Genomic DNA, 70147 nt, shown 5'->3' on the forward strand with positions numbered 1-70147 from the left:
TGTCTCCCCTCAGACCTCAGTTTTACCCCAGCAGGAAAAGCCAGGGCTGTCTTGTTTGCAGCAACACCGTTTTGATGGGTGACAGGAAGTCCTGTGACTTTTCTCACCACCTTCCCTGAGGATGCCACCTTTCAGCTACACGCACTTAGATTATGTCTGCCCTCCCCCATCCAATCTAGAGGTGCTATGAGGTTCAGTGCCTTCTTTCCAACTTCCCAAGGTCTTACCCAACTGCTCACAGCTGGAAGCAGTCTTTGGGACAGAGCAGAAATAATGTACGAATGGTGGTCAGGGTTGAACACATACATCAGCCTGGGAATAAGTATATAAACAAAGCCCTTGTTATGAGGAAGGTGGTGGGAAATAATTTCTTACCCATCGCAGGTGGCGGTGTGGGTAGTGACTAAGCATAGACTATTTGTTTTACTATTTTTTTGTGAAGGTACAGTATTTACTGGGAACTATGAATGGCTGTGTTAAAAGGGCCACATGGAGGCTGTCCAAGGAAGGCAATATTATGATAATGGACAATTAATTATATTCGGTATAATTTAAAAAAATATAATACCCAAAGGACAACTAGAATGCATTTGACCTGCATTTGGTTCAGCATCTTTTATGGGGAGAGAGTAGTATTGATGAAAAAAATGTCTAAACCTGTAGAGAATTTTTATGAGTTTATTTGAGCCCAGACTGACAGTGACAGTGCTGAGAAGCAAGGTCTCAAAGGCTCTGGAGAACGACAGTTTCACAGTTTCTTTTATGCATTTGAAATTGAGGGAACACATAAGGGAGATTACAAGGGGGGAGAAATCAAGGCAGGGATTATGTGCTTTCTCGAGGGTGGTTACATCTTTGAGGGGTTATTAATTCTGGCCTTTCAAAGGCATATTAACCTAGATGCACAAGAACAATGGAGAAGGCTGGCTTAAAAACTTTTCCTTAGAGAAGTTGTAGGCCTGGGGCATGACTACACACCATGACCTGCCCCGTTAGGAATTTATAGTTTATTACAGCACTCTCTTTTCATCCACAGTAGGATTCTACGTCCATCTGTGTTTGGGCTGTCACGTTGTCAGTACCTATGTATTTACTTGTTTTCCTTCAGCATATTACCTGTAACAGGTAATATGTGTGTTGCATAAAAAATGTTCACTTTGGAAAACATGCATTTAATGGCATATGTAAATAAAACTTAATACGTTTTGCTGTTAATATTTACTACTGAGATAAATATTCAATAATTTTCAAATAATTAGAAAAGTTTTAATGGTCTTATATTGTTACTCTTGCTACATGTTATGGTTCTATAGCAGCCGTGGGCAAACTGCGACCTGCAGTCCGGATCCGGCCCATTTGAAATGAATAAATAAAAAAAAAAAAAAAAAAAAAAAAAAGAGCGTACCCTTTTATGTAATGATGTTTACTTTGAATTTATATTAGTTCACACAAACACTCCATCCATGCTTTTGTTCCGGCCCTCCGGTCCAGTTTAAGAACCCATTGTGGCCCTCGAGTCAAAAAGTTTGCCCACCCCTGTTCTATAGACATTCCCCCACAGAGCTTTTAAAACAAATCAAACTCCAGGTTTTCCCCCGCTTCCAGTTAAATATTTGAGGAAAGCAGGATATAAATCTAACTTAAAGGCAAAGAAGCACAAGGAAAGGAAGTCAAATGGAATAAGCCCTTGTGATCCTAACTCGAAACTGGCAAATTGAGCATGTGGAATCAAGTGCAGGATTTTCCATTCTACACATGGGGAAAAGGAGAAAGAGAAGGGAGGGGTAGGAAGAGGTTAGATAGTACAGTACTGACTTTTTTTTTTTTAATCCTCACCCAAGCATATTTTTCCATGGATTTTTAGAAAGAGTGGAAGGGAGGAGGAGAGAGAAAGAGAGAGACATCGCTGTGAGCGATATCGACTGGTTGCCTCCTGCATGCATCCGGACCTGGCCAGGAACCGAGCCTGCGACAGAGGTACATGCCCTTGGCCCTTTAGTCTCCGGGCCAACACTCTTTCCGCTGAGCCAAACTGGGCAGGGCCAGTGCTGACTTTGTAGGAACCTGGAAACATGGAGCTCTTGGAGGCAGTGAGAAGGACCACTCCAGGGTTTTCTCCTGGCCGTTCTTTAGTGCCCGGTGAGATGTTGGGTGAACAGACTCCAAAAGTGCAGCAGTGTGATGTAGCCTGAAGCTAAAAGCAAAAGAATCCGATTCCCTCCCTTTTGATTGAGTACAGGGCCACTCACTTTGGGGTGCCTCGGTTTCCTTGTTCGTCACACGGGGCAGTGCGGTGTGGGAAAATCCTCACCTCAGCACAGAGTTACCGAAGCAGGAATTGGGAGACCTGAGCTGATGACAGTGGGTTCACAGCATAGCAGATATTTTTGGATACAAGTTCTGAGAGGACCGAGGTGATTAGCCTCGTTAGCGTGAAGAAAATCAGGGGTTGAGAGTGGTTTTCACGAGAGGAGCCAGGTGGCATTCTGGGGACTCGGACTGAGGGGATCTGTGGTTCACAAACCTTAGTGACCACTGTTTGGGCCTTGGGATGGTGGTAACTGCCCTTTGTAGTGTTTACTGCGTCAGGCTCCTTGCAGCCCTGTCTCATTTAGTCCTCACCGGAACCCAGCGGGAGCGTCATCATCCCAATGAACAGAAGAGAAAACGGAGGCCGCTGAGATTAATTTGCCCAAGATCACTTGTCCGCTGCCTCACGTGTACAATGAGTTAGTAACAGAACTAGACTCCATTGCCTGCTGGTTTGTCACAGAGTCGCCTGAGACAGCCATGAGCCATGTTGTAAAGCAAGTTTTGCCTTTTCCCCTTGAATCTGGGTCTCTTTTTCAAGGCTTCTAAAGCGCAGGCGCGTGTGGATCGCGACCTCCTCCGGCGCCCTTTGCGCGGGCCACGGTCGCCCTCTGCCGACGCAGGAAAGGAACGCGCTGAGAGCGACTGTTTCCGGCCTGAGGGTCCTCCAAGAAGCTCGCTGGCCTATAGAGGGCGCCCTCCGGTGTGCAGAGTAGCCCATCCGGCCGTCCCTTCCTTAGACACTTCCTGTCTGATCTCTATGATCCACCCGGTTACGTCACGGGAAGTTCCTGGAGTTTTCAATTTATCGTAAACAAAAGGGATGTGCGCCGACCCGGAAGTGGAAATTGGAACGGGGCCGGTGTAGCTCCGAAGGCCAGCAGTGAGGAGGCGGGGGAAGCCGTAGCCATGGCGGTGGCTGTGGCCATGGTGGGAGCCGTAAACGGGACGGAGCTAGGCCCCGCGGAAGAACTCGCCAAACTCGAGTATCTGTCTTTAGTGTCGAAGGTTTGCACCGAGTTGGACAATCACTTGGGGATCAACGACAAGGATCTGGGTGAGCTCGGGGAAGTTTCCGCGGCCTCCGTTTGGGGTCCAGGAAAGCGGAAGGAGAAATGGGTTGAGGGGCTGGGTGTGTGTCGGTAGGAATCTCTCTCTCTGTCAGAGACTTGGGCCCAGGAAACGTGCGGCCGTGGCCTTCGCATGAGAGCTCTCCCGGCGGAGTTGTTAGAAACCATTTTCCAGGGCTGTCAGTGAAACCCAGAGCGGCCATCGCTGCTTGCTCTTTTTCCCCAGCCTCAGATAAATTAAGCAGCGTTAACAACAGCAGCTGCGTCGTCGTTGTTGTTGTTGTTGAGGATGATGATGATGATGATAATGATGGTAGACATTCTTCTTCTTGCACCGGCTGCTTGTTGAGTAACTTTAAGGCAAAGTAATCAATACGCCGTGGTGGGATCTCTTGGGGCGGCCTGACCTGGCCCAAGATATCCCACAATAACCACCTGTGAGGGCTGTTGTGAGGATCATGGGAAGGAAGCACTTAGCATAGCGATTGGCATGTAAGATGGTCAAAAAGCCTTAACCACTGGCACTGTTGTTATTAAGTCCATTGTAGCCTGATGGCATTTGGTTTTCACTTATTGTCATCAAACAGGTAAAGGCACATTCCAGCATGGAAATGGTATGTTAGGACTAATTTATGTTCGTTATTCAGATCTTCCATGTTATTGTTATTTGTTAGGATTAAAATCCGAATGAAATCATTCAAATTTTCTCCTAGGACTCACAGTTGGAGGCATATTATCTCAGCTTATCCTAAAATGCACTTCTCTCCTGAAAGGCTCTTAATTATTAAATAGCTCTAACATTAGAAGTGTCAAAAACTATGCAGGTTTACAGAGAAAAATTTGGGGCGCAAGTGAGTCTTTCATTAACTTGGAGATTGTACCATCCAGCAGTTGCCCGGCCCTCATATATAGAGTCTGCCTTTCCAGAAGCTGTAGAACGCATCCTGTGCATGCATCCCTTGCGAGTGTGTGTATGTGTGGGTGTATGTATGGCTTATGCTTTCAGACATTGTAACCTCTAGCTAGTAGTTTCATGGAAGAGATTACGATGATATGGGACAAGGAGGTCTTCCTTACATTCACTCAGAGGCCTGGTGAGCCATTTTGCAGTGACAGCTTTTCTTTTCTTTTTTTTTTTTTTTAAATATATATATTTTATTGATTTTTACAGAGAGGAAGGGAGAGAGATAGAGAGTTAGAAACATCGATGAGAGAGAAACATCGATCAGCTGCCTCCTGCACATCTCCCACTGGGGATATGCCCGCAACCCAGGTACATGCCCTTGACCGGAATCGAACCTGGGACCTTTCAGTCCGCAGGCCGACGCTCTATCCACTGAGCCAAACCGGTTTCGGCGTGACAGCTTTTCATTTGTGAAAATTAACTAGAGCCCTGGCTGGGTGGCTCAGTTGGTTGGGGTATCATCTGTACACCAAAAAGGTTTTGGGCACATACCTAGGTTGCAGGTTTGATCCCCAGTTGGGGTGCATACGGGAGGCAAGCAGTCGATGTTTCTCACTCTTCCTTCTTCTCTCTCTAAAATTAACATATTCTGGGGTGAGGATTTTGAAAAATGAACTAGAATAAGAATACCTTTCTTTTTACTAGATGGGATGCTGCCTGATTCATGAATCGTTCAGTAAAGCCAATGAGATCTTTTAAAAAATTTAGCTGGAACCGAGATGGATAATCTTGGTAGTCTAAGTTCTCTTCCTTTACCCTTACTGGATGGTGGTCTTTGGTTTTCATGACTTTGGATAACCTAGTTAGTTTTGTTTATAAATTTTTTTAATTTATTTTTTTGCTCAAGTCTCCATTCTTGTTTTAATTTCTTTTCTCATTTGCAGCTGAATTTGTGATCAGTCTTGCTGAGAAAAATACCACCTTTGATACTTTTAAGACTTCTCTGGTCAAAAATGGTGCAGAATTCACGGTATGTGTGTCTGGAGACCCCTGCTTTATTTTACTGTCACTATTGAATTTTAATTTTGATAGGATTTAATTAGGGTTTTGATAGAGAAAGGAGATACTTTGTACATACCAATCTGATACAACATTAAGTGTGTAATTTTTATTTTTCAGTTACAGTTTATATTCAGTATTATTCTGTATCAGTTTCAGGTGTACAGCATAGTGGTTAGACAATCAAGTGTAATGTTTTCATGTCACTAAGCAATGGTGATGTAACTGGATTTCCTGTGACACTTTTCTAGAAAAAAGGGGCAGGCAGGGATAACTACTCTTCTCTAAAATTTAGAGGACATCCCTCTTCTTAGTGTTTTAAGCACTGATCTAGGAGCTGACAATTTTTGTTCTGTTTGTTTTCAAAGGATTCTCTTATTAGTAACTTGCTGCGTCTCATACAAACCATGCGGCCTCCAGCAAAGCCTTCTACTAGCAAAGGTGAGCAGAGCTGCTAGCTGAGCTTAGCCTCCAGAATGGTGACTGTCAAGCATTCTGTTTCTGGTTTGATGCAAATCTAGTGTGGAAGTTCATTTGTTAACCATTAAGAATATTGTGTTTGTTTCGCTTGTTGCAGCTGCTGAACAAGTAAATGTTGTAAAATTTTTCAAATGACTTAAAGTTAAAATTGTGAGAATTATAAGACATAACCAACCAAATGAATACTGATACACTTCCCGATGCCCACATAGTTTGTTGAGGTTTTATAATCAACTAGGGGCCCAGTGCATGAATTTGTGCACCTTGAAAGGAACTGTGGGCCGTGAGGCTGCAGTGGGCACAGGGGCAGGTCTCGGCTCATCCTCTGTGCTCCCACCATGGCCCCTGGTCCCCTGTCTGCTGGCAGCCCCGCTCCCACCGCTACTGCTCCCACAGCTGCTGCTGACGGTGTGGAGCGATTGGGGCTGGCACCAAGGAGCGGGTGCGAGTGGGGCTGGTGCTGTCAGTGCGTGTGAGTGGCGGCTGCTGCCCAGATCGCCCCTCAGGAGCAGAGGGAGGTGGAGAAGCCCTCAGGGGCAATTGGGGCTGGCAACTGCTGCTCACACCCACTGACGGCGCTGAGCGGTCAGGACCAGCACCAGACGCCGGCAGCAGGTGTGAGTGCCAGGTAGAACCGTGGCATGCAAGAGCAAGGAATTTTCAGTAACCACCAGAGGCTCGCCCCGATGACAGCGACTGGCGCCCTGCCTTGGTCTGGCGCCCCTACTCGCCTGCTCCACCATTCCACTGCTACCGATGCCCGCCATGTTCCGCACGCACCTCCTGGTGGTCAGTGCGCGCGTCATAGTGACCTGTTGTTTGGTGGTTCTTTTGTTCGGTCTATTTGCATATTAAAGTTTTATATAGAGAGGTTTTTTTTTTGAAAATTAAATTATGTTTCTAGTGATATATAAGAGTAATATGTAGAAAAGTTCCATGTTCTGCTTTTAGTTTGATGCAAATTAATGAAGTTCTTTTGTTAACCATTAAGAATATTAAATATATCTTTTCTTTTACATTCTTTCATGTTCTTTAATGAAACAAGATCCAGTTGTTAAACCCAAAACTGAGAAAGAAAAGCTGAAAGAACTCTTTCCAGTCCTTTGCCAACCAGACAACCCTTCTGTTCGGGTACTGATACCATTTTGAGAATGTCTACTGTAACTGCATGTTACTCCCACCCAGTCTCTTTTCTTTGTCTCATTAGTTAATTTTTTTCTTTCTCTCTTTTTCCATTACTTATTATTTTAAGTTTTCCTTTATTGTAATATATTTTTCAAAGTGAAAATATTTGATCATTCCCTGAGCATGTATTACATATAGAATAATGTTAAAGGGTTCAAGAATGATATTTGAAGGAAATGAGATTAGGAATTGTGGAAAGCTGTGAATAGGGATATGAAATAATTTAAGGTTCTGGAACAGATGCCTGATGTGTAAAATTAGATTTTTTGCTCCATTACTTGTTAGAATGTCTAATTTTTGAAATGTTTTGGTTTTAAAATTTTATTTTAGCAAGTATTTATTGAGTATCTGTTATGTGCCAAGCACTGTTCTAAGTACCAGGGATACAGCAGTGAACAAGGTAGATTAGAGTTTCTGCCCTCTTGGAGATGGTTACATTCTAGTATTGGGGTGGGGGCAGGAAATAAATATGTAAACTCCTCTAGCAGAGAGGAGACAGGCAATAAACAAATAAGTAAGCACATATGTATATGTAGCTGACAGGGGTAAGAACTATAGAAAAAATCAAGCAGGTGAAAGGGGAGAAGGAAATGCAGAGGGAGAGGTGCTTTTTAAACATTTTAGCATCTGTTTTCTATTTATAATCATCATTTGCATTGCTTTCACAGAAGGGGTGATATCTAATTTCCTTCCATAGCCTTGCATTAAGGACAAAGGGGATTTGCCAAATGTAGAAGTGACTTCCAAGAGCCTTTGCTCATACCTCTGCCTCTATCTCAAATTGTGTTAGAAATCTCCACCCTCCCCCTGCCCGCGCCCCCCCTTCCTTCACATAAGCAGTTAGCAATGTAGAGACTGTCAGACTTGTAGTACCTGAAGTACAGATTTTTTTTTTATAAGTGTTTATTTGAGCCAAACTGAGGACATTGTCAGTAAACCAGATCTCAAATGCTCCTGAAGTACAGATTTTGAGTGATATTCTCCCCCCACCTCTTCTTCTCCTAACTTTGCTCCTCTGCCTCTGTAGACCATGCTGGATGAGGATGATGTGAAGGTCGCTGTGGATGTCCTGAAAGAACTGGAGGCTTTAATGCCCAGCGCAGCAGGCCAGGAGAAGCAAAGAGATGCTGAGCACCGGTTTGTCCTTGATGTCCTGTCTTTTGGAAGTTTAGCGTACTATGGTAGTTGAATTTTGCGGACCAGCCAAGTAAAATTTTGGGCTAGTTGACAGAATCTAGACTGGCCATTACCATGTTGTTAGATCTATTTTTATTGCTCCCTGGCAGGAGTATGTATGCAGCAAATGCTAAGATGTTCAGAAGATAGAAGTATGGACTCAGAGGCTGAATATGTTTATGGCCTCATTCTTTATTGATCTGCAGGGATGTCATAGTTATTGAAACTGTAATTCAGTTTAACTCTTAGAAGGCACTTAACCAGATGCATGGCGCTGTGCTGGGTGCTGGGGATGCAGAGATGGAATTGGGCTGGTTTCTTTTTTACGCAGGTGTCTGTTGATTTGTTAGGGACAAGACAAAGAAGAAGAAGCGGAGCCGGAGCCGGGACCGAGAGCGAGAGCGTGACCGTGACCGTGACCGTGATAGAGAACGAGACCGTGATAGAGACCACAAACGGAGACACCGGTCCCGCTCTCGATCACGTTCCAGGACCCGTGAGAGGAATAAAGGGAAGTCTAGATATCGGTCCAGGAGCAGAAGTCAGAGTCCCCCCAAAGACCGGAAGGACCGAGACAAGTATGGGGAGAGGAATCTGGACAGATGGCGGGATAAGCACGTGGACCGCCCTCCCCCAGAAGAGCCTGCTATCGGGGACATTTACAATGGCAAAGTTACCAGCATCATGCAGTTTGGATGCTTTGTGCAGCTAGAGGGACTAAGGTAATGGCTAGTGCCCTTCTTGCACACCAGTAATGGGCAGAATTTCTTTATCACTGGGGCTTTTCAAATTATAGAAAGTTATTATGATTAATGACACTTAAATCAGCCATATCAGTTGATTAGAAATTGACTTCGTGTTTGAAGTGTTGCAGAGCCATTTCTTCTTTCCTCGGTCTGCAGGAGATCTGCCCTTTGGCTGATTGAGTCAGATAAGAGTCTGCTCAATTCTTATTCCCGCTGCCGCCTCATGTTTTTGGGAGGGAGGGTGGTAATACTATATGCTATTGTTTGACCCCCTTCTTGTTACTTTCCTCTTGAGCTTAAGACCATTTCCATTTGTTCAGTTCCAACAAGGGTAGAAGTCAGTTGGGAAAAGGTATTTTAGACATGCTTTGGATGTGTCTGACTCTCCCTCAGGAAGCGGTGGGAAGGCCTGGTGCATATTTCTGAGCTCCGGCGGGAAGGCCGTGTCGCTAATGTGGCTGATGTGGTGAGCAAAGGCCAGAGAGTCAAGGTCAAAGTGTTGTCCTTCACTGGGACCAAGACCAGTTTGAGCATGAAGGTAGGTGAGATATCCAGCCTGTTACCACATCTGATGGCCCAGGATACATAAGAAGACAGCAAGTGAGCTAGCTTCGTTTTCTGTGTGCCTTAGGATGTGGATCAAGAGACGGGGGAAGATCTAAACCCAAATCGACGGCGAAATCTTGTCGGGGAGACCAATGAGGAGACGTCTATGAGGAATCCGGACAGACCCACTCACCTCTCCCTCGTCAGTGCCCCTGAAGTAGAGGATGACTCGCTGGAGCGCAAGCGCCTGACCCGCATCTCTGACCCCGAGAAGTGGGAGATCAAACAGGTTGGGGCCCTTTGCTTTCATAGCCACATAGCCGCTCAGTATGCAGCGTGGTGGTTAAGAGTGTGGGCCCTGGAGCTTGATGGCCTGGGTGACTTCTGGCCACTTACTAGCTGTGTGATTCTAAGCCACGTTACTCTCCCTCTTTGTGCCTCGGTCTGCTTCTCTGTAAAAACAGCTGGTGGTGGACTTGTGGGGATTAAATGAGTTAATAGAAGTAAAACTCTTAGGTTAGTGCCTGCGTATGTGGTAATGCTATGTAAATTTTTTTTTTTTAAATATATTTTTATTGATCTCAGAGAGGAAGGGAGAGGGAGAGATAGAAACATCAGTGATGATAGAGAACCATGGATTGGCTGCCTCCTGCACGCCCCCTACTAGGGATCGAGCCCACAATCCCTAGCATGTGCCTTTGACCGGAATCGAACCCAGGACCCTTCAGTCCGCAGGCCGATGCTCTATCCACTGAGCCAAACCAGCTAGGGCGCTATGTAAATTTTTGCTCTTGTTTTTATCATTCATCAGTAAATATCAGAACCACGGGTGTCCCAGGTACTATGTAAAAGCTAGGGCTACAAAGACATGGTTCCAGCCTTTGAGGAACTCCCAAGTCCAGTGGAGGAGACAAATTGAAACAAAAAATTGTAAAGGTTTACATATTACATAATAAAGAATGTGTAGAATGCTATGGAACCAAGGAAAGGAGCAAAATTAGCAGATAACTCTTCTGGGGAAGGAGACACTTGAGCCAGGCTTTCGGGCACCATGTTGTCTTGTCCCCCCAGGGATGGGATTTATGATGTTTGAGGCTCTGCAATCCTGGGTTAGAAGAGAAAAAAAACCTTGGTTTTCTACATGAAACCTCTGTATTAATTCTACAAAAGAAGAGTTTTGATCTTGGCAAGTTACAAATGCTGCTTTCTGTCCTTTGGCTAGATGATTGCTGCTAATGTTCTTTCCAAAGAAGAGTTTCCAGACTTTGATGAAGAGACTGGCATTCTTCCTAAAGTAGATGATGAAGAAGGTAACTAGCCACTGGGATTGAGCAGGATAATGGATTGGGAGGAAAGTTGGAAAATTGAGCTATTGGACAAGGTGGTTTATTTGTAGTTTAATCCAGTGGTTCTGAGTCATTTGTTCCTTGGGTCTCACCATTCATCTCTCTAAGAACAAGCGTCTCTCCATGATGGAAGCAAAAAAATTCATGTTTCTGGCAAACATTTGTATATTATTATGCTTGTTGCTTATAATAAGTTTTCAAGATAGAAAATGTTTAATTATATTTTGAGGATTAAATTTGATCTCATATTCTTAGTAATTGTTCTGAAAACCCTGGGTCCACTTAGATGAACTCTGAGTTGTCCTAGAAACAATTTTTAACTCAGTCCATTAACAATTTTTAAAAATTGTGAAATAAATCCTGTAATGGAACACATATAATTTATATAACAACAGTGAATGAGCACCTACTAAATAACATCTACACACCTACCTACCAGTAAAGTAGAGCTTTACCAGCACCTTTGACCCCCTACATGCCCCTCTGATTAGATCTTTCTCCTTCCTCTGTGCATCCACCCTCTTAAATTTTGTGTTATTCATTTCCTCACTCTTATTAACATTTTACTATCTATATCTTTGTCCCTAAACATTAGTTTGTTTTTGAACTTATTTTTTTTTGATTCATTATCATTCTTTTGGTATTTATCTATGTTGATTTTTATAGTTGTATTTCATTCATTTTCATTGCTACAGAGTGTTGCTCTATCTAAATTTACCACAATTTATCTATTTTACTTTTGATGGCATATGGGCTGTTTCTGGTCTTTATTTACCTATGTGAATAATACTGTTATAAAATTCCTATACTTGTCTCTTGCTGCTGCACATATGCAAGACCTTCTCTTTTTTTCCTAAATATTGAGGAGAAGAATTACTGGGTGGTAGGAATGTGCATGTTCAACTTTACCAGCAGTCCAAATTGTTTTCTGAAGTTTTTGTACCAATGAAATGTGAGTTAGTGCCTCTTGTTCCACATTTAAAAAAAAAAAAAAATATATATATGTAAATACATATATATGTATTGATTTCAGAGAGGAAGGGAGTGGGAGAGAGAGATGGAAATATCAATGATGAGAGAGAATCACTGATCGGCTGCCTTTTGCATGCCCCCCACTGGGGATCGAGCCCGCAACTGGGCATGTGCCCTTGACTGGAGTTGAATCTGGGACTCTTCAGTTCATAGGCTGATGCTCTATCCACTGAGCCAGACCAACAGGGCCATGTGGCTCCACATTCTTGGCAACATTTAGTATTGTCCCTTTGTCTAACTTAATTCTTTTTGTGTGTGTGCAACTCTATTGTGGGTTAAGAGTAAATTCTATACTTAAGTGGGATGGCAAGTACCTTAGTACCATCTAGAATATCAGAGCAGCATTTCCCACAGGCTTAATGTCTTTGAAAGTGGCTCTGTTTAGTTCTTGGTGGGAGCACAAATGCCCTGGAAATGGCTGGAGGCCGGGGGTAACAGACACCTGGGTGTGGCTTTACTTGCATTTCTGTCCTTTTGACCTTGGGAGGCAAATTTGGTGATGATTTCTGGTGCTTATGGAAATTAATTCTTTTGATGAAAATGGTTGGTCACTTCTCTCTTTTGTTTTTGACTAATTCTTCTTTCTGGGGGACTTTTAGATGAGGACCTTGAGATCGAACTGGTTGAGGAAGAGCCTCCCTTCCTGAGAGGGCACACCAAGCAAAGCATGGACATGAGCCCTATTAAAATTGTTAAGGTGAGAAATGCTGGGACTCTAATCTGAACTTGTCAAGGGAACTTCTTAATGTAACAATTCAGTTTTCAGAGCAGTTTATTAATCTGTGTAAGCAGAACTCAGACCACAGGAGGTAGTATTGACTGTTGATTAGGGTCTAGAATATTTTTGTTTTAAAAGGATATTGACCCTGCTTTTGCCTTTGTAATTCTTTTACTTTTTTTTTTTTTTTTTAAGAAGCAGAGATAAATATGTGTGCTTGATCTACATCACAATTATGCCCAGGCCTTAGGGCTTGAATCATAACCGTGCATATTCAAAGGCAATGTGGAAGGGTTCAGTTGCTGTTGGCCCCCAACATAAAGCTATTAGCACTGGGTGTTGTGGCCTGTCTGTCAGGAGAAGAATTCATGGAACAGTTAAGATAAAATTTTAGATTTGGAAAAGGGTTTTCTTAAAGGTCTCTCAGCCCAGCCACCCAGTCAGTGCTTGTATTCACCCATGTATCCTTCTTCAGTGTTCCTCCATGTGGTCTTCTCACATCTGCTTGACATTGTTGGTGGTAGGGAAGTCACAGCCCTAAGGAAACTCATTCCACCTGCAGGTGGATCTGATCATTTGTTCTTTAGGTGGAACTGAAATCTGTCTTCCAGAAGTGTCCCCAGTGGTCTTCATTTTAGTTCTTGGGTCCATACAGAAGAATTTTTATTCCTTTTTTTTTAAAAAAAATATTTTTATTGATTTCAGAGAGGAAGGGAGAGGGAGAGAGAGATAGAAACATCAATGATGAGAGAGTATCATTGATTGGCTGCCTCCTGCACGCCCCCTACTGTGGATGAAGCCTGCAAGCGGAGCATGTGCCCTTGACCGGAATCTAACCCGGGACCGTCCAGTCTGCAGTCCAATGCTCTATCCACTGAGCCAAACCAGCTAGGGCTTTATTCCTATCTTATATGTTCTATCTCTCTTGGGGTTCTCAATTTTATTTTATTTTATTATTATTATTTTTTTTTATTGATTTTTTTACAGAGAGGAAGGGAGAGAGAGAGTTAGAAACATCGATGAGAGAGAAACATCGATCAGCTGCCTCCTGCACATCTCCCACTGGGGATGTGCCCGCAACCCAGGTACATGCCCTTGACCGGAATCGAACCTGGGACCCTTCAGTCCACAGGCCGACGCTCTATCCACTGAGCCAAACCAGCTAGGGCTTTATTCCTATCTTATATGTTCTATCTCTCTTGGGGTTCTCAATTTTAAGTCAACATCCTCAATTCCTTCAGTGATTTATTATTGTCCTTGTTCATTTTCTCTGAATTAGCTACACTTTCTTTCACGTAGTCTGGTATGTTGATATGAACTGTTTTTCTAGGTGGGTCTTATTCTTTAGGTTCAGGTGGTTTAACATCTACATTTTATTTCCTGGACATCTAATGCATGCTGAGATCCCACTGTAATGTTGCTTTGTCCTCTTGCATTAGAACCCGGACGGCTCGCTCTCTCAGGCAGCCATGATGCAGAGTGCCTTGGCCAAAGAAAGACGGGAACTCAAGCAAGCCCAGCGAGAAGCTGAGATGGATTCTATTCCCATGGGACTCAACAAACATTGGGTTGATCCTTTGCCTGATGGTAGGACCCTAGGAGTGTGTGTGTGGGGGGGGGGTGAACTTAAAAAAAAAATCTGACCCTTTAAAGTATGCTGGGAGGGGCACTGCCAGCACGTACCAAAGATTTAGCCTTGGGTTTGGTGATTTGCTTTTTCCTTTAGTTAAAGCATGTTTTTTTTTTTTAAACAAGTGTTTAAAATAAAAAATGTTTTAGTAACCCTGGTAAAATTATTAAACTGGCTGAGTTTTTCTACTGAATAACTTAAAAATAATGCAGCTTTGAAACTTCCCTTTTCATCTAATTTTTTGTATAATAAATATTAATTAACTGCTGGATATAGTCATGACAAGTATTTTGTTAATTTGTGTTAGGCAACTGAGGATACAGCTGCTTTGATGAGACAATTTAGTGGGGAAGGTTATGTTTATCAAATAATTACCAAATAACTAAGTCATGACCAGTGCTGTATGAAGAGGTACAGATAGTGTAGTTGGCTGCAGTGGGTCACTTCCCTGGGAAAGTCTGTTAAAGGGGGCTGGGGAGTGTGTTCTGGGTTGAGGACTAGCCTGTGCTGAGGCTGTGAGGTGGGAAAGAAGGTGTGTGGCTGGGATACAGAGTAATGGGTGAGTGGTGGGGGATGTAGGATGGAAGGCTAGGACTTGGTAGATGGTATTAGGAATTAGGGCTCAATTCTGAAGTTCACTGGGAAATGTTGCATAGTTCCTTTTTTTTAAAATAATATATTTTTAAAATTGATTTCAGAAAGGAAGGGAGAGGGGGAGAGAGAGAGAGAGATAGAAGCATCAATGATGAGAGAGAATCATTGATCACCTGCCTCCTGCACGCCCCTTACTGGGGATGGAGCCCACAACCCGGGCATGTGCCCTTGACCGGAATTGAACCTGGGACCCTTCAGTCCATAAGCTGACTCTCTGTCCACTGAGCCAAACCGGCTAGGTCTGTTGCATAGTTCTAAGCAGGAGTATGGCATGATCAGAGTTGCATTTCTAAAGGATCTTGAGGGTACACTGAAGAATGGCAGGAATAGACACTGATAAATTAGGAGACTTTTATAATACTAGTTCAGGGGGGAGAGGATGGTGGCTTGAACACAGAGCTAACAGACAGGAGGGATGTACTGGAGAAATCTGATTTGTTGAATGTGGAGGAGGGGCAGTGGGGTAGCTTGAGGACAATATTAAGTTACTTGTTTCCTTTGCAGCGGAAGGCAGGCAGATTGCTGCCAACATGAGGGGTATTGGGATGATGCCCAATGACATCCCCGAGTGGAAGAAGCATGCCTTTGGGGGCAACAAAGCTTCTTATGGAAAAAAGACCCAGATGTCAATCCTTGAGCAGAGAGAGAGCTTGCCTATCTACAAACTGAAGGAGCAGCTGGTCCAGGTGAGAAGCCCCTTTATGATACAGTGGTCTGGGAATAAGATGACATGTTTTAATTGAAATTAGCTGGACAAGTGTGTGAAATGACTTTTCCAAAGGGGATAAGAAAAAATCCAGAACATTTCCAAGTGGTTTTTTATTGATTTTAGAGAGGAAGGGAGAGGGAGAGACAGAAACATCAGTGATGAGAGAGAATCTCATTGATTGGCTGCCTCCTGCCTGCCCTCTACTGGGGATTGAGCCTGCAACCCAGGCATGTAATCTTACATCCTGGTTGTAATCTTACCATATGTATACTAACTATTGTGTATGCTTTTTTCTCCTTTAGTGTTAGGACATCCGCATTCATTATTTTACTCCAGAGTGATGTGTGGCCAATTTTAATGACTGTATTTGTATTCTGTTGGCTTTCAGGCTGTCCATGACAATCAGATCCTGATTGTTATCGGAGAGACAGGATCTGGGAAGACAACGCAGATCACCCAGTACCTGGCGGAGGCGGGCTACACTTCCAGGGGCAAGATTGGATGTACTCAGCCCAGAAGAGTGGCAGCCATGTCAGTGGCCAAAAGAGTGTCAGAGGAGTTTGGTTGTTGTTTAGGCCAAGAGGTAAGTGGGTGGTGAAGCTGTTCTGTAAAACCCTGAAGAAAGGGTAAGGCCAGGTCTCAGATCTCTATCTATAAAGTGGGAATAAATGCAACCTTTTTTCAGGGTTCTCCTGAGGGAGAGAGATTCCCATCGCCATCATTGATATGTTCAGGATCAAGTCCAAGGTTGATTTTAGTATGAGGAAATCACTGTACATCTTGGTTAAATTCTTGTCTATCAAGATAACGGTAAAGGTTTGACTGGGCTGAAATCTTGCCTGGTGATTACACAAAGGAGAGATTTGTGTCTAAGATTTTGAACTTCTGCTTTAGGTGGGCTATACCATTCGATTTGAGGACTGTACCAGCCCCGAAACAGTCATCAAGTACATGACAGACGGGATGTTGCTCCGAGAGTGCCTGATTGACCCCGACCTCACGCAGTATGCGATCATCATGTTGGATGAGGCGCATGAGAGAACAATTCACACTGATGTGCTCTTTGGATTGTTGAAGAAGGTAACTGGGTACACTTTGGTGACCCTCCTAGCTGTTGAGAACTGAATTCTGGGAATTGGATTTGAGTACCTGTGCCTTTTTGGGTAGTCCTTTTTTAAATTAAAAAGAAATTTTTTAAAATTGATTTCAGAGAGAGTAAGGGAGTGGGGGAGAGAGATACAAATTTAAATGATGAAAGAATCATTGATCAGCTGCCTCCTACTGGGGATTGAGCTCATAACCCGGGCATGTGCCCTGACTGGGAATTGAAGCATGACCTCCTGGTTCATAGGTTGATACTCAGCCACTGATCACACCGGTCGGGCAGGGTAGTCCTTTTTAGTAAGCCACATCACATTTCCCTTTAGACAGTTCAGAAACGGCAGGACATGAAGCTGATTGTCACCTCAGCTACCTTGGATGCAGTGAAGTTTTCTCAGTACTTCTATGAAGCTCCCATCTTCACCATCCCTGGCCGAACATATCCAGTGGAAATATTGTACACAAAGGAACCTGAGACAGATTATCTGGATGCCAGCTTGATCACCGTCATGCAGATCCATTTAACAGAACCACCAGGTAGGGGGGAAAGAGGATTTTTTCCTCTTAGGCCAAAAGTCAGTGTGGTTATCTTTTTCATTCAGCTTTCTAAAAATGCCTTTTAAATATTGTGTTAGGCTTACATGTTTGAAATGGCGGTGGTAAAAATAGAAATAAGATTGGTGTGCAGGGTTTAAATGCACCTATTTAAACATAGACACGAATTATAAATAAGTAAGCAGAATAAACAAATGGCTAAAAACCTCTTTATTAGAGGTTGGAATTTGAGTGTGCTTTCTGTCATTTGGAGCTCTGTTAATGTCACTAGGGGCTTTGGATAGAAGCCACACACACAAAATAAATTGATGCCCTGTTCTCTTCTTAGGTGACATCCTGGTCTTTCTGACTGGTCAGGAGGAGATCGACACTGCCTGTGAGATCCTGTATGAAAGAATGAAATCCCTGGGACCTGATGTTCCAGAGTTGATTATCCTCCCAGTGTACTCTGCTCTCCCCAGTGAGATGCAGACGCGAATCTTTGACCCAGCTCCACCCGGCAGCAGAAAGGTAACCCTGGGCAGAAATGAGGCCCTAATGGGGATTGCTTAGGTATATGTAAGTCTTGTTTATTATGTTTTAGAGACTGGTCCAGTCAGTTTGCTAAGGAATGTGGGTTTTGTATGTGATCCCTGCTGCTTTTCTTTTTTTCATTGGACAAATATTTTTTGAGCATCTTTCAGGCTTTGGGGTAGAACCAGGGTGGCAGATTGAAGACTGGCCTCTTTCTACTGTGGGGCATCCACTAGCAGACATGCCTTTAACATATAGTGTGAAAGTGCTATTGGTGCTCTGGATACCCAGAAGGGGAGCACCCAACCATGTACAGTGGGGCCTTGACTTACGAGTTTAATTCGTTCCGAGACCGAGCTCGTTAAGGAGCTAGTTAAGGAGCTCGTTAACTCAAATTGCTCTGTCAACTCACTGCAAAAAAACGGCGGGAGACAGCTGGTATCTCAAAAAACTCGTTAGTCTGGACACTCGTAAGTCAAGGCCCTACTGTATTCTTACAGGAAGTAAGGATCCAAGCTAGTCTTGAAGAACACGTGGTTGTTCATCTAAGCAAGAAGAGCAGGAGGACAGGTGTTCTGAGTAGACAGCATAGCCTGTGACAGCCTAGAGGCGAGAGAGTGTGGCCATTTCAGGGAGCTGAGTAGTTCCAATAGTTGGAACTGAGGGTGCATGTGTGCATGTGCATGAGGCGATGGAAAAGGAGAGAGATGGATTTTTAAAAATAACAGCTTTATTGAGATATAATTTTCATACCATACAAGTTACTTCTTTAAAGTATACAATTCAGTGGTTTTTAGTATATTCACAGAATTGTGCAATCATTAATTCCCCCCCATTATTGATGGCAATTAGTCATTAACCATTAATCACTACAATTTTAGAACAATTTTATCACCTCTCAAACCCCCCCTCCCCCCGCTTCAAAACACACTTATATCCTTTAGCAGTCACCCTCTATTCATCCTTCTACTCAGCCTCTGGAAACCACTAATCAATTTTTTGTCTCTATGAATTTATTCTGAATGTTTCATATAAGTGGGATCATATAATATGTGGTCTTTGGTAACTAGCTTCTTTGATGTAGTATGTTTTCAAAGTTCATCCATGTTCTAGTATGTGTAAGTACTTCATTTCTTTTTATTGCCAAATATCCTATATAATAAAAGCCTAATATGGTAAGTGTCCGGTCATCCATTCAAACAATCAAAGTGTAATATGCTAATGATATGCTAAGGCTGCTCAACCACTTACATGATGTGCACTGACCACCAGGGGGCAGACAGTCGACCAGTCGACCAGTCGCTATGACATGCACTGACCACCAGGGGGCAGATGCTCCGAATGGTAGGTTAGCTTGTTGCTGGGGTCCGGCCAATTGGGACTGAGTGCTGAGTGAGACGGACACACCTTGGAGCCCTCCTGCGGTCCCTCCCCAGCTGGCCAACCTCCCGCGTCCCTCCCTGACCCCAATTGTGCAACAGTGGGGTCCCTTGGCCTGGCCTGCACCCTCTCGCAATCCGGGATCCTTCAGGGGATGTTGGAGAGCCGGTTTGGTTCGATCCCGCAGGCTAGGCCAAGGGACCCCACTAGTGCACGAATTCGTGCATTGGGCCTCTAGTTGTAGAATATTATTTATATCCAAAATATGAATGTACCACATTTTGTTTATCCTTTCATCAGTTGATGGATTTGGGTTGTTGCCACATTTTAGCTATTATGAGTAATGCTGCTATGAACATTTGTTTACAAGTTTTTGTATGGACATATGCTTCATTTCCTTAGGAATGGAAAACAGATGGATTTGAAAAACATTAAGGAGTTAGACTGGACAAGACATAGTGAGTGTCTGAAGTGTAGGGGAGAAGGGCAGGGGAGAAGTCAGGAATGACTCCCAGGTTTCTGGCTTGGGCAGCTGGATGGAAGATGGTGCTGAGGAGGGAAACATGGAAGAGGAGCAGGTTTGGGGGGAAAGATTGTGATTTCTTCTCTGTTGTGTTTCTGATGATTAGACTTTTTTTTTTTCTAGAGGGCTTCTGCAGCTCTGTGGCAGGTTGAAGCCTCTCAGGGCCGGTAAGGTGCTGGCATGATTTGAGATGTTCTGGTGCCTCCTAGCAATGATTTTTCCAAGCAATTGTGTTTTATTAGCTGAACCTCTGGGTGCAAGAGCAGTAGCAGTGCCAAGCTGAGACCAATAATCTTCTAGATCACGTATACTGCTGCATACACGCAAACTGTGAAATTCCTCTGCTGCCTCATGGTTCATTTTATGATTAGGAAGAAAAAAACTCCCTCTTGTTCCGCATACACAAACAGCCCATTTTGTAGTCCAGATGTCCCCGTGGGGGAAGAAAAATCTCATTTTGCCCTGGCACATGTGATGCCAGGAAGTCTGTGCTTTCCCAGGGTGCTAGAAAATTAAAATTGTAGTAATCAGCATTGGATCTAGAAAATGAGATCTGTAGCCGTTTGCATCAAATGAAATTGGCTTTGAGTGGCCTTTGCTTTTTCCTATTCCACTTTTCCTCTCAGGTACCCACCCCCCTTCCAATCCCAAGCTAACCCTTAAAAAGAAGGCACCTCCCCTTTTGAAGCCAAACCGAGATTGTGCTCTCTAATCCTGTAGGGAGGGAGATTGCCGCACCCTCCTTTGGGAAGATGTTGGAGTTCAGAAGTCCTGTTTCCTACCTCTTTAAAGTGCACAGCTCTGGGTGAACCTGCTTAGCTCAGTCCAGTTGTGTCTCCTTCATCTGCAGGTTGTGATTGCCACCAACATTGCAGAGACATCGCTGACTATTGACGGCATCTACTATGTGGTGGACCCTGGATTTGTGAAGCAGAAAGTTTACAATTCCAAGACAGGGATCGACCAGCTCGTGGTGACTCCTATTTCTCAGGTATGGCAGCTTCTACCAGCAGCTTTCCTGAAAATCCTGGTCAATCCATTTCTGACATTTTTTATGGTTTTGTATTTTGGACTTTATTGTTTTCAAAGATGAACTTTTAAGGTCCTGGGTGCTTTCGGGAGATAAGAAAGATTTTGTGTTGTTTGTTTTTAATCTTTAGATAGTGTTTCAACATTAAAAATCCCCATAAAATTTGAACTTAAAATAAGTTTGAATCCTAGCACCATAGATTACATAATATGGGTAGTAAGAGCCTATTTTTATTTTATTTTTTTAATATTTTGTTATTGATTTCAGAAAGGAAGGGAGAGGGAGAGAGAGATAGAAACATCAATGATGAGAGAAAACCATTGATTGCCTGCCTCCTGCACGACCCCTACCGGGGATTGAGCCCGCAACCCTGGCATATGCCCTTGACCAGAATCGAACCTGGGATCCTTCAGTCCGCAGGACAATGCTCTATCCACTGATCCAAACCAGCCATAGCAGAGCCTATTTTTAAAGTACTGTACTTAGCCAGCGATATCTGAGATAGTAACAATTCATGAGATGATCATGTGTTTTTTGGTAATTATGGAATAATTTCCTGCCTAAATTATATTTAAAATGAATAACCTGATTATCCTTTTAGAGGGCAGTTTGGCCATAATTTAGCCAAAATTTTTAAAAAACTATTTCTTTAACCTAGCAGTTCCAATATATCTGAAAGTTAGGAATGGTTGAATACATATCTGAAGGTAATGCAAAAGGATTTTCACTGAATGGCTGTTTATATTAAAAGAAACTGGAAATATTCCCTCAAAAGGGAAGTAGTTTAATAAAATATGTTATATCCATGCCATAGAATGTTATATGGCATTAACATGGTGATGTGTATCTATATTTAATGACATAAACATATAACTCTGATATATTATTTGAAAGAAGTGAGCTATAAAATAGCAGGAATAGCATGATCCAATTTTTGTTTAAAAATAGATGGTGTGCACTTGTGCACAGTGTATGTGAATCTGCCTGAGACTTGAAAGTATGTAGTTGAAATGTTAGTTGAGGTTATTTTTCAGTGGTGCTGCTGGTTACTGTGCTAATGGGTGAAGTACTTTTTTTTCCTCTTTACATTTAAAAAATAAGTGTGTGTGTATATATATATATATATATATATATATATATTTATTTATTTATTTATTTTTTATTTTATTTTTTTGATTTCAGAGAGGAAGGGAGAGGTAGAGAGAGATAGAAACATCGGTGATGAGGGAGAATCATTGATTGGCTGCCTCTTGCACACCCCCTATTGGGAATCGAGCCCTCAACCCAGGCATGTACCCTTGACCGGAATCAAAACTAGGACCCTTCTGTCTGCAGACCGGCGCTCTATCTACTGAGCCAAACCAGCTAGGGCCATCAGGCTATTCTCATTTTGAAACTCAAGTAATAGTAGCTAACACAAGTAATAGTACCCTTGCAGGGTACTTACTAAGTGCCTTACCAGGTATTGTCATAGGTACTTTCACTTACATGAACTGATTACATTCTTGTGTCAGTACTTTGAGGTAGATATTATTATCCTCATTTCTTTCTTTTTTTTAATATTCTTGAAAATGTCATTTATTTATTTTTTAATTTATTAAATCTTTATTGTTCAGATTATTACAGTTGTTCCTCTTTTTCCCCCTATAGCTCTATTCTCATTTCTCAGATGAGACTGAGACACAAGAGGGGTTAAGACAGTGGTTCTCAACCTTCTGGCCCTTTAAAACAGTTCCTCATGTTGTGACCCCCAACCATAAAATTATTTTCGTTGCTACTTCATAACTGTAATTTTGCTACTATTATGAATTATAATGTAAATAAATATCTGATATGCAGGATGTTCTTAAGCAACCCCTGTGAAAGGGTCGTTTGACCGCCAAGGGGGTCTCGACCCACAGGTTGAGAACCTCTGGGTTAAGGTCACATTGCTGGTGGAGCCAGGATTTGAGCCTGCGCAGTCTGTGCATGTTCTCTGTACCACTTCTTGGGGTAGTGCAGGCAACTCACAGAGATGGAGAAATTAGTTACACTTGCCCTCTCTGATTTGGAGAGACATCTTAGAATGCTGTGGAGTCTGCTACCTTGTGTGGTTGCTTGACTGCCTTTGTGTGGTTAGTGACCTTTCATACTCCATCCTTTGTTTGGAGCTGGCACGGGAATTTGTAAATCCTGTTACCATTTGTAAGACAGGTTGTTTTGTCAAAAAATGGGCCCCTTCAGATTGCTATTCAATGTTTCCTAGCAACCTGTGGCTAAACTACGTATTTATATATACACATATTTTTAAATATGTTTTATTGACTTTAGAGAGCAAGGAAGGGAGATGGATAGAGAGATAGAAACATTGATGAGAGAGAAAAATCGATCATCTACCTTCTGCATGCCCCCCATCAGGGATCAAGCCCGCAACCTGGGCATGTGCCCTGACCGGTAATTAAACCAGAAACCTCTTGGTTCATGGGTTGATGCTCAATCAATTGAGCCACACTGGCCAGGCCATATCTATATTTTTTAAATTCAAAAATTAGCACTCCTCTCCCCTAAGTACAGAAGTAATATTACATTATTTCTGAGAAGTATAAAAAATTTTAAATTACCCATAATTCTATCACTACTGTCATAATTTTGGTGTTTTCCTTGTACACACCTTTTTCCATGTTTGTTTCTTTCATGATTGTAATTCTAATAGTCTAGTAAGTATGTTTTGTATATTTTTAAGTATTTAATTCTGGTTATTAATGTAATATGTGTTCAATATTGGATATTGATAAAGTAAAGAAAATAGGACCCATCTGCAAGCCTACTGTCAGTTAGCCACAGTTCACACTTCAGGGTATTTCTCCCCAGCTTTTTCCTTCTGGTAGTTTATACTAGATCATAAAGATTTTTTTTACAAAATCAGTATTACATTGTTTTGTAACTTGCTCTTTCACCTGTGTGCGTGAACATTTACTTCTGGCATTGAGGATTTTTAAAATGGCTGTAGCCGTCGTTGGTATATTAACTGTTTTAGTTCACTTACATTTTTGGCATAACTGTCATCGTGCTTTATGCTTTGTCTTTGATGTTGTGCCACACTATTTTGAAGGTATATTTCTGTGATTTTATAATATTTCTTCCATTCATTTTGTCTATGTTTGCCTCACTTGAACAAACTTTCCTGAAATATTGAGTGTCGGAGAGGGGATGATAATAACATTGGTAGCCTTGGAAATGGTCCTAAAGGAAGTGAAATAAACCCCATTTCGGATTTTTGCCAGTAGTTAAGTACCCCTCTTTTAACAGATTTCCTGGGTAAGGCTGTTAGATGATGTTTAACAGATATGTTACTTTTATATGCTCACTCCTCCAGGCTCAGGCAAAGCAACGAGCTGGCAGAGCTGGAAGAACAGGCCCAGGGAAGTGTTACAGGCTGTACACAGAACGAGCCTACCGAGATGAAATGCTGACCACCAATGTGCCGGAAATCCAGAGAACCAACTTAGCAAGCACAGTGCTCTCGCTCAAGGTAGAAATCACTGTCTTGCTAGAATGGCTTGGTGGAACAGTCCCATGCTGTGGCCTTAGTAAATTAATCTCGGTCTTACGAACCTTGTTAAATACTTTAGTACCCTCATAGAACCATTCCCTTGGAGTGAAAGGCAAATGGCTGTGATAACAGCCTTTCCACTGTGGGTCTAGGGCTAAGTTGGCACATTTGCGGTGAACTCACATTTTTTTTTCCTTACCATGCTAACCAGCAGAATGTTTGCTTGTAAAAGATTTTAGTTAGGAGCATTTTCTAAAAGGATATTAGAAAAATCTAATCAGTGCCAAACTATGGACAAACATACTTCCTTCATCCCTTTAGCTTTTCGATTCAATTCTGTTCTTTTAGAACGGAAGCAAAACTCCCAGTCCAAAAACTTTGCAGAGGAAGCTATCAGTGGAGGTTTCAGACTGGCTCTCTGGGGGCTTGGTTTTCATTCTGCATCATTGCTCTTCCTCCCTCAGGCCCCAGTGAGGACCTTCATTCTCCTTTGGCAGGGGGAGCCACAAGAGTAATTTTCCAGATGATGGCACACCCCCAACCCCCAACACAGATGCTACCCTGGAGGCCTGGCACTTTGCTGGTGCAGACTGCTCTGTTGTAATTTATTATTCATTCCCTGTGAGAGAGGCTAAAACAGAGCTTCAGGAAAAAACTTGCTCCAGTCTCTGGGGTGAGAACAGAGAGGCATGTGTGGCTCAAACTTCTGCTCCAGGCTGTGTGTTCGTAACCAATTTACCTGCGACGCCCTCTGGTCTATATTCTCCTCTCGAGAGGGGGTGCTATTAATAGTATCTGTTGTGGAGATAAATGAGATAATGCCAGGTCAAGGCAGTTGGCACATTGCTTACTGATTGCTAACATAATTTCTTACAGTCATTGTTCATACAATAAACATTTATTGAACACCTGCTGTGTTTATGGTCACGATCAGTTTATAGGAAAGACACAGAAAGCTTAGGTCTCACCACATCACCCTATGTACACATTTGGTTAATGCGTCATTCGTTTGTTTCTTTTATTCATCAAATTAGGATAACAAATGTATTGATGGCCTGCTCTGTGCCAGGCATGGAGCCTTGTTGAGTCCATGTATCTCACCGTTACGAACTCTTTGAGAGTAGGGGTAGTATCTTAGTCATCTTCATATCTCTACCACTGAATATGATACATGACACTTCCTAGATGCACAGTGGAAATTATGTATGCAAGAGACAGGACAATCTGGCGTATTGTCTTTTTTTTTTTTAATTATGGTGAAACACACAACCATTGTTACATTTTAAAAATGTATAGTTCAGTGGCATTAATTACATGCAGTGTTGTGCAGCTATCACCACTATCCCTTTCCAGAACTTTTTTATCATCCCAAACAGAAACTCTGTACCTATTAAACAACTATCCCTTCCCCGCCTCCAGCTCCTAGTAATCATTATTCTACTTTCTATTCTTTATGAATTTATCTCATGTAAGTGGAATCAAACAATGTTTGTCCTTTTGTATTTGGCTTTATTATTCATTCCCTGTGAGAGAGGGAATTTTATTAGCATAATGTTTTCAGAATTCATCATGTTGTAGCATGTTTTAAAATTTCATTCCTTTTTAAGGGTGAATAATATTCCATTGTGTGTATATATCATGTTTTGTTGATCCATTCATCTATTGATGGATATTTGGGGCGTTTTACCTTTTGGCTATTGTGAATAATGCCACTGAACATTAGTGTACAAGTATCTGTTTGAGACCCTGCTTGCAATTCTTCTGGGTATATATCTGGAAGTGGAAGTACTGGATGATATGGAGATTCTATGTTTTACTTATGGAGGAATCACCAAATTGTTTTCCATCCACACCAGCAATGTATGGGGATTCCGATTTCCCCATATCCTTGCCAATTCTTACTTCCTGTTTTGTGTGTGTGTGTGTGTGTTTTAGTAGCCATCCTCCTAGTGGTATGAAGTGGTATTTCATTGTGGTTTTCATTTGCATTTCCCTAATCACTAGTTATGTTGAGTAGCTTTTCTTTTTTAAACATATTTTTATTGATTTCAGAGAGGAAGGGAAAGGGAGAGAGAGAGATAAAAACATCAGTGATGAGAGAGAATCATTGATCGGCTGCCTCCTGCATGCCCCACACTGGGGATTCAGTCCACAACCTAGGCATGTGCCCCAACTGGGAATCAAACCGTGACCTGGCTCATAGATCGATGCTCAACCACTGAGCCATGATGGCTGGGTGGTTGAATATGTTTTCATGTGCTTCTTGGCCATTTTTATATCTTCTTTGAAGAAATATCTATTCAGGTCTTTTGCCCGTTTTTTAATTTGTCTTATTGTTGTTGAGTTGTATGTATTATCATTTTTGAGGAGTGTTTTTAAAGTGTCTGAGAAAGTATATGCTTTCTACTAGTCTTGAGTTTTGTGTGGCCCAGCCCTGGAGAATGCTGCTAATCTTGCTGATGGCTTCCTAATTGCTGTTGAAGAAACAGGAAAGAAAGCCAATAAATAGTCTTTTTTCACTGGAGAGGCTGACCCTCCCATCACACAGTTTCTTCTCTTCTCTTCTAGGCCATGGGCATCAATGACCTTCTGTCCTTTGACTTCATGGATGCCCCACCAATGGAAACCTTGATCACAGCCATGGAGCAGCTGTACACACTGGGGGCCCTGGATGATGAGGGCCTGCTCACTCGCCTGGGCCGCAGGGTAGGGGACACACTTAATTTCTGGTGCTTTTGGAAAGATACCCTGGCCAGTCTTCTTTACTCTTTGTTTTGTGCAAAATCAAGCTCTGAGGCTCTGGATAAGTTTTGAGCGCAATTTTAGATGCCTGTTTTTTAACTGCATTTCCCACTATTTTATATCTTATTGATTTTTAGAGGGAGGAAGGGGGCGAAAGAGGGAGTCATTGATGTGAGAGAGAAAAATCGATCGGCTGGCCCACCCCACCCCCCACACATGCCCCGACCGGGATTGAAACCGAAACCTGGTTAGGTGCCCTAATGGGAAACGAGCCTGCCACCCTTTGGTGCATGGGACAATGCTCCAGCTAACTGAGCCACACTAGCCAGAGCTTAAAATTGTTTTTTTACAGAAAAATAAATTTTATCCACAGTCAATTTTACCTTGGGATATATTATTGAGTCTAGCCTTAATTTTAACAGATGTCTGTAAAATTTCCACCTACCATAATAGTAGTTATGTTCTTGATCACATGTATTTAATTGGAATTTCTCTGGGAAATAAAAACAGCAATGTCTTCTGATAGAGACAGGCATTCCACCCACATCATCATGCCTGGGTAAACCTCCTATGGTCTGTTCACCAGTGTCTCACCTTGGCAAGTCCAGATGGAGCTTCCACAGGGAAGCAACCGTAGTTTCTTCTTCTCCCTCTAGATGGCAGAATTCCCACTGGAACCAATGTTGTGCAAAATGCTGATCATGTCTGTGCATCTGGGCTGCAGTGAGGAAATGCTGACCATTGTGTCCATGCTGTCTGTGCAGAACGTTTTTTACAGGCCCAAGGTAGGGAGTTCGGACCCACGTCCATATGAATGAAATCAGCCATTGCCACTCCAGTGCTTAATGTGGACGCTTAACAGGGCCGTGTAGGGCTTCTTGGGACTGCTGGGTGTTCATTTAGTAGCTGCTGGGCGGAAAAGAATCTTCTTTCCCACTGTTTGGCAGGATAAACAAGCCCTCGCTGATCAGAAGAAGGCCAAATTCCACCAAACTGAAGGAGACCACCTCACCCTGTTGGCCGTGTACAATTCTTGGAAGAACAACAAGTTTTCCAACCCCTGGTGCTATGAGAACTTTATCCAAGCTCGTTCTCTGCGCCGGGCCCAGGACATTCGCAAGCAGATGTTAGGCATAATGGACAGGTAACATCTGGTGTCTTTTCCCCATGTTTGAGTTGAACTTCCTTGAATGTCGTGTCTGTTTATCTCTGTATGTACTGTGGAGCTACAGATTCTTCGCATAACTCTTTCTCCAGCTTTTCCATTTTTGTTATACTCCTCTCCACGAAAGGGTGCAGCTGAGAATCACTTCAGAATGTTCCTGAGAGCCTTGGCCAGTGTGGCTTGGTTGGTTTTAGCGTCATCCCGTGCACCGAAGGGTTGTGGGTTTGATTTTCTTTTTCTTTTTTTTTTTTTTTTTTTTTTTTTTTTTTTTTTTAAATATATATTTTATTGATTTTTTACAGAGAGGAAGGGAGAGAGATAGAGAGTTAGAAACATCGATGAGAGAAACATCGATCAGCTGCCTCCTGCACACCCCCCACTGGGGATATGCCCGCAACCCAGGTACATGCCCCCAACCGGAATCGAACCTGGGACCTCTCAGTCCGCAGGCCGACGCTCTATCCACTGAGCCAAACCGGCTTCGGCGTGGGTTTGATTTTCAATAAAGGCACATACCCAGGTTGTGGGCTCGATCTCCAGTTGGGGCATGTGTAGGAGGCAGCCGATCCATGTTTCTCTCTCATATTGATGTTTCTCCTCTCTCTCTCTCTTATCAATCAATAAAAAGTTTCTGAGAGGAAGATAATTTATTGTTGAAAAAAATCTCTTTATTTACAAGCATCTGAAACATTATTAGTCAAGTTAAATTAAGTCTCTGGCTCTTATTGTGTCCATCTTGCCCACTTGGCAGAGCTGCCCCTTTAGTACTCTTAGGGCTAGAAGAAGGGTCCTGGTGCCTACTCTGGGGACCCTAGATGGGGGTGTTGGGCACCGTCATCTTGGAAGGTAGAATCTCTGAAAACAGAGTTGTCTCACATCTTTGTCCTCTCTTGATTTATCTTCCTGATAGGCACAAGCTGGATGTGGTTTCCTGCGGAAAGTCCACAGTCCGAGTGCAGAAGGCCATTTGCAGTGGATTCTTCCGAAATGCTGCCAAGAAAGACCCACAGGAGGGTTACCGGACACTGATCGACCAGCAAGTGGTCTACATCCACCCTTCCAGTGCTCTCTTCAACAGACAGCCGGAATGGTAGGTGGGCAGGCCCGGGTCTGGGAGCTGTTCTGGGCAGAGAGAACCTGCAAATCTATTGGCGCTTTGTGTTTGTGCCTTTGCCCCCCGCCCCAGCACTTCCTATTCTAACACTGCCTATATTTCTAGGGCAGCAGAAGTGTGAATTAGGCCCATCAGACTCTTGAGAGCAATAAAATAATGGGAATGAGAGGTAGGAAGGATCTTTGAAATCATTTAGTGAGGTGGTTTAAAGAAATTTTTTCAAGTAGCATTTAAAAAAAATTGTAATCTTACCTATCCTCATATAAAACGGATTTAAGACCATTGTGCCACCATGATAGGAGGGTTGGAGATATGGAGCCTTGCCTGCTTGGCTTTCCCCCATCTCCCTGTGGCAGCTCCTGAGGCTCCTCTCCAGGGCCCTAGAGTTCTGTGGAGACAGCCTGAAAAACCACCGTCCAGTTTCACAGAGCAGGAAACAGGTCCAGAGAAGTGGTGTGATCGACTCTGTCAATGAATAGATGGAGCCAGAGCCAGGTCTAGAACACATGATTCTGACAGCTTTCTTGTGCTTAGAGGTGTGCAGCCTCCTCGGTATTAGAGTGTGGTTGCAATAAAGAGAGACTACAGTCTCCTGAGGGGTCAGGCAGGAGAGGTGAGAGGCTAAAATGCAAGCTCAGCTGCGGCCCATCGGGGACCAGGGTGACTGGAGACTCGATCCTGTCTTTATCCCCTCAGGGTGGTGTACCATGAGCTGGTGCTGACCACAAAGGAGTACATGCGTGAGGTCACCACCATCGACCCCCGGTGGCTTGTGGAGTTCGCTCCTGCCTTCTTCAAGGTCTCCGACCCGACGAAGTTAAGCAAGCAGAAGAAGCAGCAGCGCCTGGAACCCTTGTACAACCGCTACGAGGAGCCCAACGCCTGGAGAATATCCCGGGCTTTCCGGCGGCGCTGACAGGCAAGACTTGTTTGTCTCTCCCGCAGCAATGGCCCAGGGCTTGGACTCACTCTTTTTGTTGAAAAGCTGACCATGAGGATACGATCTTAACTGGACATCTTCCAAACCTGATTTGCATTTCTTCCCCAGTGGTAAAATAGAAACAGGGATTTACGCCTGGTTTGACCAGAATGTCCAGCCTGCACTACCCCAAGTCACTGGGGCCACCTGGGGCTCACAGCCAACACGGGGTACACTGTATCATCTCCAAGAAAGGGGTAACTCTTGCAGCCCTGGGATGGGAAATGGGTTGTGAACATCGGACACCTGGACATGCAGACAGATGGACACGATGGGGACCCTGATGCCCTAGCTGGTACTGCATGGAGGAGGGAACCATGAAGCTCATTGAAAGTGTTGGCCCCACTTCCTGCTCCTGTCCAGCCCTTGTACTTCCCCTTGACCCGGTAATATTTATTTTCTTAAGGAAACAAAAATGGTTTTCTGTGAAGATTTCTTTGAGCTGAAAGGTTAGGACATTGGCCTGGACTCAGGATGGGGGACTTAGTGTCTGGGGCTTTGGTGTACATGGTGGAGAGTCCCCTGAAACCAGAGCCCAGGCCTCTTTAGGCTGAGAGGTGATGCACAGCACAGATCTCTCGTCTTAGCACCTACGCTGTCCCAGCCCTGCCGCGGGTCGCCCCACGATTAACCTCTTCCACTGCACAGGCTCTCAGGTCTGGCGCCTGAGTGCTTACAGATGCCACACATTGAATACAGAAGGCTGTCCCTGGCTCTCCCACCTACCACACTCACCATGTGCAGCGTATCCTATTTCCTTTTGAAACGTGCGAGTAATCACAAAGCTTTTATTTTGTTTTCCCTGAGGTCCTTGATGGGCTTTAACAAAGGGTTTTTATGGTCAAAGCTTCCCCTCCCTTGTCCCAAACAGAAAACCAACATGACACCTCTCAGAGCCGGTTTGTGCTGCCCAGTATCTGTGCTCTGGGTCTCCCACTGAGTGGTGTGCTCTTAGCATTCTGTTGTGGAATAGCCACTTCCCAGTGCCCAGTTATTTTTAAATTTTTATTATTTTTTTTTTTTAGAGACAGACAGAAACATTGATTTGTTATTGCACTTATTTATGCATTTGTTGGTTGCTTGTATGTGCCCTGACCGGAGACGGAATCCACAACCTTGGCATATCAGAGCAACACTCTGCCCAACTGAGCTACCCAGCCAGGGCTTCTCACCGTTTTTGAGGAGGCTCTTGACTAGGAAGAACATCAGACAGATGCTGCCAGGCCGGGTTGTGGGACGTCTGGAAAGCTGCTCTGGATGTGGAGCTTGTTTAGAAGCCCCTGGGCAGTCAGGCACCTTGTATGTTGCCTGCACTACCTCCCCCATTCTAGTAAGTTCTGAAATTATGTAAATACTAGAACTGCCATAGATGTGTAGCCAGACATTGAAAGACTATGCAACATTGCAGGAAATGAAGGAATGTAGGCTGTCATTGGGCCGCAGACAAATCGCTCTAAAGACACAATTCAGAGAACCCAGTGAGAGGAATATAGGCCAGGGAGTCTGCCGACTGAGGTCCCTGCCCCTCTTGAGCTGAGCGTGAGCCTCGCATTCTGTTTGAGTGCGCTCCTCAGGAAGCCCAGGCCTGTAATAAGGGCAGGGGGATGTTTGTGTGCTAACACTTAAGGCCTTAAAGGGAGAAGAGTGCAGGGGCTGACAGAGGAAACGGAAAAGGCCGTATTGGCCGGGCACCCAGCTCCCCAGTCTTAATTCCAGCCCAGGTCTCCAGGACCCAGCTCTGGGCTTCGTAGCCCACCTGTCCCAGAGGAGTGACCAGCACTGATGGCATTGGCACCTCTGCGATCACAATCCCTGAAGATGGACTTGGTGGATAGGCTCAGGTTGAGAAGGGGATGTTTAACAGGCCCAGGTGAGAGACAGGGCTGGTCATCTTTATGGATTTTTGGTATGAAAAATGAAGGATCCTAGCTCTGTGGGTGTTCTTGAACATCCCCGTAGGTGCTGGGGTAACTTCTCTGCTATCACATGGTGGGGTCTGACCTGACTGTCCATCAGGAAACGCATTGCCCAGTCTGCTCAGAAGGGGGCTTGCAGCGATTCAGAAGGACTCTGGCCTGCTGCTTCCACACAATGGGGCCCTTGTTTCTCTTCCTTGAACCAATATTACCCGAGGTTGAATGACAACCCTGGAGAGGATGTGGGTCTCATGCAGGGAGCTGGAATCTTCTTGGCCATTAAAGTCTACTGTTCACTGCACCCCTGCGGGAGCCCAGCTCAGGAGTTTCCTGCCCCTGCACATGTGCTGAGTCTGTGCTTGTTTGTGGATGTGGGGGGACCGTCCCCAGGGGGCATGTGTGAGCTCTACTGCTGGGTCAGGCTTCTCGGCCCTGGGTTCACCTTCATCCAGTCTGGAGCACGTTTGGTTTTGGCTCTTTCCTTTGGCCCGAGGAGTTTCCTTGGGGGGCTGGTGTAGCTGTCTCCTCGGAGCAGTGCCCCTCCAAGTTTAAAGCTTTGAACAGAGTTGTGAGGAGTGGCTTGTTAGTGAACATTTTAGAGGTCAGAGTCACAGGTCTCAGCCTGCAAGACGTTTTTCCACGATGCTGAATCTCATCTAAATCCCTGTGTCATGTGCAGTGCTCAGGACCTGTTTCCATTCCATTCAAATTTGTCACCTTCTTGCTGTGATATCCTGGCTTTAATGTGGAATTAAATTACATATAATTATATATATATATATATATATATATATATATATATATATATATTATACTTGTAGTTAAAAATTTTATTTTCCTTGCTCTAAATTTTGAAAACATCAGTACATTGTTATTTTGTTTCTAAGGGAGTAAAATGTTGCTTTTTATTTGTAGGTAGTGGTTGAGAGGCATCCCTTCCTGTGAGGACTATTGGGTCTTAGCATTAGTGCTGAGCAGAAACGTAGGGTGGAGGTGTGGCAGGCTTGGGGGGTAGGGCAGTCCAGCCTCAGCATGGCTGTGGTTCGGATTTAACTGGCGAGCGCCTGGGCCTACAGCGGCCTCGCACCTCCACAGAACCCCTTTGTCACACTCACACTCCTTTCTCTAGGTGTCACCGGTTTTTCAGCCTTGCCCTCCCGCACCCCCCCCTCCCCCAACACTCGACTCCAGGGTTCTGCTCTCCCCCAGATTTGGGCAAGGAAAATCTGCTGATCCCCACTTACCTTTCCCCCAAAGATCTAGTGTCTTTTTCCTACACTGGCCAGAACCCAGGGCTTGTTCCAGCCTCCCTTCACCCTTGTGTCTGGGTGCCTTTTTCCATTCTCCAAATCCTCTCCAAACTCTTGTCCCCAACTTCAGCAGAAACAGCAACCTGGAGCCATGGCAGGAGCGGGGACACGCTGTGCGTGGCTCACGGGAGCAACTGTGATCACAAACCACAGGCCAAACCCTGCCTGAACACGCTCCAGGAGGCCTCAGAGCTCAGTAGTCCCACCCCCACAGGGAGGGCAAGAAGCACTGGTCTAGATTACAAAGGGCCCTACGCACGTGATTTCAGGGTGTTCCCACAATAATCCTGGGAGGGGAAAAGAGCAAGTATCACTGCGCCCATGAACCCATTTTCCAGAGGAAAAAGATGAACTGTCCTTTCCCAAGAACCCATTTGGTAACTTGTGTCAGGGAAACAGCCCAAACTGGTCATCTGCCCCAAGGTCAAACTCTTTTAAACCCTGGATCCTTCTCCCATGGCAGCAAAGAGGACGACACAGGAGAACAGGAGAAGCAGGGGCCTTTATTAGGGTGACACCCCAGGCCTGGGCCTAGGAACGGGCAGAGCAAAGGGCCCTCAGAGCAGGAACCGAGCCCTCCCTGCCTCCATCCCCGCCCCCATCCCACGTTCCTTCCTCCAGCGCCCCTTCCCCTGCCCCTGCCTCTGAGAAATGGAGCACCAAGAACTGACAAGCAGGACCCTCCAGGGCCACAGCTTGGAGTGGAGTGCAAGATCCAGGCTTCTGCCTCCCCACAGTGGGCGATCTGGGAGCTCAGTGCATCCTCCGCACCAGGATAAAGGAGGGGTGCTGCTTTGTCCCCCAGAACAGAACAAACTCTTGTTCTCTGTGACGGGGGGGGTGGGGTGGGGGAGGGTCTTGGGCCTCTAAGATGGACTTAGGAAGAGGCCAGAGGTGAGACCCCCAGGAGTTTCTGACTCCACCTTGCACTTGGAGTGTCTCCACTTGTCCTTCCCAGGGACTCTGGTGAACGGCTCAGAGTCTGGGCTAGGGCGGCTGATAGGCCAGTGGGGACCTGCTCCAAGACATCTGTGGGTTTCAGAGTGAGGGTTTCCCCAACACCAAATTCATCTATATGTACACAGGACAGCACCCCGGTGGCCAGGGAGCAGCTGCTGGGGGCTAGTAGGAGTAGCCACCCTTGGGGCCAAAGGGCTGGGTAGGACCAGCCAGCTCTGGGAGGTAGGCAGGGCTCTCGTCCAAGTGGGACAAAGGGACTGTGTCTTCCTCACTGACCGGCCTGTCAAACTCGGCCTTGAGAGCTGGACGCTGATTGTCCGGGAAGGCCAGAGAGAAGAGGGCCTCAGGCTCGCACACGAACTTGTACACATAACGCTCTCCAGCCACCTGTGGGAAGAGAGGGGCTGGGTCAGTCTAACTCCAGGTCAATGTTAAGGGTGGGGAATGGGTCTCTAGGCAGATGTGTGGAGTACATTTCTCTCCATACTCGTTTTTCTAAGCAGCTAACTCCCATCTGGGGTTCACCTCTAATCTCAATCTCTCCATGCTCTGGACTTCTTAATGTTTAGCACTTTTTGGGGATTGTCCACAATTTCTTGTCCCTTCTGACTGGTTCCCTGTCTATCTGCTCCTACAAACTCCTAAGAATGCTCTTCTGTCCCCCTGCCCCCACCCTCTTGTCCCTGGACCCCTAGCCCTTGACCTTCTGCATGATGCCTTTCTCATAATAGTATCGGAGTGAGCGGCTCAGTTTGTCGTAATTCATGGCGGGCCGGTTCTTCTGGATGCCCCAGAGCCTGGCGACCTGGGGGAACAGGAGAATTTTGGGATGGCAATGCTAGCTCAGCAGCGGAAAAGCGAGAGGCAGGTCGGAGAGAGCACTTGAGATTTTTAGTGCAAAATGCTGAGCTGGTTAGGCAAATAAGCAACCAGCTCAAAGACCCTGGTTTGGTAAGAATTCAGGTTAGTTAAAGCAACGATGATGGTGAAGACGCATGCGCCCGTTCCCAGGTTCTCTCATCTCCAGGCCCAAAATCCGTTGGAAGGAGAGGGGGGAACATCTGAGAGGCCCACCTCCTCAGGCTCGATTAGCTTGAACTCCATCCCCCGGCCCGTCCAGGCAATGAAGTGAGCATTCGTTGGGTCATCGAGCAGGGCCACCAGAAACTGCCACAGCTGCAAGGCACCCCGGCGCTGGTAGGGCGGTCCCTCTCGGAACGCTCCCATCCCTTCCTGCTTGATGTCTCCTGGGGAACACAGGAAACCGGAGTGTAGGATTTGTGCCTGCGGGTCCCCCAAGCAACCTTCTCTCCCCGGGGTCTTTCCAGGCCCTTTCTCATGAAATGTCATGTGATTCCCAGGTGACACAGTCAGAGGGCACGGAAAAAAACCTGCCCCTCTCATGAACAGTCACGTCTCTGACCTTCAAATTTCTCAGGGACGACACAGACATCATCTGGGAATGGTCGCACAGGTTTCTCATAGCCATAGCCTTGAGGAGGAAGTTGGGGGTCACTCAGATCTGGGGGTTCACTGATGAGACCCCAGAGTGTCCAGAGGGATTCCTGGTCAGGAGACCCTCCCCCAACTTGGAGGACTTGGCAGGGAGAGGGGGCTGCCTTACCCATGGTCCCATCACCTGGAGAGGGTCCGGGGAAACCCTCTGTGTGTAGGTACATGGACGCACACCCAGGGACATCTGGGGGTAGAGAAGGAAGGGGGACGTTACAGGTGGCTGGGGTGGAGGTGGGGGCAGCAGGCCTCCACACACTTAAGAACTTCCTGCCGGCCTGCTTTCCGGTTCTGTTCCCAGCTGCCTGCCTACCACAGTCCCAGGGGAAGTTCACCCAGAGGGGGTGTGAGGCTGGAGCCCTTCAGCTTGAGGCTGAGCCAGGGGGCAGGGATGGCAGCAGCTGGGGCTGGGTAAAGCTGTTCCACAAGGCCCAGGATTCCAGGGAGCAGCTGTTTCCTGTGAGTTTTGGAGGAGGAGGCAGGGATAGAGATGAACCTCCGGGGAAAGGGTACAGTGTCCATGTCTAAGACTCCCTTGGAATGGGCTAACCTCCGGTCAGCAGGTCAGATTCCCTGCCCAGTGTGTTCTATGAGGGAGGGAGGAACCAGTGGAGGAAAGGAGAGTGGGTGGGAGGGAGCGCCTGCATGGATCTGTAACTAGGGAAGAGGCAGTGGGCACTGGGCCGGGTTTTTTGGTTTGTTTTTTTCCCCAGCTCTGACAGCAGAGCACATTCCACTCCATCTGATTCCATTCCATAGGATTGAAACATCCCCACTCCACCTGGAGGAGTTGGTGGTGTGAAGCCACCCATTCAAGCTCCAGTCCTTTCGGCCCTCCACTCCCACCTATGAATGAGATGGTGAAACCTGACACCTCCGGGAGGAGGCGGGAGAGTGGGCTCATTCATGCATCCATTTTGTGAATGGAATTCCTGACTCCTTTCAGAGGAAGCTGAAGGGGGAGGGGCAGGAGTTCAAGGGCAAGTAACATGATCTCCTCCGGTCTACATCCTTTGAAGGTCAGCGGCAAGAGCGTCTCCCTCCTCTTTCCTGCACCTCACTGCCAGGCGTGGCTCAGGCTTATGCCCCCGGGTTGAGGAGAGGTGCGCCCTCCGGTTCTCACTCAGGCAGCCTGGGGGTTTGTGGTTCATTCCCCTGCCCCTAAAAGACTGTGCATCAGAAAAAGGGAAATTCGAAAGCTCTGGCCAGCTCTGAGCCTATTCTAATGGCTGAATATTTTTCTCATGCAACTTTGCATAGAAACTCAATCGGGGATGGGAACAGTGTAACAAGCCAAGGTTTTCTGGGCCCTTCCTCCCTGAGAAGGGCCGTCCCTGTGCACTTGGGGCTTTGAACTACAGCTATTTATGAATAGAATATGGCTGAGGGCATCTCACTCAGGTCAACACGGGGTGGAACTAGAATTTACAGCAGCCCCTACTTCCGTACCCAGCGCTGGCCAAGAGGGTGGGCTTGAACACGTTGTATTAACCCTGAGTCCCAACTGGGAACTATGAACCTGGCTAGTTTCAAGTTCATGTTTCTCTTCATTCAAATCCCTTCGTATTTTTAAAACATAGATTTTTTTTTTTTTATTGATTTCAGAGAGAGGAAAGAAGAGGGAGAGAAACATCAATGATGAGAGAGAATAATTGATTGGCTGCCTCCTGCACACCCCAGACTGGGGATTGAGCCGGGATTGGGGATTGAACCCTCATCTCCTTGTTCATGGGTCAACGCTCAACTGATGAGCCACCCTGGGCTCCCTTTGTATTGTTAAGCATCTCTGGGACTGAGAACAACCTATTAATCTTTGTATCCTCTAACTCCACAAATTCATACTCCTCAAACAGTACTGTGGTCGCTACAGGTAATTAAAACCCCAGACACCTGCTAAATAGACATAGAAAGACATGTCTCACTTTCCTATTAAGTCGCATGCTACCTGAGGGTAGGGACCTACATCCCATTTATTTTTTATCTGAATATAAGTTTGCTGATTGAAAAAATGACAATTTTTCTGACTCTATGAAGGAAGTGAATGGGTTGGGATTGTGAACCAGTAAAAAGATAGGAGGGTAAAGAAGTTGGGGAAAGACATTGTGGGGTTATCATGCCACCCCACCCAGCAATCTCACCCCAGCCCCTCCCACCTGAAATGTCTCTTACCCGAGTCATAGGCGAAGTCCGTCTGCTCTTGTTTGATCACCACCCCCGCCCCTGGGTACCTGTGCCCATTGACCCCACCCTGGCCCATGGCCAGCTGTTCGTACAGGGGGTCAAGGTATTCCTGCTTGAAGCTCTGCTGGGGGTAGGGTGGGCAGGGCTCCGACAGCTGGTGTTGGTAGGGGGTTGGGAGGGGTTCCCGGCCCCCTCCCTGAGAGGATGTGAAGGAGTGGCAAATATCCAAGGGCTGCTGGAAGACGGAGCTGGATATGGGTGGATGGAGAAGGAAGAGAGGATTAGATGAAGTCCTCCTCGTGCCTGCCACTCTCAAAGCTTGCAGAGTGGGCTCCGGTGTGGGTGTGGGAATCCATATCCCTTCCTCCCTACCTCCCCCCACACCAGGTCTCTTAAGGGCAGATGGAGGACCCTCAGGGGCTGAGGGAAAACTGCTGAGATCTCGGCTCCCATTCTGGGAGTCTCCTTACCTATGCTCCCCGAGGTACCCGTGGCCAGGGTGGGGCTGGGAGGTGCCAGAGGATCTCACGAAGCTCCGTTGTTCTGCGCGGGGAAAGGGCTGCAGGGGCGACTGTCCGGGGGCACCAGGGGCGGGGGACTTGATGGCGATTTGTCTAGGGGGGTCATAGGCACTGGAGTTGAGGGGGAGACAGGGGTGAGGGGGCAGAGAAGCCAGGCGAGCATCTTTGCACCCTTCATCCACCCCCAGAGAAGTCAGGGCACGGGGATTATAGGAGCAGGAAGAGGACAGGGTGCTGGGAAAGGCATGGCATGAGCCAGACTCGGTCCCAAATGCACTCTTTTCCACTTTTCACACATGCTGAGACTGGGTGTGGACTGGAGAACACTTCTCCCCAGCCCAGAGCCACTGGGCTTCTTCAGCGGAAACAAACTCGGCCAGCCTTCACACAGCTCCCTCGACCCCACTCCTGCGTTTCTCATCCTCACTACTCAGAGGATATCCTCACTGTACTGCTCCCTTACAGGAGCTCGGAAATCCTTCTGTTGTCTCACTTGCATCTCAACTGCTGCCTCTGCTCATGAGTGTGTGACACCCCCCACCCCACCCCCCAGGGCCAGCCCTCTCACCTGGAATAAAGGCACTGCTCGCCATGGTGGTAGGGGAGTGGTGGCTTCCTGCTGCAGGACAGGGCCGGGTCTGTCCGGGGACTCTGGGGCTCCTCCTTGATCCTGGTGGTGGGGCTGTGGAAAGCTACTGTGGGGTGGGGGGTAGGGGGAGAGCAGGGCAGAGAGTGTCTCAGAAGAGGCAGTAAGAGCTTCCTATACCTGCTCTCTGAGGACCTGCTGGGTGACTGGCACAGCCTGGTCCCTCCTCTGGGTCTCAGTCTGCAGAGCGTCATAGTCACACACTTTTAAGCAGTTTGGCTACTTACGTTACGTCTAGTTTTCTACATCAGGAAAGTGTCTAATAGTGTCTAATATTAACCAAAGAAATGGTCTCGAGTTCAACATTTAATGCAACCCCCCCTCCCCCCCGGGGCAAAACACCTTTGTAGGGGCGAGCACTTTCAACCGAGGGCCTGTGGTTTTCCCAGGCGCCCTGGAAAATTCCAAGGGAGAGAGATGTTTTCCTGTTTGGGGCTGTAAAGAATCTTTCTTTTCTGATGGAGGTTGGATATTAGCCACTCGCATGTCAGCTGACGAACATGATACACACGCTCCTCATTATCTGTGGAGAACATTGGCCTTTCCTGCAGCCCCTGCTGCGTCCACAAACTGCAGCCACCAGGCGGAGAAGCACAGAGCTGGGTCCGAGCTGGCGGAGTGTGCGGTTCTGTCTTACTGCAGCCGGGTCAAATGCCTACCATCAGCCCATCTGTTATCTGCTGTTTCCGATTATGTGTGCCCCGTTCCATGTTATTTGGGAAGACAGTGGAGAGCAAAGTGCCTGGCATAAGACAGGGTTTCTCAACAGCGGCACTACTGACATTTGGGCCAGAGAATGTTTTGTTGGGGGGCTATCCTGAGCATTGTAGGGTATTAGTAGCATCCCACGACACTCCCCACTAGGGGCCAGGAGCATCTAGCTCCAGTTGTGGCAACCAAAAATGTCTACAGACATTGCTAATGGGTTGGAGGGGCACAAAATAGCTCCCAAGTTGCATGGAAGTAGAACTGGACCCTGCTGGCCTGGTCCAAGCCTGCCCATTTCAGCAATAAGGAAATGGAGGGTCAGAGAGATGAAGTGTCTGCTCCAAGGTCACCCAGCTAGGATGGAGAAGCCCCCAAGGTCTTCATGTCCCAGTTACTGCCTTGGTCTTTGAGTCCAAACCCAAGAAGGGGGAGCCCTGCCCTTCACCCCTTTCTTTAGGAGAGAACAAGTTGATCTTTTGTGATTCTCTGTCCCTGTGACTCATTTCCTGCCCTTCCCCACTCCCCATTCCCTCTACCCAGGGCCCTCTCTACTCACAGTTTTCTGAATGGAAATCAGGAACAAACTGTTCATCACTATCTGGTACCTGAGCTGCGAAGAGAGGTCAAAGGTGAGTCTAGAGTGGAAGGGAGGGTGGGGCCCTGGATGGCAGCCCCTGGGAGATACCATTAAAGCAGCCCAGCAGCTCAGCACCCACCCCAAATAAAACAGCCTTCTTAGGAATAAAGGCAACTCCACGCCGGGTCCTAGTGCCCTCCATCGCTGGCTCCATTAAGACCCTGGAGGGGAGAGGCTGCAGATGCTCAGAACCTGTCGGAGCAGATTCCAGTCTTTTCCTAGATGCTTTGTCTTTAGTCCCTCCATTTTTCTGAAGTGAGGACAGCCCTGCCCCTCAGAGTTTACAAAGCTCTCCCAAAGCAGCAGCAGTCACATCTGGGATGGGCAGGCATTACAAGGAGTGAGATCCTGTGAACTTTGAATCGCAGGGGAGATTCTGAATCTGGGATGGAATCTGCATTTTATACAACCTCCAAGGTGAAATCTAGAAATTTAGATCCCAGGAAAAGAGATGGAATGGAGAAAAGAGGGTGGTTCGAACAGGTGGGAAAAAAAAAAAAAAAGGGCTGACAAAGGAGAGGAAGAGGCTGGGGACACTGGGAGGTCAGGGCCTCATCCCTTTGATGTGCAGCTAGAAGAGAGAAGGGCTCCCAGGCTTGGAAGTTCTTGAGGAGCATTCCCAGGTGCAGTGGGGGTGGAGCTGGGTTTGGGAATTAGGCAGCAAAACTAAAGTAGAACAGTAGCTCATCCATGGCCTCCAACCTGGACATCTGGGTTGATTTCCAGTTCTTATTCTGGTCTCACCAACTCCTTCAGGTGGGTCTACAGCTGAGTACCTCCCCTGACTCCAGAGTCTTTGCCCAGGTTTGTCCCTCTCTCAAGAATAGATTATAGCAGGAAGGGAAAGGGAAGACACCAAGAAGAACTTCCTGATAGTCCAGGAAGAGAGGGGCTCAAAGGTGAGGTGATAAAACCCAAGGAGACTGCCCTCAGATTAGACAGTGGAGAAGCTGATGGAGAAGATGACCAGAATCAGGAATGGCTGGTAAGGGTGAGGGTCCAAGGGGACGGCTGGAGAACACCCTCCCTCATCCTAGCCTGTACAAATAGACACCCCAGACTCTACTGCTTTGCTCCTGGGCAAAGTTCCATAGTTGCTTCCTTGGTGATTTCAGCCACAGCCTCGGATCAAAACTCCCTACGTCCACTCTCACCTCCGATTGTCGGTTGTTCTCCACAGAGCTGTCAGGGCAACAGAAGTCAAACCACTTCGCTCTCCTGCTTAAAGTGTGAACCCCAAACTCTTCCCCTCGGCCTCCAGGGCCCTGCGTGGTCTGATGCTGCTTACCTCTTTGACCTGCCTCTGCTGGCCCTTTACTCTCTAGAGCTCTGGCCTCCTTTCAAAGCTCATCAGCTTGATCCCTCTTCCCCAGATCTTTGCCTGCCTGCTTTTTTCTGGCCATTGAAGTTTTAGTTCACTTTGTCACCTCCTCAGAGGTCTTCTCTGACCACCCAGACCAAAGTGGTCCCCCTCCCAGTCCTTTCTCGCATCCATTTTATTTCTTCCCCAGCATGGTATGGGTCCTTGAACTTACTATGTTCTCATGTTTCTTGTCCATCTCTTCTACCAGGAAGTTAAGCTTGCTGAGGGCATGGAGCTTATCTGTCTTTTCATCTGATTCCCCAGTACCCCAGGAATGGCGTCTGGCTCAGAATAGGCACTCAATGCATCATTTGTCAACTTAGTGAATAAAGATAGAATGACCTCTGTCCTCAGGCTGGTGGGAGCCAGGGTGGCAGGCCTGGGAGCAAGAACTGAAGAGATCCTGACCAACCAGCCCTTCCTTCACCCTTAGGGCATCCCCTCTCCACCACCAGGTATCATTAGAGGCAGGTCCTCTGGGGAAAACCCTTCTCACGTGGGACACTTGAGGCTGTGGCAGGAAAATTCTTCACCAACTTGCTTTAAAGATCATGTTTGGTCTTGAGTGTATGCCACTCTTTAAAACTCAAGTGTTTTATTAAAATAGATGTTTATAGGCAGTTGACTTCTTGACAGAGGGATTGGGCAGAGGGGGTATAAGAATCAGGAGCCACCAACAGCTAAAGAATTGATGAAACATCAACGTAAAACAATTCTAAAGTGGCCAAGTAAGTCAGTGGGACATGAAATCCCTTGGCAAAAACACAAACACACAGGGAGCACACATCTTTTCAGAAACGCCACTTGGGCACAAAGGCAACCATTCCCTAACTGGCCTGGATCACGAATCTGGGGACATTGTTAAAACATGGATTCCAAGCCACCCCCAAGTCTCATTCCAAAGGCCCTGGGTGGGGTCCAGGCATCTTTATTTGTAACAAGTGCCAGTAAGAATGGGCAAGATTGGTGCAAGCCTACATTCATCCACGCTGTGTCCTCTGGCCCAACCACAGGTGGCTGGATGGGGGTAATGGGAGCAGGATGAACAACATTTCCATCCCTGCTACTTGGCAAGGCGGGACCTGAGGACAGGAGGTGGGGGGTGCAGACCATGGGGAGGCTGACGCACTAGAGTCCCCTCTGGGGCTTCATTAACTGCTGCTTTCTACTGAGGTAATGGCTGGGGGCATCTCCTACTGACGTTACATGCCAGTTCACATGACAACCCTAGGGTTCATCTTGCCTCGCCTTCTACCCCAGGCCTGAAGATTTGGCCAGGACCTCCTCTCCACAGCAGACCCAGAGGCTGTGTGCCACGCCCAGCACACAGACCACACTCCAGAAGAGGTGGTGCCACCCTCTTCCCAGGGCCAGGAGAAATCAGTGGAGGGAAAAATGGGCTGTGGCATGAACCCAGTCCCTGATTGGCCCTTCCCTAGAACACTGGCTTCTCCCAAAGGAGCGGGACAGGGCCTCAGTTGCTCAGAAACTGTTAACAAAGATAGAAATAGGAACAGTAAGCCCTACCCAGTTTGGCTCAGTGGATAGAGCATCGGCCTGTGGACTGAAGGGTCCCGGGTTTGATTCCAGTCAAGGGCATGTACCTTGGTTGCGGGCTCGACCTGGGAGGCAACCAATCGATACATCGATGTTTCTCTCTCTGTCTCCCCCCACACCCCTTCCACTCTCTCTAAAAATCAATGGGAAAATATCCTGGGGTGAGGATTAACAACAGCAACAAAAAGAAATAGGAACAGGAACATTTAACATTGCACCTCAAGTTCCTGGAGAGCAGGAGATTTCTAATGACCATGTTTGGTCTTGAGTGTACGCCACTCTTTATTTATTTGTTAACTTGGCTGAGTTTTGGCTGCCAAGCCAGTGTGCTAGTCTTCCCCCAACTCCACCCTGGCACTAAGGGTGAGATGATCTGCCCGAGGACATGGCAGGTGATGAAGGATGGGCAAAGTGCCAAGCCAGCAAAATGCCCAAAGAGAGAAATTTAGGGAACATCCTTCTAACAAAGAGGCTGGGCAGGGGGAGGGGGATGGGATGGGGTGGGTAGTAGAAGAGGAGGGGCTTGGGGACTTCCCAAGCAGGGCGCCTGAATTGGAAGGTTAAGCCAGCCAAGCAGCTAATTCCATCTCAGATCAGCCACTCACCAACACCATGTAAGCCCATCACCATCTCCCCTTCCTAGGGCCCAATCGCAGGATGAAGGGGCCTCTTAAGGAATCCCAGTGGAGAGGCGGGGAGCCATCCCCCAAAGCTTCTGCTCCTCTGTGTCAATGCTGGCCTCAGCTCTCACCCTTACCCTGCACCCACCCTCTGCACTGGAAGGAACGAGTTCTGTACCTATGGAGCAGACATCTGTCCCCAAGAACCTTCTAGAAGAGATGGCGACGGAAATACGTAGAAGGAGGTATTGTAGCTAAAAGACTGGGGGATGGGATTAACCTCATCTCTCCCCACAGACATGCTAAGGCACTGGCGGGCACACACAGGGATCCACACACACCCTACGTCCTTTTACTTCACAGCAGCACACGAGTAAAACACATCCCCCGGGTGCTCCCTTCACACAAAGGGGCTCCTTGGATTGACAAAGACAGTGGGGGAAACCGAAGGGCCAGGGGACTGGACACCTCGGCGGGGGATTGAGGGAGTGACTCTTATGAAAGGGGGAGCAGAGACCCATCTCTGAAAATCTCATAAAAGGTGAGGATCATTCTCTTTCTAGAAAATCCACAATCCTTTGTGTCTGGCACACCCCAACATTTTACACTGTCAGAGAGCTCAAGGACCCCTGCAATTCATCTGCAGAGCTTCTGGGACACCACAGACCCAGCCTCACACAAAGGCCATAGATGGCCCAATCCGTGTTCCTTACAGAGACCCAAGCCTTGTCCCCGAGCCTTCCCCACAAGCCAGGAAAGCAGCTCTGGACCAAAAGCAACACACCTTTTGCCATAACCAGCGTGGCGTGGGCTCAGCCTCCGGAGCCTGCGTTTCCATACAGCAGCCCGATCCTTTCTCCGGCAACTCAACAGATCGCAGGCACCCCGAAACCAGACATGCCCTCTTAGACTCACTTTATCCCCCTTCGCTCTGTCTCCAAAAACCCCAACCCCAAAGATATCTGAACTGCCTAACCCTACAGAGCCCTACTCACACTCACCCCCAATGATGCCCGGATAGACTCTGAACCCACAATCACATCAGCCTGGATCCAACCTGGGCATCCATTGAATGTTTCACAATTTCCCCCTCCACACATACACATTACAAGGGCCTGCTGCTTCTTTCCCAATTGGGTTTGTAGGGAAAATTCAGGCTGAGGGACAGCGGTTGGACTGCGGCCCCCATTCCTAAGGATGCGCCCCATTTTTGGCAAGTTTCCAAAGGGGCTAGTCCCTCCCTGCCACCCCAAAGCTCCCCCTGGGCTGCAGGGGTCACTGACCTGGTGGGAAGAGGCAGGAAAGGAGGCTGGGGTGGTGCTGGGGTGGTGCAGGGGGACAGGGCCCCGGCAGCTGCATCTGTCTCCACAGAGAGAATGAGAAGGAGCAAGCGGCCTCAGCATCCCCCCCCTCAGGCCTGGCCATCCATCGCCAGCTGGGAACCTGAGCTGCTCCCTCAGAAGGAAGAAGAGGGAACCGAGGAGATCCCAGCGCCCCCCCCCCCTCCGTCTTACGATCCCCACCCCCACCTCCCCACCCACTGGATTTAAATGTACAGAGACTTGCAGGACAGCAGCATGTAGCACACACACTGACTGTCACACTGACACATGCACATAGACACTCGTACAGTCCCTAGACCCCCACCGCCAAGGGGTGGGGCTTCCAAGGCTGAGAGAAGATGTGAACATTTTCCTCTCCTTCCCATTCCAACCCAGGCACAAATGGACCAGCTGCTGCCAAAATGCCAACCTCTGAGCCTACTCCCCGATCACAGCCCTGGGAGCTGCCCACTGTGGGGAGCGCTGGGACCCTCAACTGACAGACAAGGAGCCTGGTGAGCCAGACAGAAATCAGGCGCTGGGAAAGGAAGTCTTTGAGAGACGTAGAAACTGACACCTCTGCGTTCTTCAGCTCCAGCCCAGCTCCGGAACCTCAGGAGGAGGATGGGCAGCCGGGGCATAGCTCTGGCTGCAACTCGCAGCGGGGCACCCAGGGCTTGCCGAGCTGGGAGATAGGCACAGTGCCCCAGAACCCCCAGGCCCCTCCAGCACTCGAGTCGCCAGTGAGCCACGAATTCCACAAAATGTTTCCAGCACTTGCTCTATGCTAAATACTCATTCTGTAACATATATAATTTTGGGGGATACCACAGTGGTCAGGACAGATCCAGTCTCACTCCAAGGATCTAATCAGGAATCTTTCCTTCCTACACCAAGCTTTTATAGAGAGTTCCAGAGGAGCAGGGTTTGAGCTTAAAAAAAAAAAAATCACCAAGGATACCCAGGTGGAGGTCTGGGGAGAGTCTAAAGAAGAGAAAAGCCTTCGAAAAGGTTTCTTGGTTTTCAGAGAGTTAAAATAAAGGGACCCTAAGATGGGGGTGTTAACCCTTCCTTCTGAGACCAAACACCATTCGCCTCCTACCTGCAGCCCCACCAGCGACACCCTCAGGCCCCACCAAAACACACCAATGACTCCAACCAGGAGACCACCCTCCTCCCCCCAGCACTTCCCCACTGAACCAAGACCCAGCTCCCCACTGGCACACAAGTGGGGGCATTTGCCTGGGGTAGAGGAATTCAGGAGGAAAGGAGGAGGCTCAGTTGCCATCAGAATGACAATTAAGGCTATTAGGGGAAGGGGGGAGCTCAAAGCCCTCTTTGACAAAGTGCTGCAAAAAAGAATTATTTAAACGTTTGTTGTTCTTTTGGCTCAGACAGAAAATGGTTTGGCACTGGGAGCTGGGAAGCAGAGAAACCAAGAGTTTAGGTAAAAACCAATGTTTTGGCAACTCCTGAAGATACGTCACAAATTAATTGCTCTTTCTCCTCGTCTTCCTGTTCCTCGAACCCCTCCCCCCCAACACCCCAACACACACCTCAGCCTGGTGGTTGCTGCCAAACAAACTTTGCAAATGAAAATTTCAACCAGGAAAACGGGCCTGGGGCCAAGTTCCATTCAAATAAGCAAATACCCCACACAATGGTCTGATTCATCCCCAGGCCTAGTTACACAAGCCCGGCTGGGGTAGAGAAAATAAATATCAATATAAGTGTCCATGCTGGGCACTGGGGACCGCAGGAAGGCCGGGGCCTTGGGGAGGGGGCTTGCAGAGCTTCTGCGGCTGGGGAGAGAGGAAGTGGGCTGGGTTCGAATAGCGGGGTTGAGAGCACCCCCCACCCCAGTAATGGAAAAGGTCATAAACTACTCACCTTCAGCGAGCCACGTCTCCTGGAAGTGACTTAGATCCTGGAAGAGATCTGAGGGGTGAATAATGGAATTGGAGAAGGTGAGGTGGAGGTGATGGTGAGGGAGGGAGCCCCAGCGAGCCCGGCGACCCCCCTTGGGGTGGCAGGGGCCAAGAATGATCAGCGTCCCTTGGAGGGCGAGTCTTTTTGGCAAAAGGGTGGGGGCTCCAGGATCGGTCCTTTGAGGGTGTGTGGTGGGGAGGGTAGCGTTTCTCTCTCCGGCTCTTTACCTTCCGAGTCGGGGGGCGGCAGGGAGCCGGGGTCCATGAGTTTCCCCTGCGGGACCATCAGCGCTTCGCGCGAGCTCCCATTTCCGGGAGATTTCTACCGGGAAGGAGAAGAATGCCCCTTAATCACCCTGAGGCCGGCTGGTCTAGGAGGTGGGACGGGGTTCTCGGGGTGATTCAGGGGCCGGGCAACCCTGGACCCCCTGGGGGCTGGGGGAAGGGGCTGTGGGGCGAGGTGCAGGCGGGGGCGGGCGTGGAGGCAGGCGCGGCGCTCACGCTGCAGAAGGTGTAGGGCACTTGCTGGTCCAAGTATCCGCCTTTCATCCTCCGCTCCATCCGGCCGCTCCCTCCGGCCGCGAGGCGCGGGCCCCGCGCGGGGGCAGAGACCTGGGAGGGGGGGCTGCGTTCGCACACCGTCCAGGGAAAGCAGCGGGGTGGGGTGGGTCAGGGCGACGGGGAGGGGACCGTCCCCAGGCTCTGGGTCCGACGGCAAAACTTCTCCGACTCACTCAGGCGATGGTGGGGTTTCGTTTGCTGAGCTCTGAGCGCCGTCACCACTCCCCTCCCGCCAACCGAGGTCCCACCTGCTCCCGGGAGCCGGGCTCGCCGTGTCGGCTGCTTTCTGCAGCCCTGATCTACCCAGGCTCGGTTACATAAGACTTGTGTGTAGTGTGTGTGTGTGTGTGTGTGTGTGTGTGTGCTCGCGCGCGGAGGAGCGGGCAAGGCGCGCACCATTCGCACGCCCACAACTCCCGCGCCCCCTCCAACCCTGAATTTCAGCGCCTCCCACCCCCGCCCTGGAATCTGCGGAGGTGGCGGTGAGTGTGGGGTGTGTTGAAGGCGAGGCGGGGAATCACGGGCACTCTCCCTCCCTCTTCCTCCCTCAGCCTCACCTGAGGCCGGGGCTTCTGTGCTGGAGACGCAGGGGGTCCTGAGCATGCTCTGGGGCGGCAGCGAGGCCGCCGGGCTAGGCCGGAGCGCGGCGGCCCGGGCCTCGGGTCCCCAGCGCACGAGCTAGTTTTCCGGGCGCGGAGGACAGTTGTGTGCCCGGGGGAGCCGCCGATTGGTGCATTTCCCTTGCCTCGGCCCAGGCTCTCTCCCCCCTGCCCCCCCAACCCCGTTCCCTTTGTTTCATTGACTTTTGTGAATGAAACCCCAGGGCCGGGCACGCCCGCCAATCCGGAGACTCGCTTGGCCAAGCCGAGGGGCGGAGTTTCCCAGTCGCGGGGGCCAATCAGAAAGCCGGGGCTGCTTCCTGGCTTCATTCACTGCTTGGGCTCTCATTCATAAAAAAATAAACTCGCGGCCGGAGTTCATTCAGAAAGAGCTGGGAGGAAAAGAGGGACGCTGAGGACTCGGTGGCTTCTCTGAGGGGCTCGGCGGTGGCCCTGGGTCCGAGGCTCAGCGAGCTCCTCCGGCTGGCGTCTCCATGCGTCTCTGTGCATCTGCATGTACGTGGGAGTGTGAACATGTCTGTGTACGCGCCCTGGGGCGAGGTGAGCGGACTTGTGTGCCCGGAGGAACCATAATAACTAGCGTTCATGAAACGCTCCTCTTCCACGGGCTCATTTCATTCCCATAACCTGGCGCAGTGGCGCTATAGTCCCCATTTTACAGAGATTGAAATTGAACACCCAGAGAGGGGCGGTGACTCGGCTGAGGTCGCTCAGCTGCGGGGGTTTACGGTTCCCCATCGCCCACGTTCTCCTGTACAGCCCTTTGAGGCCACAATGAAATGAATTAAAGCTACGTGACAACAACGAATACACAGTAGGCACTCAGTAAATGTAAGCGGACATGGAATCCAGGCTTTTCCTCAAGGGTCTGTGTTCTGCAGAGCAGTTGTGTGACCCACTTTCTAGTAATTGCAGCAGAGGCCCCAGCTTGGACCTCTGAAAGGACAGCTCCTCTCAGCCCTCTTTCCTCTTACAGACAGGCGGTATTAAGGAGCAAAAGCCCAAAGGATCTGATGATCTGGGGGGAGGACTGATTTCAGTTCTAGCCAAAAAACTGGTCATTATCTCTGTCACCTCATTTATTCTCTTTATTCAATAAACATTTATTGTGCCAGACACAATGCTGGGTGCCAGGCAAACAGCTGTGACCAAGACAAGCACTTGGGAGTTGGGGAGTTGGGCTGCTGAGGCTGCAGCCATGGGCACACACAGGACATGAAATCCCTCAGGCTTTTTTTTTTTCTGCGACAATTCTCTGGGTCTAACTTGGATGCACATCTTTGAGGAGAGCCTGATTTTGCTTGCTGCCTGTTTGTGATAAACACAAGAGACTGGCCAATCCCCAGCTCACTAGTGGCTGCTTTCAAATTCATCTAATCTAACACCCCACTTTACAGATGAGGCAGTGGGAGGTTCTGAAAAGGAAATGATACACGTGAGCTCTTTCCACTGGTCAGGGTCAGAACTGGGACTAAAACACCAAACCTCTAGCACCTGTTTAGGGCTCGTTCCATGAGATCATCTTGGGCAAATGAAAATAAATTTCCCTCTCTTCTCTGCTGAAAATATTCTTTATTACTGGTAAGGCTCATATCTGCTGCCTCTCTCCTCCAGGAAGCCTTCCAGAGAGTCTGAATCAATTCCTTAAGGACCCACAACATTCTCGCCTCTATCTCTGACGTGGATGTCTGTTCTTCTGCCTCATCCCTAAGTATGAAGACTTCTCCAAGGCCCAAAGGAGGTCTCATTTACCTCTGAAAGGCTTCCCCCAGCCTGCTTCATGCTTGTGAGAGCCTCATGAAGGACGTGTTTGGTGAATAGGTGCAAGAAAGACAAAACTACTATAACTTAGCAGGAACCCTGCCCAGAGGAGGAGAGAGAGACAAGCTCCAGCAAAGCCCAGCTTTGGGCTGGATGGAACCAGTTTAGGGAGGAGTTTGTGTCTCCGGGCCAAGAGAAGTGGGGGAGGAGGACAGAGGATTCTTCCTGAAGGCAGCTCTGATATGTCTCCAAGACAAGGAAGAAAATTCTGGCGGGTCCCAGAGTGGGCACTCAGGTTGGGGTTTTTCAAGGGTTCTTAGCTGTTTCTGAGGGGACCCCTGGTTCACCCCCACTTCCCATGCAGGGCCTCCTCCACTGGCTCTGGCTTGGCTCAGCTTGCTGGCTGAGTAAGAGGAGGTACCACTGCTGCTGCCACTGCTGTCACCTGGCCTCCAACTCACCAACACCCGGGCTCCTAACAGTGAGCTCTCCTGGGGGAACATTGGAGCCGCTTCCAGGGTTCGAGGTAGTTGGGGAGAGGAAGGGATAGAGAGGCTGGAGACTTCTGTTGGCGTCACATTACAATGACCCACACCTACTCGCCATGCTCTGCTGCGAGGGCTGGACCTGCATTAACTTATGCAGTCCTCACAGCTGTTCTGTGAGGTGTCGGCCCCATTTTACAAATGAGGAAACTGAGGCCTCAAAAACGCACATTGACCCCAAGGGTCTGCTCAAGAGACTGAGGACACCCCAACCAGACGGACAGGCACAAAGACTACACTTTGAGAGAATACACAGCAAGCCAGATGGAGGACAAGCCTGAGCCAGAGAATACCTACCCATAGACACACCTGGATGAAGGGTGCTCACGGTATTCTTCTGGACACACACCACATCCTACCTGACGCGTCCTATCACACCTTTGGTGGGGTTTGCAAAGGTAATTGTTTCCTTCCCTTTAGTATATTGGACCTGTTATCTGACCAGTTTCCCAGGAGTCTAAGTTATAAAATGTAAATGTGGGTTTTAGATATGCAGATGTTCAGACCAAGGCAGCCTGAGGCCTAGCTCTGGGATGTGAAGGGAGGAGAAGCTGTATGAGGTGCTGGGATCAGACTAAGAGGCTCAGGATTCATTAGAGAAGCAGGTTCTCCCCCCTGGGGCCTCCAGATAGGGTAGCGGCAGGGGCCTGGGCGACCTGTACAACCTGACTGTGAAGGGAAGGCAGGATGTCTCCCAAGGCCTGGCTTCCTCAATGTCTGGAAGAGCTGAGTCCCAAGGCTTAAAGTGTGGAGCTCAGAGGCTCACCCAGGGACAGCTTGGTAAGACCAATGGATGAGATCAATGGTTAAGTGGTGTCCTATAACCCTTTAGTGTCTCCCAAAGTGGACCTATCCCCAGGGGGAATGAACCAGAGAGCAGGGTCAGGCGGAGGGGATGGAGGAACATGGGGTCTTCCCATGGGCTGGGGAGTCAGGACCACCAAGAAAAAAGACACGCCACTCTTGAACTTCCTTTTGTCCTTGTCTCACAGCCCCGCTTTCACATCGCTTCCTCTAAACTGCCAGGGAGCTGAACCAGAGACAATGGGTGTGTAGTCCCTGAAACCATCTGCCTGTACGTGTGCACATGTACGCACGCATGCACGTGTGCATTTGCTGAGGAGAGGGTCCATCAGGGGTCACCACAGAGCAGGGTTGTGAAGAACCACTGCTCTATGTCTTTTGTCACAGATGGCTTTGCAAGATCATAGATCTTGTCAATATTATTACCTTAAAAATGGTTGGAGCAAAAAAAAAAAAAAAATGGTTGGAGCCTGGCCAGCATGGCTCAGTGGTTGAATGTTGATCTATGAGCCAGAAGGTCACAGTTCAATCCCTGGTCAGGGCATATGCCCAGGGTTGCCCTCTGGATCCCTGGTGTGGGGTGTGCAGGAGGCAGCTGATCAATGATTCTCTCTCATCATTGATGTTTCTCTCTCTCCCTTCCTCTTTGAAATCAATAAAAATATATTTTTTTAAAAAAGAGTTTACCTAACCGGTTTGGCTCAGTGGATAGAGCGTTGGCCTGCGGACTCAAGGGTCCCGGGTTTGATTCCGGCCAGGGGCGTGTACCTTGGTTGCGGGCACATACCCAGTGGGGAGTGTGCAGGAAGCAGCTGATCGATGTCTCGCTCTCATCGATGTTTCTGGCTCTCTATCCCTCTCCCCTTCTCTCTGTAAAAAATCAATAAAATATATTAAAAAAAAAAAAAGAGTTTGTGAGGCCAAAGAGATCAAGGGTGCCCCAAGGAAAGGGACTTTTATTTTTGGAGGGTGCTGGTGACTTCAGCTTTTCAGAGTTGCTGCCTACAAGCGACTCAGGACTCCCCCAAGTGCTCTTGTTCTGTCCTGTCTCTTCCCTCATTGGTTCAGATTTCAGCCGCTGCCCTAGAGCACCCCAGCCAAGGACAGGCTCTCTCTGAGAGCTGTGGGATATAACATTTTCTTTCTTTTAAAAAGATTTTAAAATTGATTTTTAGAGAAAAAAGGGGGGGGGGAGAGAGAGAGAGAGAGAGAGAGAGAGAGAGAGAGAGAGAGAGAGAAACATGGATGTGAGGGCGAAACATCCATTGCCTCCTGCACGCCCCCTGCCGGGGATCGAGCCCACAACCCGGGCATGTGGCCCTGACCGGCCATCTAAACGGAAACCTTTCTGCGGGACTTACACCCGCCCGACCCACCGAGCCGCGCCGGCCAGGGCAGAGTGTATTTTTCTTTTTGAAATTTATCCCTTTCTGTCAAAGAATGACAAACGGACAAATGTCAGCCGACTGAAGGATTGGGATGGAGTCGGTGCCAGCTGGGCAGAGTCCAGGATGCTCCCCCTTTTAATTCAGTGCGGACTTGAATGATGAGGGCCACAGCTCCCACTGGGCCGGGCTCTGCCGAGCGAGGGCGGTTTCTCTTCAAAGATTTAAACGCCGCTTATTCCACTTGTCTCTCCTCAGCGCTCTGAGAGAGTCTATATTTGCTCTTGTCATCACCAATAATGGGCAATCCGGTGGACGCCCCAGCTCGCAGGGGCAGCTGCAGGGAACCCCATAGCTGGCAGAAGCCTGGACACGGGACTCATCCTGCACTCTTTTTTCCCCCAGGGAATGATGATGGGGGCGTGGGGGCCTGGGATCCCTGGTTTTATTTCTGAGCCCCAGCCCCCAAACAGAAACTCTTTCTCCTCTTTTGTCCCTGTCTGCCCCCTCCCCCCACCCAGCCCTGACTGCTCCCGAGGCTCAGGGCTTCCCCTGGGGAGCTGCTGCTGTAGATTTATTTCTCCCGTTGATGCTCATCTATCTTGCAGCCGACCCCAGCCCAGATTTAGCTGGTAATTTACAGCCACAGGTGTTAATTTACGATCAGGGGCCAGGGAGCCCGGGGGCCCAGGAAATGACGCTTCTCCCGGGTGAACGCACTTTCTTTTCACTCCCTGGGGACCTAGCACCCAGGTGGAGAAGAGAGTGGCAGAGAGGACGGACTTTGGGGGGACCCATGCTGAGAAGACACAATACCTGACCAGAGGCGGACCAGGCCTGCTGGATCCCAATTGTAATTTCCAGAGGATGGTGTTTGCACCCTGCTTTACACTTGATTGTCTTCCTGAGCCTCTGCACATAATGTTATCTCATATTTTCCCAGCATTCCTCCACGGTGGTATTTTTAGTTCCATTTTATAGAGGAGCACTCTAAAGTTCAGAGAGCAGTTGGCCTTATGTCACCCAGGGGTCGGGGAGTAGGAGATGGGACCAAACTACCTCAAATTCCTTTTCCAGGGCTCCGCTCAGATCCAGGGGCAGCCACTTCTGAGAGCCAAGTAGAGAGGGAAGCACATGTTCTGACCCGCGGGATCCCCAGCCCTCAGATGTCCTGACCCCACCCGACCCTCCCCTCCCTGACATTTCCTTTTTGTGTTCTTTTTTTTCCGTCTACAAGTCCCACTTTCCTGTTAAGAGGTACCTGTTCGGGTCTTGTTAATTGTGCGCCTTCTTAGGGGGTGGTTCGGCATTTTCTTAAATTGCACACCAGACGTGAATGTCTCCCACAAAGGGAAAACTGATGGGGGTGGGGGGGTGGCGGCGGAGCATTTTGCTCCCTAGAAATTGAGAATGTAAAGTATATTTAATTAAAATGATAAATCTGATTTTCAGTTTTGTTTTTACTACTGCTAAAACTAATCTATTTTATGCACGTTTGCAGAAGGCTGCAGCCATCAAATCAGAGAATATTAGAGCTGTGAGCCACCTGGAGATCTTCCTGGGCCAAACCCTTCATTTTATAGACAAAGAAACTGAGTCTCAGACTGGGGAAGGGGCCCCGGAAGTTCCAGTGTTGTGTGAAGGGGAGGTTCTTCCCTACTTAAACTTACTGGTGTCTCTCAAGGGCAGGATTAACTTGGCTCTGCTCCTCGCTCTTTAAATATCTCCCCCTTTGCCCTCAGCCCCCACTGCAAACTCATGTTGGGAGGGGCTCGGCCTCTGGAGTCCCTTCCGCCACCTCCCGGGTTGGTACCCAATCTCTTCTTTACCCAGCTCCCTCCCTCTGACCCTGCGTGGCTTCCCAGGCTAGATTCTTATTCTGCATAGATCTCATTTGGTGAGATTTTTAAATGGTATTTAGTTCTCTATTTTTCTCTCTGCCTTATTACGAGGTAGTAATCACACCTTTGTTTTTCTTTTCCCAGCTATGTCTGCAGCATTGAAAACAAAAGCGATTGAATTCACATTTTATGTTGCTTTTGCTTCAAACAAGGGTGTAAATGTTGTGAAATGTTTCTTTATTTGAGAAAGGTGACTGTCTTGAGCAGCACTGACAGCCACATGGTATAAAATCCAGACATCCTAGACTGATCTCTCCTATAATTTTTAACTTCCTAGAGGCAGCCAAGCTCTTCAAAGTCTTGTGCCTTCTTGGTGACATAGACCATGTACACATATACAACAAGCATAGACCTCACACACAGGCCAATCCCTTCTCCTTTGTTTCCACAAATGATGCGGAATTGTGAGCACTGGGGCATGAACATGTCAAGAGCCAAAGAAACTCCATCCTGACAGAGCCTGGCTCAACCAGAGAACATACCGTATAGGCCAAGAAGCAATTTATGCAGCTGGACTGGAACGTCTAGAAGTTGTTCTGTGTACTGTTAGGATGGTTGTGCCCATTCCCTCACCTTAAAAATAAAGATAATATAAACCATAGAATAATTTAGAGGCAGTCCAGACAAATTTTCCTCCTGATGATCAATACCAAAGTTTGTTTGTTTTTTTTAAATGGTGCCTCTACGCTGGTGGAGGTCTGAGCACAATCTTAGTTTGACCGGGGTTACCTGGCATGGGTTGTGAGATAGACAGGCCTAGGTACAAATCCTGTTTGTGCCTCTGAATAACTTTGTGATCTGAACGAGTCAGTTAATTGCCCCGAGCCTCAGTTTACTCATCTGTGCAATGGGGATAATAAGATCTAGCTTGGTTCTTTTTTCTAACATTGATATTAGAGAGAGGAAGGAAGAGAGAAAGAGAGAGAGAGGAACTTCGACTTATTGTTCCACTTATTTATGCATTCATTAGTTGATTCTTGTATGTGCCCTGACCAGGGATCGAATCCCAAACCTTGGCTTATTGGGACAGCGTTCTAGCTCTAACCAACTGAGCTACCCGGCCAGGGCTAAGATCTACCTTGGTTCTTCATTTCAGTTACCTTGTCCCAGTGAGGGGACTGGAGATAGTCTGTTGTCAATGCTGAGTTAACAGGAATGAGCCTCCTTTATTTATTATTTTTAAAATACGTTTTTATTGATTTTAGAGAGAGAGGGAGAGGGAGAGATAGAAGCATTGATGAGAGAGAAACATTGATCAGCCGTCTCCTGCATGTCTCCTACTGGGGATCAAGCCTGAAAACCTGGCATGTGCCCTGACCAGGAATAGAACTGGTGACCTCTTGGTGCATGGGTCAGTGCTCAACCACTGAGCCACACCAGCCGGGTGGAATGAGCCTCCTTTCAATCTCTCTGTGTGTATGTATGTGCACACACGTGCAGGTCTCTGTGGCCATCCCCTCCTCCTTGCACATCCTCACTTCACTGCCTCTCCTGTTCTGGGTGTGTGGGGCTGAAGTTTGGATAGGGGGGTCAGGCCTCCTGGGCTGTGCTGGGCTGGCTACAGGATCAAAGGCACCCTTGGGGGGAGGGGCTGAGTCCCAGTAACCTGAGAACTCCTCTCAGGGAGATGAGTCAGGCATGGTTGCCAGGTGAGGAGAAAGCAGGTCCCCGTGGATGGGGGGGAGCTCTGCTCAGCCAGTCCTGCATGTTGCTACCTTAGGGAACTGCTTAGCCATGGCTCTGGTGTGCTAGCTTGGCGGCAGTGGCCTCTCCTATCCTGGGTGGTGGTGGCCAGGCTTGCTTGGATTCTATGGGAGATGGCTTTGAGGTCCCCAGGGCCTCGTCTGCAGTGGCTGTTGGTATATCTAAGCTTCTAGGGGCAAAGGGGCCCACCTTTGGCAGAGAAGTAGGGGTTCTAGTTAAAAGGCAGGAGGTGGCTGTCAAGAGAAGGAGGATTGTGGGTCCTTATGTGTGTGTATATATATATATATATACACACACACAGGTTACAATGGTCATTGCCAAGAAGTCAGAAGGCTACAGTAATTGTTTTCAGAATGAGGAGTCCCCTCTAAGAGACTCTAAGGTTGTGCCCAAGACTGCTGGGCATTCCGTGGGAATGTCTTTCTGGGGCTGGGAAGCTGGATAGCATAGAGGGGACAACCCAATCTGCTTGGTCCAGTTTCCATCAGAAATCTTCTTTGTCAACTTCTGCTGCAACCCCAGCTGCAATTCAGTCTCAGTAAGGGTTTTCCAAAATCTACTCTGTGCAAAAGCTTGTTCTTGAGGTCCCTCCAAAATGAGTCCGGCCCCTACCCTTGCCCAGAGGAGCCCACCATCTGGCCGTGGGGTTGTGAAGGTAGGTGCAGACTCCAGGGTATCATGAAAGGAGGTTGTGGGGAGCATCAACCCTCTCAAAACCACGGTGGGAGGTTAGAGAGGTACTGCCGTTACCCTCTTACTATAGAGGGGAGCACACAGGCTCAGGGAGGAGAGGGAGCTTGCCTGAGGTCACCCAGTGGGGAAGGGGCTGAGCCAGCCTATGAACCCTGGCTTGTCTGGTTCGAGAAGCCAAAGTCCTACCCACAGCCTGAACTTGGGTGTTCAAAGGGGAGAGAGACCTTCATCGCTGGGAGGATCAGAGAAGACTTCTCAGAGGAGGTGGCAATGGAGCTGGCACAGAGGTGGGTGGGACTTTGGTATGAGGTTGTGGGGCGGGTATTCCAGGTTCAGGGAACATCAGAATGTCAGGACCGAAGACTAGGTGAAGACGCCAGGGTGTCACGAAAGGGGGTTGTGGGGAGGCCAAAACCCCCGAGAAATTTGCCTTGGAATTTTCTCTTTGGAATCTGGGCTCTGCGGCCACAGGCCTGACGCCTATGCGTACCGTCCACAAAGCTGAGTGAGAAATTTCAGGCCAATGGGAGAGAAAGGGAGGCTCTAGTGGGCCCAGGCCTGGGCACACTGTAGCTCTGAATGCATTTCCCAAGGCTCAGGCTGGTCTGGGTGCTGGGACTCCCCCCAGTGGAGCCTGGGCTCGCTCCCCGCTGAGATCCTGCCTGTGAATTTTCCACGGGGCTGTCACACCATGGGAGGGAGGGAAGGAAGAGGGAACTTTGTGAGCACGCAGATGTGGCTTCTCCTCCTCAGGACGGACCCAGGGCCCCTTTCTAGGGTGGAGTGGGGGAACTTTCACCTTCAGGAACCTGGAAGACCAAAGTTGGGGGCCCAGTGAAAGATTTAGCAGCAGACACCTCCAAAAATGAACCCCCGGCAGCTAACCGGGGTCCCTGGCACCTACCTCAGTGCTCAGTAAATACTTGTGAGTGAAGGAAGAAGTGGAGTGGGTGCTGGGGGAGTGGAGTGGGTGCTGAGGTATGAAACAGGCCTCTGCCTGCCAGAGGCTTCCTGTCTAGTCAGGGAGGTGGGTGGGGAGTGGCCGGGTAATGGCGTAACAATAACAACGCATTTCACAACACAAATTTAAGGCACCAAAGGCATCCTGGGGGAGGTACATCTCAACATGAGGGTGGGGAGCCACTCCTGGAGGGGGTGTCCCCAGGCCCAGCTTCAAGAGGGTCTGAGCTCCTTGCCCTGCTCAGCAGTGGCTATTCCTGGAGGTCCTTCTGTGCTGGACCCCTGACACCCACCGTTCAGGTGTCCGGCCCTATTTTTGCTCCATCTGGGGTCTCAAACTTGGACAAACAGGAGCATTTCTGGTTGGGGCTGGGGTGGGGGTAGGAGACGGAAGTTCATTCTGCCCAGGATGGAGACTCCAGAAACACTGACGGGACTGTGGGCTCCCTGGGGCGGAGGAGGGAGGGGGCCTTGGTGACTTGGGGTCCACCCCTTGGCCCCCTCCAGGAGTTGCAAAGGATAAAATACTTTCTCTGCTCAGACAGTTCTGGGAAACTTGTGGTGCTTTGCGCTCAAACCCAATTCCAGCAACGGCATTTGAAGGGGGAACATGGCAGCCCTGAGCCACACTCATGGTGCCTTGTCCCAGGGGTCTCCCTGATGGAACGGTTTCCGCTCATGCCCTCCACATCGCTTACCTTTCCGTGGCCAGGGTAACGGTGATGGCTCTGTTTCCCATCCCTCTACCAGCCCCCTCCGGATCTCAGGGTCAGGCATCCCGAGGTCCCTGCCCTATTGCCTCTCCCCTCTCCCAGGGCAGGCAGCTGCCACAGGGAAGCAGACCAATCAGAAAATCTCTTTGAGGCTTTACAGGGCTGAGTCTCACCTGTCTCTACAAAATCATGGTACAACCTGGGCCTCAGAGAGGTTAAGTGACTTGCCCGAGGTCACACAGCCGGGAATGGTAGTTGGACAATGAACTGCTCTGATTGTCCAGTGTGTTTTCCATTGTCTGCGTGGACTCCATAGAATGAGAACAGGAGATAGGAGGCCTGTCCCGGACACCCCCAGCCCGAGGAGCAGGGCAAGGAGGTAGAGAGTCCCAAGGGAAGACACCTGGTTCCAGATCATAGAGATGGGAACAAGAGCCAGAGAAAGGAAAGTGAAAAGGAGAGGAACTTCTGATGACAAAGCTCTGTCTCCCCACCCGGAGGCAGGACATCTGGCCAAGGCTTCACGCCTGGTGGCTGCTGGTTCAGGATGCCCTCTGCTGCCTGCTTCCTGGGTGCAGTGCAGGTGGGACGGGTGTTATGTGGACCCCTTGGAGCTCCATCTTCCGGAGAAAATACCAGGCTAATGGAAACGGAAAACAGGGGCTCCATCTGGGGGTCTCAAACTTGGACAAACAGGAGCATTTTTGATTGGGGCTAGAAGATGGAAGGCAATGCATTCATTAGGTATTTTATCCATTTCATTCTGCGCCAGGAGATGGGAATACCTAGTCACCGACAGCCAGAAATAACAGCAAGTATTTCAGCACTTACCATGTGCCAGGCTAAATGTTTTACACGTGTTACTCATTCCACATCACACACACGTGGGGCTCAGAGAAGTTAAGTAACTTACCCAAAGCCACACAGCTGAGTAAGCTCAATAGAGCAGGTCTCCCTCTGTGAGAGGTGTGCTTGAGTGTGCTGGGGGCGTTGAGAGAGGGGGCTCCACTTGGGGAAGTGGGGAGGAGGCATTTGATCAGGGGCCCTTGTGAGGATGAGTGAGATTTCATTCGTGGGGAAGGAAAAGAGTTCCCAGGTCGAAGGAGCAGCATTTGCAACGGTGAAGGGGCCCCAGAGGAAGTCTGCGGCCCAGAGTGGTGAGTTTGGGTATTGAGGGTGGGGCCTGGGAGTGTTGACATTTCGGAGACCATATTAAGGAGCTTGGATTGTATCCCACAGACAATGGGGAGCCATGGGGTGTGGGAAGGGTGTGTGTGAGGGGGTGGGGGCGGGGTTAAAGCAGTCCTGACACATCAGACCTTGGGCAGAAGGAGGCGAGGAGGGAGGGCACGAGCTTGGAATCTTCAACAGTAGCTCATTCCTGACCGCGTCTCCAGGCTTCTACCTCCCCACCTCTTGCCACATAAGACGTGGTGCCATGATTCAATCCAGACAGATGGCAGAGCCGTTACAGAGGCTCCGGGGGCTGACTCTTGCTCTGCCACCAGCAAGCCATGGGGACTTGAGCAAGTTAACCTCTCTTTGCCTCAGTTTCCTCATCTGTAAAATGGCAGTGATAACAGGACCTGCCTCAGAGAGTTGGGGGTGACGATGCAATGAGATGCCACAGGGCAGCACAGTCAGGCTGTCAGTACAGGGTCAATAAATGCGAGTTCTTGTTATCAGATGTCACCTCCTCACCCTGCCCCGGGCCCAGTCAGCACCTCAGAGTCCTGGGTGTCAGGAACTTCCTAAGTGCCTCCCCCTGCGGAGGGACCCCCCAGCTTCCCTGAGAGCCTTTCAGAGCAGGGACTGCACTGGGTGTTGGATGTTCCCTACCCTTATCCTGCCCCTCTGATCTCAGGCCCTTCCCTCCTCCCCTCCCCTGTGATTATCACAACCCCTGCAGTGGGCAGGCTTGGCTGGGCCCCCGCAGCCCTTTGAAGTCCTCTGCCAGGTTCCCAGCCCCACACACTGACTTCTGAGAAAGCTGCTTCCCATCAAATCCTGCCGCCAAAGGACTCCCCTCTTAGGTATTCCTGCCAACTCCGTTTTATAATCTCCACGCCGGGGAGGGAGGACGGTGCAGGCACTTTGTGCGCAGGAAGGAAGCAATTAAATTATTAGCACTTTGAGAAAATTAAACGACATAACTTATGGTGGAATAAGTTTAGGAAAAAAAAAAAAGAGAAACCCTTGTAATGTGAGAAAACAATTAAAAAGAATTATATAAGGTTGGGCTCGCTCCTTTATTGCAATAGAGTTAGCAGTTCATTGATTATCGTCTTGTTATAATGCAGCAGGATGGAGCGGGCTGCCGCCGAGGTAGCGACTCTCAGGAAGCGAGGTGCTTAGCTGGGTCCTGCAAGAGGACACGGAGGAGGAGCTGAAAGGCTTTCCTGGAGGGGGAGGGGGAGGGGGAGGGGGGGAATGGGACCAGGAAAGGATCCACTGAGCGCCTCTTCTCCACGTTCCTTCTGCTTTGGTAGAATTGTCAGTTTCAGATGCCCAGACCCTGTGCCCCAGCAATTCCGCTCCTAGGTGTGTTCACACAGCTCCATAAGGGGACAGGGATGAGGGTGATCCCCAAGGCAGCTTAAGTGACCCTCCTGGGAGAGCGGAAAGGTAAAATGGGGTGGATATGCCCCCCTGAGCAGCAGCAAGGAGCAGAGGACTGGGTGTACACAGAGCCACGTGGCCAGATATTTTTTCTAGATTATTATTATTAAATTAAAATTTCTTTCAGTTACAGTTTACATTCAGTATTATTTTGTGTTAGTTTCAGGTGTACTGTGGCTAGATCTTAAAAGCTGAGTGCGTCACAGCAGTAAAAATAAAAGAAAAAAAAAAAGAAAAGCAAAGCAAACTACTGCTGCCCACACCACATGGAGGAATCTCTCAGACAAGTTGAATGAGAGCAGCAAGACATGAAAGAGGGCCCCCTGTAAGATTTCATTTAGATGAAGTTCAAGAACAAGCTGAACTAATGGGTGGTGACAGAAGCTGGAATGGTGCCGCTGACAGCGGAAAGGGGAAGGGAGCGTTTGCTGACTGGGAAGAGGCCCAGGGGAACTTTTCTGGGTGCTGGAAATGTGTTATGGTTGGATCCGGGTGGTGATTGCCCAGGTGTACACAGAGAGAAAAAAATAGAGTTTATAGTTAAGACCACTGCATTTACACAGTTCACTGCATGCGTGTTATACCTCAATAGGAGAGTACAGGGTGAAAAATGTGGCCGAGGGGGGAAAAGTAGAAGACAAGGAGATGTGACACAATACCATTTATGTAAATAAAAGACAGACCGCATGCCTATGAAATAACCACCCTTCTGCAAGAATTCAGCAAACAGAAAGACGCTATCATATGGACATAGGCCAGGGGGGATACAAGAGAATGGATGAATGAATGGGTGAAAACCAAGAGTGGGGCTCTGCAAAGACTAATTATGATAACAGGCCACAAACAGAGAGTATTGGCTAACTCAACCCTCTGCCTCTGAGAAGTTTGTAGAAAATCACTAGTTAATTCATCAGGAGGTCTTTGGGCTGGATGTACTTTGTGTGGGGTGTTGGGGTATTTTGATCTCAGGTGAGTGTAGACTCCATCACTGATGCCTGCCAGGAGGCAAAGGAGGGATCTACCTCAAGATTATGTATATATATATATATATATATAACGGCAGAACAACTAGTTGCTATGAGGTGTACTGACCACCAGGGGGCAGACGCTCAGCGCAGGAGCTGCCCCCTGGTGGTCAGTGTGCTGCTCAGCCAAAAGCCGGGCTCTTGCCGAAACCGGTTTGGCTCAGTGGATAGAGCGTCGGCCTGCGGACTGAAGGGTCCCACGTTCGATTCCGGTCAAGGGCATGTACCTGGGTTGCGGGCACATCCCTGGTGGGAGATGTGCAGGAGGCAGCTGATCGATGTTTCTCTCTCATCGATGTTTCTAACTCTCTGTCCCTCTCCCTTCCTCTCTGTAAAAAATCAATAAAATATATTTAAAAAAAAAAAAAAAAAGCCGGGCTCATGGCTGGCAAGCACAGGGGTGGTGGCAGGAGCCTCTCCCGCCTTGGCGGCAGCTCTAAGGACCCCTCCAGGGATGTCTGCCTGCTGGGTTAGGCCTGCTCCCTAAGCCGGCAGTCGGACATCCCCCAAGGGGTCCGGATTGTGAGAGGGCTCAAGCCGGGCTGAAGGCCCCCCCCCCCCGTGCATGAATGTGGTGCACCGGGCCTCAAATATATATATTTGCTCAACCACTGAGCCATGCCGGCTGGGCTCAAGTTTCTTTCTTTTTCCACAGTTTGCCAGGCCATCATGCCTACTTTCTCAGGGAGCCTCATGTGCAGTGGGTAGACTGGAGCTGCCACCTGCACTTCACCCAGACCTCCCACCCCTCCTGGGTCCCCCTGGCAGTCTTCTTAACCTCTCTGGATCTCGGCTTCCTTGCCTGTTACAGGGGGATGGTAAAGAGAGTGCCCACGGCGAGGGTGGTTTAGGGTGGGAGTCAGCAAACGTTTAACATAAAGAGCCAGTTCATAAATATTTTCAGCTGTGTGGCCCGTAAGGTCTTTGTCACAACTTCTCTGGAAGTAGTCATGATGTAAATGAATGTGCATGGCTGTGTTCCAATAAAACTTTGTTTCTGAACACTGAAATTTGAATATCATCATTGTCACAAAACATTATTTTCCCACCAAACCATTAAAAAATAGGAGTGACTTTTAGCTTGCAGGGTATACACAACCGGGGGTGGGGAGGGGGAGAGAATGGATTGGTCCGGGGGCCATAGACTGCTGACCCTGGGCTAGAGGATCAAGTGAGTTGGAGCAGTGCTCAGCTCATAGTAAGTGCTCAAGAAAGCTTAACAATATTTTTACTCTCACGCCCACCGTACAGGTGAGAAAGCAGAGGTTCAGAGATGCACAATGGCTTACCCCGGCCTCCAGGGCGTTAGTGGCAGAGCTGAGACTCTGACCCAGATCTCCTGAATCTGTGTGCAGTGTGGTGGTTTCAACCCACTTTGAAAAACGCCCCAAATGAGGAGAGTCAGGTTGTATCTCACGTTCCCCTCTCCAGGGCTCACATCTTGCAGCAAGAAGTCTGGCTTCTCTCTGGGCGGCTAGCGGGGCCTGATGGATCAGAGAACCCCTTGCATCTGTAGGGCGCGTTCTCACGCTTCAAAGCCCTCCCTCATCCTGCTACCCCGCTCGTGTTCCCCAGTCTCCTCTTGTCTTGCAGTGTCCGTGGTATGAAGATCTTGATGTGGGTGTTGCTATGAGGCGTCAAAGTGAACTTCCAATTGCATTGATACAAAGTTCCAAACCAGGCAAAGCTAATCTATGCAGTGAGAGGCCCGGGGCGTGGTTACCCCAGGAAGGAGGCACGTGGGGGCCTCTGGGGCTCAGGAAATGTTCTGCCTCTTGATCTGAGAATGACCTTTGTGAAAAGGCATCAAACTTGCACTTACAATCTGGGCACGTTTCTGTGCAGATGTTCTACTTCAATAAACTGGACGTAAAATAGCTGCAAGGGCACTTGGGCGAAACAATGAGCTCTTGGTGAGTCTAGTTGCGGGAACAGGAGGGCAAGGCTGACATCACCCAAGCCCTTTGCTCTGCTGGGCGGCCGAGAACAAGGCTGCACAAGGTGTGCACACCAGACCAAAAGTTCACGGGCCCATACACATCCTTCACCTTAACAGAGAAGGTGCTGGTCTCGCTTCCCTGGAGCACAGAAAACGTGTGAGTGTCTGTGTGAGAGTGTATGTGTGTGTCTCTGTGAACATGTGTGAGTGGGTGTGCTTATGTTTGTGAGTGTGTGTATGGCTGTCTGTGTGGTGTGAGATGCTTGTGTATGTGCAAGTGATTGTGATTATCTTTGTGAGTGCATGAGTGTGTGTGTGTGTGTGTGAGTGTGAGTGCGCATGTAAGATGTTTGTGTATGTGTGAATGGGTATATCTGTGAGTGAGTGTATGTGCGGTGTGAGGTGTGTGTATGTACAAGTGGTTGTGATTGTGTATGAGTGAGTGTATGTTGAGTATATGTGTTATGTGTGTGTATGTGTGTGTGAATGTGTATACCGGTGCATGGGTATGATTGCATTTGTAAGTGAGATGTGGTGTGTGTACCTATGCATGGGTGTGAGAGCGTATGTATGTATGGTATATGTGTGATGTGTGAGATGTGTGTGAACAAGTGAGTATGGTTGTGTTGGTGTCAGTGTGAGGTGTTGGTGTGTGTGTGAGTGTGTGAGTGTGAGCACTGCCTTACACGGGCCCAGAAGCTCCCCCTCCCTTTGGAGTTGAGATTGGGGACCTAACAAGGGCCCATGTGTACACACGGGTGCAGCATGTGGCACACACGCAGGTGCGGGGGCTCATCTCTGGCGCGAGCGTCTGGCACACGCTGCTGCTCCTCGGTGAAGGGCTTTTATGTGTTTTGAAATGCACGGCCCTTGATCGCTGCAGATTTATGCCGAGCAAATGGGTTCTGGTAACTGACCAAGGCTCTTAGCCGTTGCTCATTTGGGTGGATCTCAGGTCATCTATTTGTTTCTGGAGGGTTTGCAGGAATTCTCTCCGCAATGTGCCAAGCTTCCTGCCTTGGAGAAGACATTTATTTAATTTATTTAAATCAGATGATTTAATTCCCTTGTTTGCAGGGAGCAAAACACAGATTCTGCATTATAGGAGCCTGAAAGGGGGGGAGGGGGAGAGAGAGAGAGAGAGAGAGAGAGAGAGAGAGAGAGAGAGAGAGAGAGAGGAAGAAAGAGAGAGAGAGAGAGAGAAAGAGAGAGAGAGAGAGAGAGAGAAAGAGAGAGAGAGAGAGAAGGGTTGAAATAGGGTGAGTTTAGCTGGAGCTCAAAGATAACTTTCCTCCACTGGAAGGAGTTTGTCACTTGGACCAAGAGGATAAGTGTCTGTCTTCCCAGCCTCTCTGTGAAAAGAGCTGATCTTGTTGGCCAGAACTGAGAAAGGACATTCCTGTTTTCCACCCAATGTCACCCTCTTGGACCCCCTGCCCACAGAGCTCCCCTTGTCCTGAGATGCACCCTGCCTATCGCTCTGTCCCTCCCTTGAACTTGACTTTGCTAGTTCTGAGAGCACACCATGCCCTGCATGTTTCTCTCTACTTCCTGCTACATCCTCCCTCACCCTTGGCCGGGCTGGTGAACCCTTCTTTGTCCTTGACTCCGCTCAGACATTGTGTTTTACGAGGCGCTTTCCCGACTCCTCTCCCTTGCAAATATCTCGACTAGGTGCTCACCACACGCCGCTGTGATTCTTTGCACATGGGCCTTTCTCCCACATTCGGCCGCAAGTTCCTCCTGGGGAGAGAATGTGCCTTGTTCATCTCTGAATCACCGGATCCCGGTGCAGTGCTTGCCACAGAGGCGATGCGGGGCGTATGAACGCTTTCTGAATGAATGAGTGAATGAATGAATGAATGAGCCCACAAGCAGGGGAAAAGACAGGATGAACTCCACAGGCCTCAAGCACAGATGCACAGACGTGTACACAGCCCCTCACCAGGCCTCCCCTGATGTGCGAAAGTCACCATGAAACTATTCACCCATGAAACACACGCTCCTCATCCCTAATCGCGGCTGCTCTGTGAAATCCAATTCTTGTTTTGCACTTTGCCTTCAGAAGGGCTCTGGGTAGGAGTGCCGTTCTTTCAGACAAGGTCTCCCCGAGTGAAACAGCACAAGATGAGGGTGAGTGTGGAACCGGAGGGGGGGGGCATTCTGATATGGGACCAAGACCGAGTCAGGGGACTTGGGGCGTTGGGGTCCTGGTAGAGATGGGCTGCTCTGTCTGTGATCACAGGCTGGGGAGGGAAGGCTTGTGGGGGAAAAGGGTTAGATCAGTGACCCAGAACAGAGCAGGATCACAGGCTGCCTGCACAGATGCTATCTCTGCATGGCTGAGCGTTCCCACAGGCAACGGCTAGCATTCCTCTGCGCTCCGAGATGCTTGCTCTAGTGAGAACACATACAAGCACCTGGCACCAAAAATGAATGAATGAATGAGAGAATGAGAGAATGAAATAAGCCATTGTATGAATAGGGCATGTTACTTGATATCCCTGGGACTCACGTGCTCTCACCTGTAAGATGGGGTGGGGGGTATTGAATGAGATGGTTCCTGAAGCCTTTCCGGTTCTGCTCCTCCTCTGCTCCCCTCTTTGTCTGTTAGTGGCACAGGCACTGCACATGCATAAATAATCATATACTCACTTCATATTACATATTAACTTGGTCTTATACCTCTTGGTAGCCCCTTGGGCTCTCCACAGAGGATGGAGACTCTGGAGTCAGACGGCCAACAGTTAACATTTTGAGCTTGCCCCTAGCTAGCTGTATGACTTAGGGCAGGTCCTGTTGGTCTCCAGCCCTTTCTCCTTGAAGTAGGGATGATAATCACCCAACTTATGGCTCCGAGTTGTGAACATCCAGATAATAAATTCAAAAGAATTTTGCAAGCTGTAGGTGTTACTAAGGCGTTATCATGAACGTCCCCCACAGTAGGTGCTTAGTAAATGCTCAGTAAGTGAGCGGGCGACTTTCTGGATTAGCTTCTGTTTTTACCTACATTCCGCTCACATGAATTCCTCTGCGCGTGTGTTTTAATGGTCTTTACCCCAAGGCTGGAGGCAATGCAGCCAGAAGTCCCCCTTCACTCCATCAAGCCCACCACCCAAGTGCTACAACTGTGTCCCTCCCATAAGTCAACAGAATGGGTGGGGGCTGGGCGGGGGAAACAAAGGGGCTGTTAGCAGGTAAGAGCAAGTCAGCCCATCTCTGTGCAAGTCACCACCAATAAAACCTAATCAATGCAACCCCTTTTAAGTTGGTTGGATCAGTGACCCAGAAAATAGCTCCCCTGTAGAAAAGGAAATGATAGTCAATAAACTGAGACGTCAATGGGAAAAATCTATTAAAGTGAGTGAGATATCAGGAGACCTCTGGTGTTAACGGAGACCCTTTGGAACGGAGCCATGGAGTGAGAGTGGGCTTTTAACCCTCTCAAGGCCGGAGTTGCTTCAGCCCCAACTCAGAGAGCAGCAGAGGCTGCAGCTACGGTGGCTTTGCTTGGCCTGGGTCTCCCCACACAGAACCCAGGGGCCCATGTTTTGCTGAGGTCTGTGCTGCTTCCCTTTTCAAGCCTGGTCCTCTGGTGTGTGTGTGTGTGTGTGTGTTTGAGGCTGTCTGGGGTGCTGGCCTTAGAGAGGGCACCTCCCTGGACATTTGGATGTGCTTATGCATCAGGAATGAATGTGAACGTGTTAAAGTTTAAAGGGGGTGTGCTTATGTAGAACTGGGGCGAGCTAGACATAAACTGGCCTGGGGCAGAGGACTGCAGGGGAAGGCCTTGGCTCTGCTCTGCTCCTCTCACTTGCCTTTGCTGGTTAACTCCATGTCCAGTGATTACATGGATCTTTTATATGTTGTTATTATTGTTATTGTTTAACCTTTGAGTTTTATAGTCTTTTTTTTGGAGGGGAGGGGTAGAGTCAGGGAGCCACAGTATTTATGCCACCCAGAATCAGCAGAGATATTGGCATGTCTTGGTTTATTTGGGCCCATGAGTGGGTGTTTATGCTCCAAGAATCTAAAAGACCACAAGAATAGGATAAGATTCCCAGATGAGACGATTACAGACAATACCTTGCAGTCTCTCCTGATGACGTCCACAGTGCGGTGGGGTGTCAGTCATTCTGGGGTGGCGGTGGTTACATTTTCTGGGGGGCAGGGATGTTCTAATGTGTTTGAGGGGCGAACTGATCAGCAACTCTGTGGAAATATAGAGCTGGGCTTGTCCTGTTCCCAAGGCAAAGGAAGTAACCAGGAAGAGAGTCCCTTTTCCTGAGTATCTGAGGACCGGGGAGGTCTCTGTCTTCATTCGCCACCGCAGGTTGGTCATGGCCTCTGGGAGGGGGCAGTTCCCACTAGTGGTAACAGAATAAATTGACAAACATACATAGACACATGAGTCCAGTTTCTGGTTTCTCTGAATTATGGGTTCATAATCAAAAACGTCTTTAGGATCTGGAGATTTCTCTTCGGCATTTCAGGGAACATTCTGAAAACTTCTGATGTGTCCCAATTCTGCCTGGTGAACCCCAAGCCTGGGGGAGGGTCCATCTGCTCCCATCCCTGGAGCAGGGCAGAGCTGTTCCTCAGAGACCTCTTTCCCTTCTTCTTCAACTCAGTGACCCCCTCCCCCCTCCACACAACACCCTCCCCTACCATCCCCCTGCCAACTTAAGAGGTTAAGAGGCCTGTGAAAATGAGGCCTGAAATAGCTGAGAAAAATCAAGTACTCATTCCCGAGACGGTAGCCTGAGTTTTGGAAAGTGTTAACGTTGAAAGGAGTTTTGGAGTCCATTGAGCTTTCTCCGAGTTTTGGGGCACTCTCTTCCTAGCTGTGTGACTTTGGGTAATCCACATCACCTCTCTGAGCCCCAGACTCTTTTTCTATAAAACGAAGGCCAATTATATCTTCTTCTCCGCGTTGTTTTCAGGATCAAGCAAGACAATGTGCGTGTGACATATTTACTGCGGTAGCTGGCACACAGCAGGAGCTTGGAAATGGCAGTTCTTTCCTCTCCCAAGTCCGGATCATATTTGCAACAAAGAGTGTCCTGTGATACAGAGTGAAGAGAAGCGTTTTTCCAAACGGAGCCACTGCCGGTAAGAATGCCAGGAATGGGCTCCCAGGTGGGACGAGGGTGTGATGGGTGGGTTGAAAGGACCCTTCCCACCTTGGCGGCTTTGACCACAAGGGCGAGAGCTCCGGGCCTCAGCCGGGAGTTGCGTATTTCTGCCACAAGGTGGCGGTGTTGGCAAACACACCACCTCCATGCACTGCCCAGCGGCCCAAAGTCAGAAGAATTTGACTTCCAGTTTAAATTATTTTTAGAAGGGGAATGCTCTTAGAGATTACCTAATGCCATGATTCCATACCCCAGGAAATGGAGGCCCAGAGAGGGGAAGCGTTTCCCCCAAGATCACAGAGCAAGTCCGTGGCAGGGCTGGGTTGGTAGTCCATCTAGGACTCCTGACCAGGTTCATTCATTCAATGTACTTTTCTCATCCGGCTCTTCCCTGTTATTCTT

General features: G+C 48.4%; 2 protein-coding genes across 2 annotated transcripts; one reads left to right on the forward strand and one right to left on the reverse strand.

The window, feature by feature from the left end:
• Window positions 1-3166: 3166 nt before the first annotated feature.
• Window positions 3167-32457, forward strand: DHX8 (DEAH-box helicase 8). The gene is made up of 23 exons (XM_081109931.1): window positions 3167-3367; window positions 5229-5314; window positions 5712-5784; window positions 6869-6954; window positions 8036-8145; window positions 8535-8906; window positions 9324-9468; window positions 9562-9765; window positions 10699-10786; window positions 12454-12551; window positions 14012-14159; window positions 15361-15542; window positions 15954-16148; window positions 16460-16645; window positions 16993-17203; window positions 17550-17731; window positions 20488-20628; window positions 24023-24178; window positions 26768-26905; window positions 27598-27726; window positions 27889-28085; window positions 29017-29196; window positions 29917-32457. The coding sequence occupies exons 1-23, from the start codon at window positions 3220-3222 to the stop codon at window positions 30134-30136; spliced, it is 3675 nt and encodes a 1224-aa protein (XP_080966057.1). The 5' UTR covers window positions 3167-3219; the 3' UTR covers window positions 30137-32457.
• Window positions 32458-33908: 1451 nt separating this feature from the next.
• ETV4 (ETS variant transcription factor 4) lies at window positions 33909-47987 on the reverse strand. The gene is made up of 12 exons (XM_081109932.1): window positions 47882-47987; window positions 47609-47702; window positions 47343-47390; window positions 40510-40563; window positions 39168-39294; window positions 38549-38710; window positions 38067-38326; window positions 36010-36084; window positions 35809-35877; window positions 35460-35632; window positions 35089-35190; window positions 33909-34772 (listed from the first exon to the last, which is right to left on the reverse strand). The coding sequence occupies exons 1-12, from the start codon at window positions 47939-47941 to the stop codon at window positions 34548-34550; spliced, it is 1449 nt and encodes a 482-aa protein (XP_080966058.1). The 5' UTR covers window positions 47942-47987; the 3' UTR covers window positions 33909-34547.
• Between the last annotated feature and the right edge of the window lie 22160 nt (window positions 47988-70147).

This window comes from Myotis nattereri (genome assembly GCF_964212035.1).
Source record: "Myotis nattereri genome assembly, chromosome: 16".
Lineage (NCBI taxonomy): Eukaryota > Metazoa > Chordata > Mammalia > Chiroptera > Vespertilionidae > Myotis > Myotis nattereri.

What these genes read in the sequence shown, in the direction of transcription:
- DHX8 (XM_081109931.1), top strand. Translation starts at nt 3,220, where the DNA reads ATGGCGGTGGCTGTGGCCATGGTGGGAGCCGTAAACGGGACGGAGCTA. An exon ending in CAAAGAGATGCTGAGCACCG is followed by an intron (nt 8,146 to 8,534) that starts GTTTGTCCTTGA and finishes TTGATTTGTTAG; the next exon opens with GGACAAGACAAAGAAGAAGA. An exon ending in TCTTTGGATTGTTGAAGAAG is followed by an intron (nt 16,646 to 16,992) that starts GTAACTGGGTAC and finishes ATTTCCCTTTAG; the next exon opens with ACAGTTCAGAAACGGCAGGA.
- ETV4 (XM_081109932.1), bottom strand. Translation starts at nt 47,941, where the DNA reads ATGGAGCGGAGGATGAAAGGCGGATACTTGGACCAGCAAGTGCCCTAC. An exon ending in GGGTACCTCGGGGAGCATAG is followed by an intron (nt 38,327 to 38,548) that starts GTAAGGAGACTC and finishes ACCCATATCCAG; the next exon opens with CTCCGTCTTCCAGCAGCCCT. An exon ending in GGACTTCGCCTATGACTCGG is followed by an intron (nt 36,085 to 38,066) that starts GTAAGAGACATT and finishes CTCTACCCCCAG; the next exon opens with ATGTCCCTGGGTGTGCGTCC.